The 57448-nt window shown below is 41.4% G+C and overlaps 1 protein-coding gene across 4 annotated transcripts; it reads left to right on the top strand.

Moving 5' to 3' along the window:
- Positions 1 to 26028: 26028 nt before the first annotated feature.
- Positions 26029 to 55517, top strand: LOC119524465 (NACHT, LRR and PYD domains-containing protein 1-like). Of its 4 annotated transcripts, XM_037823156.1 has the most exons (9): positions 26029 to 26169; positions 26522 to 26606; positions 35191 to 35446; positions 46738 to 47329; positions 47933 to 48192; positions 48756 to 48881; positions 52195 to 52336; positions 54235 to 54279; positions 54714 to 55517. In XM_037823156.1, exons 5-9 carry the CDS (start codon positions 47986 to 47988, stop codon positions 55052 to 55054), a joined length of 861 nt encoding a protein of 286 aa, XP_037679084.1. In that variant the 5' UTR covers positions 26029 to 26169; positions 26522 to 26606; positions 35191 to 35446; positions 46738 to 47329; positions 47933 to 47985; the 3' UTR covers positions 55055 to 55517. The 4 variants fall into 4 exon arrangements, with proteins under 4 accessions (XP_037679084.1, XP_037679083.1, XP_037679086.1 ...); XM_037823155.1 differs by lacking the exon at positions 46738 to 47329; XM_037823158.1 differs by lacking the exon at positions 46738 to 47329 and having other exon boundaries at positions 54732 to 55517.
- The last annotated feature ends 1931 nt before the right edge of the window (positions 55518 to 57448 follow it).

A 57448-nucleotide genomic window follows, 5' to 3' on the forward strand; every position in this document is an offset into this window, starting at 1 on the left:
ATTAGGTTGTTTGCATGGAAATGTATCCCACCCAACTGTAGGTGATAACTCTGATGAGATAATTTCCATGGTGTTGTGGCCCCACCCATTCAGGGTGGGCCTTGATCAGTGGAGTCATATAAATGAGCTGACAAACAGAGGGAACTCAGTGCAACTGAGAGTGACATTTTGAATAGGAGCTGTGTCCTAGAGAGTAAAGTCCTGGGAGAAAGCCATTTTGAAACCAGAACTTTGGAGGAGATGCCAGCCACATGCTTCCCCAGCTAATAAAGGTTTTCCAGACCCCACTGGCCAACCTCCAGTGAAGGTACCTGATTGCTGATGTGTTACCTTGGACACTTTATGGCCTTAAGACTGTAACCATGTAACCAAATAAGCACCACTTTATAAAAGCCAATCCATGTGTGGTGTTTTGTATTCTGGCAGCATTAGCAAACTAGAACAGATTTTGGAACCAGAGAAGTGGGGTGCTTTTGCTGCCATGTTTGCAAATACCAAACATGTTGGAGTGGCTTTTTAAATGGATAAGGGGAAGATTGTGGAAGAATTATGAGCAGCTTGATAGAAAAGGCCTAAACTGCTTTGAAGAGACTGTTTGTGGAAACATGAACTCTAAAGACACTTCTGATGAGGCCTTGAACAGAAATGATGAATGTGTTGTGAACTGGAAGAGAGCTGATTCTTTTTTTAAAGAGGTAGAGAATTTGGCAAAATTGAGTCCTGGTGTCAGATGGAAGGAAGAATTTGAAAGTGACAACCTGGAACACTTAGCTTAGGAGATCTCAGTCTATGTGTGGAGGATGTAGCCTGGCTTCTCCTTACAGCTTATACTACAATGTGAGCAGAGGGAGATACTTAGAACTGAACTATTGGATTCAAAGAAACCAGGACCTGATGGCTTGGAAAATTATGGGCTTCCAGGGGGTGGAATCCCAGAAGCTACAGCCCAACATGTGGATGTAACCAAACATGGAATCTGACTGCCATTTCAGTACAAGCCATGATTGGAGAAGGAGTTAAGCAGAAAGGATTTGTGGAAAGTTCTTTTGTCTGATGGCTTTGACCTCTGTGTGCTTCATGTGAAGCCAGAAGAATTTTTGAGATCCTTATAGACAGAGATGCTGCCAGTCTGGACTGGAGCAGACAAACAAGGAACAAATTTAAGGAAAAATTTCTTCAAAGAGAGCCATGGAGGTTGAGGTCATGAGTCAAGCAGCCTTGGGCTGGGAGAGCAGAGTAGCCCACACCCTTGGAAAGGGTGACTTTTCCCTGGAGGTTGAGGGTGGGCATTTTGCCTCAGTGCCCTGGAAGAGTTTTGCCACCCCAGGTCCCAAAGAGGATGGAGCACATTCTCAAGGAATTGGGGAGAGCCTGACCACCACCCCACTGTTCTGCAGGGGTTGAGCTTATACCCCAGAGATGGAAGGGTATCCAGGTGCTGCCCTGATGTTTGAGGATGGTGGGGCCAAGAAGGTGGTCTCCCCAATGTGTGGATATGTTGCAGAACTCACTCTAGCATTTGGAGAGGAAAGGGCTGCCAAAAAGGCCCTTGGGAAGGATTAGGCTCCCGCTCTCTCCAGCCCCAAGGATGCAACGTTGTTCTGTAAATGACTCTCAGACTTTGAAATCTAATGAAGTTTGTCCTGCAGATTTTAGAAACTGTTTTTGTCCTGATAACCCTGTTTTCCTTACTATTTCTCCATATGGCAGTGGGAATGTTTATCCTATGAATGTCCCTCCTTTGTATATTAGAAGCACATAACTTGTTCTAAGTTCCCAGATCCATGGCTAAAGAAGAATTATGACTTAGGACCAACTATGCTTATAATTGATTTCAATGGGATCTTGTACTTAACTATTGTTACTGAAATGATTTAAGTTTTTGTGAAATTGTGAAGGCATGAATGTATTTTGTATTTGGAAAGAATATGTTTTTCTGGGATCCATGGGGTGGAATGTGCCTGTTTGAATGTATTATGTCCCCCAGAAAAAGTCATATTCTTTGATGCAATCTTGTGGGGCAGACATATTAGTGGGAATTAAGTTGGAATGTTTGGATTAGGTTGTTTGCATGGAAATGTGCCCCACCCAATTGTAGGTGATAACTCTGATGAGATAATTTCCATGGAGGCATGGCCCCACCCATTCAGCTTGGGCCTTGATCAGTGGAGTCATATAAATGAGCTGACAGAGGAAACTCAGTGCAGGTGAGAGTGACATTTTGAAGAGGAGCTGTGTCCTAGAGAGGAATGTCCTGGGAGAAAGCCATTTTGAAACCAGAACTTTGGAGTAGACACCAGCCACATGCCTTCCCAGCTAACAGAAGTTTTCCAGACACCATTGGCCATCCTCCAGTGAAGGTACCTGATTGCTGATGTGTTACCTTGGGTACCTTATGGCCTTAAGACTGTAACTGTGTAACCAAATAAACCCCATTGTATAAAACCAATCCATGTGTGGTGTTTTGTATTCTGGCAGCATTAGCAAACTGGAACAGAAGATTTAGACAACTTTCCCCAACAATTTATTTAATACTCTTCTTAGACCTTTACCCTTCTCTTCCCCTTCTGGAACACCAATAAGTCTCATATTTGGATGTTTTATATTATCTATCATATCCCTGAGGTCCATTATGATATTTTCAATTTTTCCCCATTCTTTCTTTTGTTCTTTCATTTTCCATTCTGTCATCCTCAAGGTCACTGATTCATCTTTCATCTTCCACTAGTCTTGTACTCTGAGTATCCAGAACCTTTTTAATTTGGTTGACAGTTTCTTTTATTTCCATAAGGTTGTCTGTTTTTTATTTACTCTTGCAATTTCTTTATGCTCTTATAGTATCTTCTTCTTGTCCTTTATATGCTGTGCCATGCTCTTGTTTTCTTTAGTTATTTGATTAATTACTCCAAGTATTGTGTCTCCTCTGATCTTTTGATTTGGGTGTTTGCATTTGGGTTATCCATATCATCTGTTTTTTTCATATGCTTTAAAATTTTCTGTTGTTTTTGGACTCCTGGCATTTGCTTAACTTGCTAGGGTTCTTTTAGGTTATGTAGCCTGATTCAAACACTTATCCCTATTTTGCCAGATCTATAGCCTCATGGAGTACCCTTTCTCTAATAGCCAGCAGTTGGCATCCACAAGCCACCTATTCCCCTCAAGCCAGTTCTTCCCAAATTTGTCTTTGTATTGAGTGGGTGTATGAGTCTTGTGGGGTCCAATTGCTGCACCAAGTTTGTGTGTGTATTTGGAGCTGCCTGCTCTGAATATGGGTTGTGTGTCTGAGTGGTTAGGAAAGTAGGGCAGTTTTAATAATCAAATCTCCCATGTGTTCCTGGGGATTTAAAGCTGTTGCAACAGTCTAATCCTTCACTTCAGTCTCACTACATTTTGTCTCTGCTGCCGACCCTCAAGTCCTTGGTATTGGCATATGGTCCTCTGGACTTGTGAGTGGGTCCCTCTTCCAAGCTGTGCCCTCCTATGTCATTTGCTGAGGGAAGGCTTTGCTACATCACAGATGAGTGCTTCCCCCCAAGGGAAGTTCTGGGTCACAGGGCTGTGTAGGGGCATTCCCAGTCTTCTGGAGGAGTGTGGGTCCCCTGGCCACAAAAACTTACAGATTTTGCTGATCTCAGCTGTTCCACATGTTCATGAGTGTTGTATGAAGTATGCCTAAAGTCAAATTGCTCTGTGGTGTGTGGTCCATGCAGTTTCTGGCTTTCTACCTACTGCCCTGGAGGAGTAACTAAAACATACATTTCACCACTCTTCCATCTTGCCCTTCCCCCTCTGTCCTTCAATTTTTAAGGAGAACTTTGCTGGATAAAGAATCATTGGCTGACAGTTATTCTCTTTCAGAATTTTAAATATATCATACCACTGTCTTCTCACCTCCATGGTGCCTGCTGAGTAATCAGTCCTCAATCTTATAGTGTTTCACTTGTAAGTGATGAATTGCTTCTCTCTTGCTAGTTTCAGAACTTTCTCCTTCTCTTCATCATTCAACAACCCGATTAGGATATTTCTCAGTGTAGGTTTATTTGGCTTTATTCTTGTTCAGTTTCCTAATGTTGTCATTCTACAGAATACCAGAAATGATTCACTTTCATAAAGGGGGTTTATTAGGTTGCAAAGTTACAGTGTTAAGGCCATAAAGTGTCCAAGATAAGGCATCAACAATAGAGTACTTTCACTGAAGGATGGCTGATAATGTTCAGAAAACCACTGTTGGCTGGGAAAGCATGTGGCTGCCATATTCTTCCTTTGATCCCAGGTTATATTTTAAAATGGCATTCTCCAAAATGCCTGCTTTAGCTGCAGCTCCAAGCATGTCTAAGCATCAGCACCAGCCATCAAGCATTTGGTCCTCTGTGGCTCTTTGTAAAGGACTCCAGTACAACTAATCAAGACCAACACTGAAAGATTGGAACCACACCTCCATGGGAGTAATCTGATCAAATGTTTCACCCACAGTTGATTGTGTCACATCTTCATGGAAACACTCAATTAAAGGATTCCAACCTAATCAACACAACTACCTCTGCCCCCACAAGACTGAATTAAAGAACATGGCATTTTGGGGGACACAATACATCCAAACAAGCACATTCCACCACCAGGACCACAAAATGACATGATCTTTCCATATACAAAATACATTCAGCCCATCACAGTATCACAAAAGCTTAAATCCTTTCAGTTATTATAGATAAGTACAAGATCCCATCAAAATCAGTCACAGGTGTGGTCTTGTCTTAATGCAAAATTCACCTGAGTCTGTAGACCATGAAACTCAGAATAAGTTAACAGTTTCCAATATAAAAAGTATGGACAGGGGATAAGCATTCTCATTGACATAATGAGAAACTGAAAGGAAAACAGTGTTCATGGGACCAAAACAATTCTTACAACCCACCGGGCAAACTCCATTAGACACAGAGAGTCATTTATAGAATGTTGTTTTATCCTTTGGGCTTAAGAGAGTGGCAGTCCCACACTTTCCAAAGGCTTATGCAGCAGCCCTTTTCTCTCCAAATGCTGGGGTGTGTTCAACATACCCACACATTGGGAAGACCACCTTTTTGCCCCACTCTCCTCAAATTTCAGGATGGCACCTGGACTCTCTTCCATCTCTGGAACACATGCTCAACACCTTCAGAACAGTGGGGTGGTGGTCAGGCTCTCCCAAATGCCCATAGAATATGGCCCATACTCTCTGGTGCCTGGGGTGGAAGCGCTCTTCCTGAGCATTGAAGCAAAAGGCCCATGCTCTGCCTCTGGGGCAAACTCACCCTTTCAACATGCATGGGCCACTCTGGTCTCCCTCACCGAACCTCTAGACTCCAGACCTCAATCTCCATGGCTCTGTCTTGGAAGAAATTTTTCCCTTAATTAGTTCCTTCTCTGTCTCCTCCAGTCCAGACTGCCAGTGGCTCCATCTATACAGACCTCACAAAAATATCATAGGCTTTGCAAGAAGCACACAGTGTTCAAAACTGTCAGACAACAGGAGTTTCCACAATTCTTTTCTGTATAACTCCATCTCCAATCCTGGCTTGTAATGAAATGGTGGTTGTGTTCCATGTTAGGTTAAATTCTTATGTGGGCAACTGAGGTCTCATTTTCTGGAAGCCCACAATATTCCAAATCATCAATTTCCAGTTTCTTTTTACCCAACAGTTCAATTCTCAGCTTATCTCTGTCCTGATACATTTTACTATAAGCTGCTAGGAAAAGCCAGGCTACATCCTCCACATATAGTCTGGAGAACCCCTCAGCTAAGGGTCCCAGCTCATCAATTTCAAATTCTGCTTTCCTTATGATACCAGGACACCATTTTACCAAATTCTCTGCCACTTTAAAACAAGGATTGCCTTTCTTCTAGTTGGCAAAGACACATTCATCATTTCTCTCAAGACCTCATCAGAAGTATCTTTTGAGTCTGTATTTCTACTAACAGTCTCTTCAAAGCAGTCTAGGCCTTTTCCATCAAGCTCCTCACAATTCTTCCAGAATCTTCCCTTATCCATTAAAAAGCCACTCAATACCTCTTTGTTGCTCAGATATGGCCCTCTCTCTCTCTAACTGAGCCATCTCAACAGGTGAACTCACTGCCCTCCCCCCTACATGGGACCCAACTCCCAGGGGTGTAACTCTCTCTGGCAATGCAGACTATGACTCCCTGGGATGAATGTGGACCTGGCATCATGGGACTGAGAGTATCTTCTTGACCAAAAGGGGAATGCAAAATGAGACAAAATAGTTTCAGTGGCTGAGGGATTTCAAATGGAGTCAAGAGGTTGCTCTGGTGGACATTCTTATGCACTGTATAGATAACACCTCTTAGGTTTTAATGCATTGGAATAGCTAGAAGTAAATACCTGACACTACCAAACTCCAATCCAGCAGTCTGGACTCCTGAAGACAATTATATAATAATGTAGATTACAAGGGGTGACAGTGTGATTGTGAAGACCTTGTGGATCACACCCCCTTTATCTAGTGTATGGATGAGTAGAAAAATGGGGATAAAAACTAAAAGACAAATGGGGTGGGATGGGGGGATGATTTGGTTGTTCTTTTTTCACTTTTATTTTTTATTCTTGTTCTGGTTCTTTCTGATGTAAGGAAAATGTTCAGAGATAGATTGTGGTGATGAACACATAACTATGTTATCATATTCTGGACAGTGGATTGTATACCATGGATGACTGTATGGTGTGTAAATGTATTTCAATAAAACTGAATTTAATAATAAAAAAAAAAGCCACTCAAACATTCTTGGTATTTGCAAGCTCAGCAGCACCCCACTTCTCTGGTTCCAAAATGTGTTCTGGTTTGCTAATGCTGCCATTATTCAAAATAGCAGAAAGGATTGGCTTCTATATAGGGGGGTTATTTAGTTGCAAAATTAGGGTCTTAAGGCCATAAAGTGTCCAAGGTAAGGCATCAACAACAAGATACCTTTGCTGATTAATTGCTGATAGTATCCAGAAAACCTCTGTTAGCTGTGAAGGCATATTACTGGCATCATCTTCCTTTGATCCCAGGTTCTGTTTCAAAATGGCATTCTACAAAATATCTCTTTTAGCTGCAGCTCCAAGCACATCTAAGCATTGGTGTCAGCCATCAAACATCTGGTCCTGTGTGGCTTTTTTTTTTTACAGGATTCCAGTACAACTAATCAAGACCCATGCTGAATGGGTGGGGCCAAGCCTCCACACCTATGTAGCTCTTTACTCTTCTCTTCCTCTTCAGAGACACCAATAATTCTTGTATTTGTATGCTTCATATTGTCCATCATTTTCCTGAGGTCTATTTCAAATGGATCATTGACTTTCATTTCCCAACTGACTATTGGGGAAAAATCCTCCTGTGACCTGGCTGTGCTTCTAACTTATGTCCAGATATCCACCAGTTTAATGCAATATACTCTCAATGACACTGATCTCTCAATTTTCTCCTTTCTGATACATCACCATATGATATCTTTGTATGCAATTCCCAAGATGGCAGATTAGAGGAGACAGAGCAGGCTTCTCCTCCATGAGAAACACTAAATAAAGGACAGTATGTGCCCCAGAACAGCACTTCCAAGGTTCTACCACCTTAACAATGATTTATATACCCGTAGTGGGTGCCTACTTGGAGAAACTGAGAGGCTGTGTTCAAGACAGTTGAGTGTCTGGCTTTGAATGAATGATACTGAGATGGCTAATAGTGTGGAGGGAAGTAGACTTGCACATCCTGGGCACTCTCCAAAGAAAAATGACTGTTCACATACCTGCAGCCAAGAGCTTGCATACAATACTAGTGGTTTGATTGGGCAGATGATCATGGAAGGGGTGGTGTTCCATGCCCAGTGCAGCCATCTTTGAAGTTGCTTGTCAGATGGTCTTTCATGGCACCGGGACCTTTAATAGCATCAGGGCCTTTTGTGGCACCAGGGCTAGGACTTTGCATTTGTCTGGAACACAGCCTTTTGTGGCCCCAGCAACAAGAATTTTAGTTGGCTGGGAGATAACTTTTTACAGCCCAGCATCTGGGAGTTTCCTTGATGGAACTCAGAATTTGGCATGCTTGCGTAGGCACACTCTTCTTCCATGGAGGCCCACAGTGCACACAGCATAGAGACAGGGGTAACACACAAAAGAGCCAGAAGCCCTCCAACAGTCCCAGGAAATCATGAGCATATGGCACAGAGGGACAGTGGGCCATTTGAGCTGGAAGATGAAACACAAGCTTTGTAACCCCAGAGTAATCCAGATGCAGACCCAGGAATGGCCAGGACCACTAGGCCCTGGTGTGAACCCTCTGCCAAACTGCAGAGGACATGTCCCCCACCCATAGGACTGAAAGCCCGAAGTGCAAACAGAAAATTGTTACACTGATTGGACCCCCATATGATTTGGACTCTCAGTTCATAAACAAAGTTGAGGAGAACTGACTTAAGGTTAAAAGGTGCTTAAGAGTGCAAACTGATGGTAAGTCAGGAAAGCACGCTCCACCAAGTTGTAAACTCTGTCAAATTATAGGTAAATGCTTAAATAATAGTGCATACTCTAAAAGAACAATATCAAGATAAGCAAATATCAACAGGCAAAACAAAAGAAAATTACAAAGTATATGAAGAAATTAGATGATATGGATAACCCAAATGTCCAATTGAACAATGCAGAAGAGACACAGAACCTGGAGCAATCACAGGTATCCATACTATGGCTCAGGACATAAAGGATGTTAAGAAGATCCTAGAAGAGCATAAAGAAGAATTTGCAAGAGTAAATAAAAGAATAGCATATCTGATGGAAATAAAAGATAGTATTGATCTTTAAAAATATTCTAGATTTGATGAGGTGAGGTAGAGGACTGAATTAGAAAAGTCAATGATAGAGTAATGGAAAATGAAAGTACAAAAGAATGAGCAGTGAAAAAATAGAAATATTTGAAATAGATCTCAGAGAAATGAAGGAAAATATTTTTATTTTTAAATATTTTTCCAGTTCATAAGTTCTAATAAATCCACATCTACTTCACTGCCTGGTGTGTATTTTTGGTCTTGTTGCAAAACCAGCCCAAGCACTTCATGAACTCTGTCCAGGCCTGTGCAATTTGTGAGCCAGCGAGAAGTCCAAGACACTGCTGGCAGCAGGAGGTATGGGTCCAGGAAATGGAGACTTGGTAGGGGAAAACTCAGGTTGGCCTTCATCATCTGTGTTGGGAGGGATGGCTGACTTTCTGTGTGGATGGGTACTGTGATGAGAATATGGAAACACCCTACATATTCTGGTGGGGTTGTTTTGCAACAGATAGCAGAACAAATAATTCTTAGAAAAACAAAGGCAAATGGCCAGTAGTGGTGGCCATAACCTGGCCCATTTATAGAGTTATGTATGGGCACAGTGACAGAACAGACAGCAAAACCACAGCACCACATCAAGAGGAGGAATTAAAATTCAAAGGAGTCATACAACTTACTCAAGAAGATATGAAAGATGCCTGAACCAAGCTTTTTCATTGTGTGGATGATCAGTTAGAAACTAGCTTGTAGACATTCTCAAGCATGTGGTCACATCTTACCCCAGGTATGAATCTGGAGAATACCAAATAATCCAGAATGGGACTGAAAAGCTTGGGATCTCATAGATTCCTCATCTGATGGAGAAAAGGAGGAAATGAAAGAAGTATGGGAAGTGGAGGAAGAACCTGTACACCCAGTGATACTGCAAAAATGAAAAACTGTGCAGGAGTGACCTAGTGGTGTAGACACTCAGAATTTACAATCTCCTGAGCAGAAACTCCACAGTTCCATGAGAGAATATACTGCTGCTGAATTAGGAGATCTCAGGCAATGATAAAGACAGAAAGCCAGGAAGTCATTTCCTGACTAGCTTTTACAATTATTGGACACAGGAGCCAAGGGCAAAATGTTAACTGGAATGGAGATAAGTAAGCTACCTTCTTTTATGACATACCTATCCCTAGGCCAAAATCTGTGTGACACCATAAATCATAATGAAATTGTATCTCTGTCAGCCTGGCTAGTAACTGAATGCAAGGTTCTCTGGCCCAATAAGGGAGATATGTCACACACTAGTCTCCATTGGCAATCTGTGGCAGAACTACAAGATGTTTTGTGGGGACTGGGATGAAACATACAATATATTCTGAGAATTCCATGGGCCCCAATGATGTACCTGTTACAGCAGGAATTAAACACACCATACTGCACACCAATCCCAATCATTTTTATGGACATCTCATTTCCATTTTGTGTCCTTTAGGGGAACAGCCCATTTTGAGGGCTGCTCAAGTTATAGCAGATCTCAAGGTATCAGAGTGGTTCTCAAAAAGGGGAGTTAGAGCAGCAGGAAAGACTTCCCAAGTATATGAGGGCCCTAATCAGTTCTCATATAAGCAAATGTGGGCTGATCTAATTACCACAGAGAAATAATGAGAAACCATAGATAAACAACCAAATGCTGTTTAAATCAATTATGGCACACATTATCCAAAGATAAGAGATTTACTAAAATGAATCCTCAAACAGCTGAAGACAGGGATAAACTGACTAAGAAGCCCCTTCCAAAACATGAGAACACTCTGCACCCCTGAATGTGACTTGGCAAGTTCTTTTTCCCTCACATTGTAGGAGGTCAGGACTCCCAGGTGTGAGCAACAACCAGGGACCCTGGGGATCAGAGGCCACATGTAGGATTAACTATTTAATGGTTCTTTACTAAGAAACTGAAAATGTTAACACTAGTAGACAATAGAGCTGAATACACTTTAACTTATGGAAATGTAACTTGACAATGAAACTGTGCTGGCCATAGAAATCTATGGGGGAAAGACAAACAGAGCCAAATGATGTAATCTGATCTTACAAATTGGGAATACACTGTATATATTTCTCCGATGTCTGAATGTGTTCTAGTTCGCTAATGCTGTGGAATGCAAAACACCAGAGATGGATCAGCTTTTCTAAAAAGGGGGTTTATTTGGCTACACTTTTACAGTCTTAAGGCCATGAAGTGTCCAAGGTAACGCATCAGTAGTTGGGTACCTTCACTGGAGGATGGCCAGTGGCATCCAGAAAACCTCTGTTAGCTGGGAAGGCACATGGCTGGCATCTGCTCCAAAGTTCTGGTTTCAAAATGGCTTTCTCCCAGGACGTTCCTCTCTAGCAAGCTTGCTCCTCTTCAAAATGTCACTCACAGCTGCACTTGGGGTATTTGTCCTCTCTTAGCTTCTCTGGAACAAGAGTCTGCTTTCAATGGCCATCTTCAAACTGTTTCTCATCTGCAGCTCCTGTGCTTTCTGAAACACCTCCATGGAAATTATCCAAGCAGAGTTATCACCCACAGTTGGGTGGGGCACATCTCCATGGAAACACTCAAAGAATTACAATCTAATTATCACTGATAGGTCAGCCCACACAAGATTACATCAAAGATAATGGCATTTGGGGGACATAAATACATTCAAACTGGCACAGAATGTATATTAGGAATTGATCTTGTCTTAAATTCCACATTACAAACTACTATAGGAGAATTCTGTCTCTGGTGTAGAGTAGTAAAAGCAGTTTTCAGTGGGCAGGTAAAATGGTCCCTTTTAAAAGTGCTGCAACTTCAGTGGATTGTAGTCATCAAACAATATAAGCTCCCCATGGGACATCAAGAGATTACAACCATTGAGGAACTGGAAAGAGCATGGATATTAGGATCAATGGGTAGCCCCTATAATAACCCTGTGGCATAAGTATGGAAACCTGACAGAAACTGACAGTAAATTATCATGAATTAAATAAAGTAACACCACCTTTGTATACAGGAGTTCCAAACGTTGTCTCTTTGTTATAAGAAATTAGCATTCATTTTTGCGAATATCATGTCATTTTTTTAGCTAATGCTTTCTTCAGTATTCCCTTTGAAAAAAAATCTCCCCACTTTCACCTTCACCTGTGAAGGACAACAGGGGAATTTCAGCATGCTACCACAAAGCTATCAACCTATCCCTATCGTTTACCATGATGTAGGGGTAAATGACTTGGCCAATTGGGAGAAACTCAAAGTTATGAATTCATTTATTTATTATATTGACGATATTGTTAACTGGCTATTCTCTTTCAGAAGCAAAAGTGGTGTCAGAGATTTTAATATCCCATCTCAAGAGTTGGAGATGAGCAACTAGCCACCACAGTCTACAAGGTTCTGGTGTCTCTGTCAAAATCTTGGTTTTCTATATTTGGGTGAGGAAAAAACTAATTATTCCTTCTTCAGTAATTGATGAAGTAAAATGTTTCCCTATGCCACATATCCCAAAGCAATTAATAGAATTTCTAGGACTATTGGAATATTTGAGCCCTTTCATTACCCATTTTGCTCAAATATTAAAAGCATTATGTATGCTACTTAGAAGAAGTCACACATGGGAATGGGATGACCCCCAGCAAGATTGGAAAAATAAAAAGAGCAATAGAACTGGCACAAGCACTAAGGGGGATAGATGATGATTTAACCTCTGAATTGTTTGTGGTCAGTACCAATATTGTCTTTTTGTGGGATTTGTGGAAAAGACAACATTCTAATTGAGTGTCCCTAGGGTTATGGTCATAATTATAGAAAGGGGCTGAATTAAGATACAGCCCCTTAGAAAAGCAACTATGTGCTACATAGAATGCTCTATTACAAGAGATGCAAGACAGAAATATCCCATCACCTTGAGGAATACCTTCCCTATACATGAGTAGATTACAGACAAGGCCAAAAAGCCACATTCTTGCAATGTGTAATTAAGTGCCTTAATAAAGTGGAAAGCTTACATGTTGCAATGAATTGTTTTTAATACCAGCCCTCTTTGATCCAAGTTGCACAAGATTTTAGGATCAGTGTCATATGTAGAAGATTCAACAGCTACACTTGTCACAACTGAACTAGCTGTTGAACTACCTACTAAATAGGGTAGAAGAACAATTACTGAATCCACTTTGTATACTGATGGAACTGCTACTAGGCAGCCTCCTGCCTTGACATCCATGTTGGTACAATCAAGTAGACACTATATGGTGAGAGATTGGTGCTATGCAAAGCAGTCAATGGACTGAATTAAGAGTCTTATGGATGGTTGTAGTGCATGAATCAAAAGATGTGTTAACTATCTGTAACAACAGGTGTACAAAGTTCTCATGACCTGGATGACAACCTCAAAACAAGAAAAATGGACATAGTTCACCCCTTACAGGTATGAGAATTGTGCCAAGAAATCTGGATGCCTGCCAGCAGTGAAAGGTAACTGTCTATCATGTCCCTACTCACACTCCTAACATGTTACCCAGAAATGTTTAGGCAGAAGCTCTTCCTCAAGTTCAAAGCCACACTGCTGAAAGTTGAGGTGGCTAAGTGGCTTCATTAAAAGAGTGGATACCAAGGGTATCAAACCTTATGATGTTTATCTGAGTAGTTCCAGCTACCCATCACATGCCAACAACTGATAGACATCACATGGGGGATGCTTCCTTTGATGACCATGCTGATTGCCCCACCAAATGGAAAACATAGGCCAATTCAATTGCAGGCTGCAGTGACCTGGTGGCAAGTGAACTACATTGGCCTTCTTTCACTCTTGCAAGGGGTAAGGTATGCATTCACCATGGTAGAAACTGCTGTGGGATTCCTGTTAGCTTTTCTGGTGGGAAAGTGAGATTATCATGGGTCAGACTGACTTAATCAGTTGAGCTTGAGTTAACCTTAAAGGAGATTGTCTTAGGTGGGTCTGATCTTATGAGTTGACTTTGAGCTATCCCTAAAGGATTTTAAACTTGGTGGGCCTGATCTAATCAGTTGAATTTGAGTTATCCCTAAGAGGAATACTCCTGACTGACGTGATCTTCTCAGTTGACTGGGTTATCCCTAAAGTATTTTATTCTGGGTGTTCCTGATCTTTGAATTATCTCTAAAAGATATCTCCTGGGTGGGTTCTCCTTATCAATGGACTTTGAGTTTTCACTAAAGGCAATTATCCTGGGTGGGCCTGACCTTATGAGGTGAGTTTCAGATTTCCCTAAAAACTTACTATCATGGGTGGGCTGACGCAATCAGTTGACTTTGAGATAATGTTAATGGAGGTTATACAGAGTGATCCTGAAATTATCTGTTGGTTTTAACTTAGGCTGACCTTGGGAGTCCTGACCTTATCTGTTGACTTTGAACTATTCCTAAAGGAGATTATCCTGGGTGGACCAGATCTTATCAGATGACTTTGAGTTTTCCCAAAGGAAATTTTCATGGGTGGGCCTGACCCTATCAGTGGACTTTGAGTTATTCCTAGGAGATTACCCTGGTAGGGACTTATCTTATCATTTGACTTTGAGTTATCCCTAAAAGAGATTATCCTGGTGGCTCTGACTTTGTCAGTTGATTTTGAGTAATCCCTAAAGGAGTTTATCCTGGGTGGGCCTCACCTTATCAGATAGCCTTGAGTTACCCGAAAAGAAATTATCTTGACTGGGTCTGAATTTATTATTTTACTTTTACTTATCCCTAAAGCAGAATATCCTGGGTGGGCCTGAACAAATCAGTTTGCTTTGAGTTAAGTTCAATGCAGATTATCTTCTGTGGGCCAGACCTTGTCAGCTGACTTTGAGATATCCTGAAGGAAGATCATCCTGAGTGGACCTGCCCTTATCAGTTGACTTGGAGTTATCTCTAAAGAATATCCTGGTTTGCCTGAACTTATCAGTTGACTCTGAGTTAACCCTGCAGGAGATTATCCTGGGTAGGACTGAATTTATCAGGTGACTTTGAGTTATCACAAATAAGATCATCCTGGGTGGGACAGAGTCATCAGTTTACAATGAGTTATCACTAAAGGAGATTATGCTGGGATGGCCTGAACTTGTCAGTTGAGTATTATCCCAAATGAAGATTATCATGGGGGCCTGACCCTATCATTATACTTTAACTTTTCCCTAAAGGACCTTACCCTAGTTGGCCTTTGAGTTTTCCCTAAAGGAGACTGTATGGGTAGCCTGATGTAATCGGTTGGCTTGAGTTAAACTTAATGGAGATTATCCTGGGTGAGCCTGACCTTATCAGTTGGTATTCCATTATTTCTAAGATTATCATGAGTCAGCCTGACTTAACCAGTTGACTTTGAGTTTACCTTAAAGGAGATTCTCCTAGGTGGGTCTGATCTTATGAGTTGACTTTGAGCTGTCCCTAAAGGATTTTATCCTGGATGGGCCTGACCTAATCAGTTGACTTTGAGTTATCCCTAAAGATTATCCTTGGTGGGTCTGACCTAATCATATGAATTTAAGGTATCTCTAAAGGACATTATGCTGGGTGGGCTAGATGTAATCAGTTGACTCTGTGTTGTCTATAAGGGGTATTATTCTGGGTAGATCTGACCTAATAAGCCAGCTTTGAGATGATCCATAAAGAGATATTCCTGTGTGTGCTTAACATAATAAATAGACTTTGGGTTATCTCTAAAGGAGACTATCCTGGGTCGGCCTGATCTAATCAACTGACTTTGAGACTATCCAAAAGTGTTATCCAGGGTGGGCCTGACCTTATGGGTTGATTTGTATTATCCTGAAATAGATTATTGTGGAGGGGCCTGACCTTCTCAGGTGGGTAAAGTGAGATTATTCTAGGTGGGTCTCACCATATCAGCTGACTTCCAGCTATCCCGAAAGGAAATCATCGTGGGTGGCTCAGACCTAATTAGTTGACTTTGAGTTACTCCTAAGGAAATTATCCTGGGTCAGCTTAACTTAATCAGTTGACTTTCCATTAACCTTAAAGGAGATTATCCTGAGTGAGTTTGAAGATATGAATTGACATTGAGCTATCCCTAAAGGATTTTAACCTGGGTGGAACAGACCTAATCAGTTGAATTTGAGTTAACCTTAATGGAGATGGTCCTGGCATGGCCTGATGTAATCTGCTGATTTTGAGTTATACCTGAATGAGATTATCCTAGGAGAGACCTTCCTTATAATTTAACTTTGAGTCAACCATAAGGTGATTATACTGGGTGGGCCTGACCTAATCCATTGACCTTGGATTATCCTCAAGGAAATTATCCTGGATGGGCCTTACCTTATCAGCTGACTTAGAGTTATCACTAATGGAGATTATCTGAGTATATCTGACCTCAGTTGATTTGTGATGCTTCAAAAGCAGATTATACCCAGTGGGTCTGACCTAATCTATTGGCTTTAGGTTAACCGTAAAGGAGATTATCCTGGGTGGGCCTGATGTTATCAGTTGATTTGTGTTATCCCAGAAGGATAGTATCCTGGATGGGCCTGATCTTGTCAGTTGGGCTTGAGATGATCCTAAAGTAGATTATTTTGGGTGGGCCTGAACTTATCAGTTGACTTTGAGTTATCCCTAAAGGATATTCACCAGGGTAGGCCTGACCTAATCATTGGCTTTGAGATGATCAAAAAAATGGGTATCCTGGGTGGTCTTGACCTTATCTGTTGACTTTTAGTTATTCCTAAAGGAAATTATCCTGGGTGGACCTAACCTAATCAGTTGGCTTTGAGATGATCCAAAAAGATATTATCCTGACTGGGCCCAACATATCAGTTGACTTTGAGTTGTAACTAAAGATTATCCTGGGTGGACCTGACCTTAGCAGTTGACTTTGAGTTATCCCTAAAAGAAATTATCCTGTGTGGGCCTGAGGTTAATGGCTGACTTTGTGTTATCCCTAAAGGAGATTATCATGGATGGGCCTTACCTTTCCAGCTGCCTTTGTGTTATCCAAAAAGAAGTCATCCTGGTGGACCTAAGTTTATCATTTGATTTTGAGTAAACCCTAAAGGAGATTATCCTGGGTGGGTCTGAACTAATCAGTTGACTTTGAGTTATCCCTAAAGGAGATAATCCAGTGTGGGCCTGACCTGATCAGATGACTTTGAGTTATCCCTAAAGATCATCCTGGGTGGATCTGACCTAATCAGTTGACTTTGAGTTATCCCTAAGAAGATTATCCTTGGTAAGGCACATCTAAGTTGACTTCTGGTTTACCCTAATGGAGATTATCATGGGTGAGCCTGACATTATCAGTTAGGTTTGAGATGATCCAAAAAGAGATTGTTCTGGGTTGGCCTGATCTAATCAATAGAACTTGAGATGATCCAAAAAGAGACTACCCTGTGTGGGCCTGACCTAATAAGCCAACTTCAGTTATCACTAAAAGAGAATATCATGGGTGGACCTGACCATATCTGTTTGTTTTTTGAGTTAGCTCTGAAGGATATTTTCCTTGGTGGACCTGACTTAATCAGTTCACATTGTGTTAATCTTAAAGGAGATTACCCTAGGTGGGTCTGACCTTATGACTTGACTTTGAGCTATTCCTAAATGGTTTTATCTTGGGTGGGACTGTCCTAATCAGTTCACTTTGAGTTATCCCTAAAGAGGACTATCCTTGGTGGCCCGACATTATCAGTTTACAATGAGTTATCAAAAAGGAGATTATGAGGGCGTGGCCTGATCTTATCAGTTTATTTGAGTTATCCCTAAAGATGATTATCATAGGGGAGCCTGACCTTACCAGTAGACTTTAACTTTTCCCTAAAGAACCTTGTCCTAGTCAGCCTGAACAGATCAGTAGACTTTCAGTTCTACCTAAAGGAGACTCTAATGGGTGGTTGTGGTGTAAACAGTTGACTTTGAGTTAACCTTAATGGAGATTATTTTGGGTGGGTCTGATCTTATCACTGACTGTGTGTGTGTTAAATGTAAAGGAGATTATCCTGGGTGGGCCTGACCTCATCAGTTGGGTTTGAGATGATCCAAACAGAGATTATTCTGGGTTGGCCTGACCTAATCAATAGACTTTGAAATGCTCCACAAAAAGATTATCCTGTGTGGGCCTGACCTTCACAATTAACTTTTGTGTTAACCCTTAGGAGATTATCCTGGGTGCCTGAATTAATCGGTTGATTTTACGTTAACCTTAAAGGAGATTACCATAGGTGTGTCTGACCTTATGAGTTGACTTTGAACTATCCCTAAGGATTCTATCTTGGGTGGGTGTGACCTAATCAATTGACTTTGAGTTAACCCTAAAGAAGATTATCCTGATGGGCCTGACTTAATCCATTAACTGTGAGCTGTTCCTAAAGGTATTACCCTGGATGGACCTGATCTAATGAGTTTGCTTTTAGATGAATCAAAAAGAGATATCCTGGGTGGGACTGACATAATCAATTGACTTTAAATTATTCCCTAAAGGAGATTATCCTGGATGGGCTAGAACTTATCAGATGACTCTGGGTTACCCTTAAAGGTAGTTATCCTGGGTAGACCTGACCCAATGAGCTGGCTTTGAGGTGATCCAGAAAGAGATTGTCCTGTGTGGGCCTAACCTAATCAGCTGACTTTGAGTTATCGCTAAAGGAGATTATCTTAGGTGGGCCTAACCAAATCAGTTGACTTTGAATTATCTCTAAAGGAGGCTATCCTGGTGGGCCTGATGTAATCAGTTGGCTTTGAGATTATGCAAAAACCGGTTATTCTGGGTGGGCCTGTGCTTATCAGTTGTCATTGAGTTATCACTAAGGGAGATTATCCTGAGCGGGCCAGTCCTAACAAGCTGACTTTAAGGAATCTCTAAAGTAGATTATCCTTGGTGGGCCTGACCTTATCAGTTGATTTGTGTTATCCCTAAAGAAGATTATCCTGAGTGGGCCAGACATTTTTAGTTGACTTTAAATTTTCTCTAAAGGAGATTGCCCTAGTTGGCCTGAACTTATCAGCAGAATTTGAGTTTGCCCTAAAGAAGACTATCATGGGTAGGTCTAATGTAACCAGTTGACTTGAGTTCAACTTAATGGAGATAATCCTGGGTGGGCTCTGACCTTATCAGTTGACTTTGAGTCTCCCTAAGGAGATGATCCTATGTCAGCTTGATTTAATAAATTGACTTCCAGTTAACCTTAAAGGAGATTACCCTAGCAGTTGACAATGAGCTATCCCTAAAGGATTTTTACCTTGGTGGGCCTGATTTTATCAGTTGATTTATGACTAAAGGAGATTATCCCGGCTGGGCCTGATCTTATCAGTTGGCTTTGGGTTAACCCTTAACGAGATTATACTGAGTGGTCCTGACCTTATCAGTTGGGTTTGAGATAATCCAAAAAGGGATTATCCTGGGTGGGTCTGACCTAATCAGCTGAATTTGAGTTGACCATAATGGAGATGACACTAGCATGGCCTGATGTAATCTGTGGACTTTGAGTTATCCCTGAATGTGATTCTCCTCTGTGAGTCTGTCCTTATAATTTAATTTTCAGTTATTCCTAATAGAGATTATCTTCGGTGGGCCTGATCTAATGAGTTGATTTTGAGTTATCCTAGAGGTGATTACCTCAGCTATTCATTAGACTTACAGTTATCCCTAAAGGAGATTATCCTGAGTATACCGGACCTTCTCAGTTGACTTTGACATGGTGAAAAAACAGATTATACTGAGTGGGTCTGGCCTAACCAATTAGCTTTGGGTTTACCATTAGGCGATTTCCTGGGTGGGCCTGACATTATCAGTTGATTTGTGTTATCCCTAAAGAAAATTATCCTGTTTGGGTCTGACCTTGTCAGTTGGAGTTGAGATGATCCTAAAATGGAATATTTTGGGTAGGCCTGAACTTATCAGTTGACTTTGCATTTTCCCTAAAGGAGATTATCCTGCATGGGCCTGACCTTATGAGGTGAGTTTCAGATTTCCCTAAAAACTTATTATCATGGGTGGGCTGATGTAATCAGTTGACTTTGAGATAATGCTAATGGAGGTTATACGGAGTGATCCTGAAATTATCTGTTGGTTTTAACTTAGGCTTACCTTGGGAGTCCTGACCTTATCTGTTGACTTTGAGTCATTCCTAAAGATTATCCTGGGTTGGCCTGATGTAATCAACTGGCTTTGAGACTATCCAAAAGTGTTATCCAGGGTGGGCCTGACCTTGTGAGTTGATTTGTATTATCCTGAGATAGATTATTGTGGAGGGGCCTGACCTTCTCAGGTGGGTAAGGTGATCCAAAGTGAGATTATTCTAGGTGGGCCTCACCATATCAGCTGACTTCCAGTTATCCTCAAAGGAGATTATCCTGGGTGGATCAGAACTAATTAGTTGACTTTGAGTTACTCCTAAGGAAATTATCCTGGGTCAGCTTAACTTAATCAGTTGACTTTCCATTAACCTTAAAGAAGATTATCCTTAGTGGGTTTGAAGTTATGAGTTGACATTGAGCCATCTCTAAAGGATGGGCTTGATCAGTGGAGCCATATAAATGAGATGACAGGCAGAGGGAACTCAGTGCAGCTGTGAGTGATGTTTTGAAGAGGTGCTACAGCCAAGAGGAACTCTTTGAAGAGCTGCAGATGAGAGACAGTTTGAAGATGGCCGTTGAAAGAAGACTCTTGCTCTGTTGAAGCTCAGAGAGGACAAATACCCCAAGTGCAATGAAGTGTGACCTTTTTGAGGAACTGCAGCCTAGAGAAGAATGTTCTGGGAGAAAGCCATCTTGAAACTAGAATTTTGGTGCAGATGCCAGCCACGTGCCTTCCCAGCTAACAGAGGTTTCCCAGACACCATTGGCCACCTCCAGTGAAGGTACCCAATTGCTGATGTGTTACCTTGGACACTTTATGGCCTTGAGACTGTAACTGTGTAACCAAATAAACCCCCTTTTATAAAAGCCAATCCATCTCTGGTGTTTTGCATTCTGGCAGCATTAGCAAACTAGAACATTTGGTTATTAAATGAATCCAACAACAAGGCAAATATATTTGCTAATTAGTAACTATCCATTAAGGTCTAGTTGAAGAATATAGAAACTATTGCACAGGTTTTTTTTTAAGTAGAAAGGTATTTGATACAAGGAAATAGATGCTCACAAATTAGAAGGGATAGAGGAGCAGTTTTGAGGTTGAACCTCCATGAGACTGACCCTGGAACTCTTGGTTTAGAAACACACTCCCATAGCTGCAATCCCAGGATCTGGAAGCCACTGCCACTGCCCCAATAACTGCCTTCTCCAGTAACTATAGTGTGGGTCCTGCTGTACATAACTCACATCCCATGACCATGCTCAATATCAGTAACAGCCAAAGGAACAGAAAGATAGCCTCCTACTCACTTCCAACTTCAAATCTCACCAAGTGCAGCTAATTGATGGAGTTTAATTTGTTTCCATAATCCTCCTTGCAAGAGAGGCTCGGAAATGTAGATTTTTAGATTGCCACATAGTATAGAACACAAATGCATACCTGAAGGTGAGAATTGACTGGGCAAGCCAATTCACAGCACGTGCCACAAAAACTAACCACTTGTGAATGGTGAGTTCTGAAAGGCTGGTATAATAGTACCCATGCCTGGCAGCCTTGAGTCCTTGTCCTTTTTGGGCTGAGTGTCATCAGTTTACTGATGTGTTGGCAAACAGACAGGTACCTCTTCTTTCATTTTGCCTCATGTAATGACCAAATACAATAATTTTCTTTAAAAATAATTTGCTTTAAATTGTATATTGCAGCCCTCCATTCCCAATTGGCAGAGAGAATTGGGGAGAAGATGTGCTAGTTGGGAAATTCTGCCTCAAAGTTTGCCATGTGACAATCATTCTCACATCTGGGGCAAAATTATTTTTAGGGAGCAGAGAACCACAAGATACTGGGCATTCCATTCCTTGGAGATAATTTGTATCAGTGATAACCAATAAAGAAAACATGAGGTATTCTTCAAAATCTCTTTATTTCCTTCTGTCCTGAGAACTATTGGTATACCAACTGCTTTATACATTTCTATTACAGACTGGAGGAAATCTACTCTCAAAGCTCAAATGAGGGGAAAAAAGTTGCAATTGGCTGTCATCACTGTCAATCATCTCAGATATAAAAGAGGGAGGCAGGTAACTTTGTCCCCAAGAAAAGCAGAGGGTGTGTCCACAGATTTTAACTATGAATAGGTGTGTCTTGGTGTGATCTTCCTAAGACAGGAAGATTTCTCTCTAGTGTTTCAAAACAATTCAAGTAACAAAGTTCTCAATCTTTTACCCAAGTCCTTTAAGTTAGGAATTGTCAAGGAGAAGGGAGACTTCAGTGGTTTGAGTTATTTTCTAATTTATTATAAAATAATAATAGTTTTTATTTAATAACCACGAACTTGACAATTTTAATCATGAGAAAATAATGACTTGCCTGGAAATGTACAGGAAGCAGAATGGCATTGGAAAATATGAGCCTTGGAGTTGGACAGATCTGAGCTCTGCCACTTATAATGTGACTGAACTGATGAACTATTGCTGCATTAAAAAAAACACCTCAAAACTTAGCAACTTAAAACATCAGTCATTTATTTAGTTCATGATTCTGCAGGTCAGCAATTTAGGCCTTTCTCCTGTTCTCTCTGGACGTCATCACATGTTTACAGCTACCGACAACATCAGCTACGTGGCTCTGTTTCCGGGAGTTGTCTGGCTGTCAGCTGTGTATCTTCATTCTCCTCCACGTGCCCTCTCTTTCTGGAGCAGCCTGTCCCAACTCATTCCTTTTCCTTTGCAACAAGATTTGTAATACATTTTGAAAGTGGCCATAACTAATTTGCTTGAAAAGCTTTTCTTTAAGCATTTAAAAATGCTTACCTGAGTTACTAGTCTAAGGGATGAGGGGATAATGGATGATATAGGTTCATAGAACTATAGCAACTGAATGTATTTCATTTATTCTTTGTGTATGTGTGTTTACATATTTACAACATAAAATTTTCCATTTTAACCACTTTCAAGCATACAATTCAGCATCATTAATTACATTCACAATATTGTGCTACCCACACCAATGTCTATTACTAAAACTTTTCCATGACCCCTAACAGAAATTCCCCACTCATTAAGCATTGACTTCCCATTCCCCCTCCTTCCTGTCCCTGGTAACCTGTAATCTACTTTCCTTCTTTATGAATCTGAATAGTCTAGTTATTTCATATAAGTAAGATCATACGGTAACTGTTCTTTTGTGTCTGGCTTATTTCGCTCAACACGATGTCTTCAAAGTTCATCCACACTGTAGCATGTATCAGAACATCATTCCTTTTTATGGCTGAATAATATTCCATTGTATGTATATATCACATTTTGTTTAACCGTTCATTGGTTGATGATCACTTGGGTTGCTTCCTCCTTTTGGCAATTGTGAATAATGCTGCTATGAACATTGGTGTACAAATATAGTTGTTTGAGTCCCTGCTTTCAATTCTTTTGTTTATATACCCAGTACTGGGGTTGCCAGGTCATATGATAATAATATGTTTAACTTTTTGAGATACAGCAAAACTGATATCCACAGCAGCTGTACCATTTTACATTCCCACCAAAAATATACAAGGGTTCCTATTTCTCCACATCCCTTGCCAGCACTTGTTCTTTTACATTTTGTGAATAACAGCCATTCTAGTGGGTGTAAGGGGGTACCTCATTGTGGTTTTGATTTGCCTTTCCCTAATGGCTAATGATGTTGAGCATCTTTTCACGTTCTTATTGACTATTTTTATATCTTCCTTGGAGAAATATCTATTCACATCCTTTTCCCATTTTGGTTTGAATTTTAAAAACTTTTTATTTTGAAATAATTTTAAACTTACAGGACATTTGCAAAAATAATACAAAACCCATACAGAGAACTCCAACTCCCCAGTTTTAACATTTTGCCACATTTGCTGTATCGTTTTATCTATCCATCCATGAGTTCATCTATTTATCTTTTATCTATCAGTTTCCTAAACATTTGAGAGTACATTGTGTAGATCATGCTCCTTAAATATATAATATTTCTATGTACATTTCCTAAGAATAGGGACATATACTTAAGTAACCACCTTAAGTACAGTTATTAAGTTCAAGAACTTTAACATTGACATAAAGCTTTCAGTCTCTATTCTAATTTTTCATATGTGCCAATAGCATCCTTTTGGGGCTTATCTCTTCCATTATTAGATCCAGCCTAAGATCATGTATTGCATTTAATTGTCACTGACTCTTCAGGTGCCCCTTTTTAAAAAATTGTGGAAACTTAGAAACAATATAAACTTTCCTGTCTCAATCACTCCCAGCATACCATTCAGTGGGATTAATTACATTCACAATGTTATATTACCCTCACCATCATCTATCACCAGAACCTTCCCATATCCCCAAACAGAAACTCTATATCCATTATCCTTTGCCCGTTTTTCAACTGGATTGTTTGTTTTTTGTTGTTGTTGTTGATGATGAGTTGTAGCTATTTTTTTGTATATTCTGGATATTATACCCTTCTCAGATATATAGTTTCCAAATACGTTCTCTAATTCTGTAGGCTATCATTTGACGTTCTTGATAATGTCCTTTGAGGTACAATAGTTTTATAAATTTTGATGAAGTCCAATTTATCTGTTCTCTTTTGTTGTTTGTACTTTTGGTATAAAGTCTAAAAACTCACTGCTTAATACAAAGTTCTGAAGATATTTCCCTATGTTTTATTCCAAGACATTTATAGTTTTAGCTCTTTTTTCAGGTCATTGATCTGTTTTGGGTTGATTTCATATTTGGTGTGGGGTAGAGGTCCACTGTCATTCTTTTGCAAGTGGATGTCCAGTTTTCCTAGTATCATTTGTTGAAGAGACTATTTTTTCCCATTGAGTGGACTTGGCACCTTTGTAAAAAATTAATTGACCATAGATGTCTGGGTTTATTTCTGAACTCTCAATTCTATTCTATTGGTCTATATGTCTGTCCTGTGCCAGTCCTGTTTAGATTACAACTTTGTGGTGAGTTTTGAAATTAGGAAATGTGCAACCTCCAACTTTCTTGTTCTTTTTCAAGATTCTTTTGGTTCTCAGGGCCCTTTGCACTTCCATATGAATTTGATGACTAGCCTTTCCATTTCTACAAAGAAGGCTCCTGGAATTTTGATTGGGACTGTGTCAAACCTGTAAATCACTTTGGGTACCACTGACATCTTAACCATGTTACATCTGCCAATCCATGAATATGGGATATGTTTTCATTTCTGAGGACTTTAATTTCTTTCAGCAATGATTTGTAGTTTTCCTTGCAAAAGTTCTTTACAACCTTGGTTACATTTATTCCTAGATATTTCATTCTTTTAGTTGCTATTGTAAATGGAATTGTTTTCTTGATTTCCTTTCTGATTGTTCATTGCTAGTGTAGCAATACCACTGATTTTTGTTGATCTTGTACCACACCACCTTACTGAATTCACTTATTAGCTCTAGTAACTTTCTTATAGATGCTTCCAGATTGTTATTCATTCTTTTGACAATTATTTGCGTACCTATCACGTGCCAGACTTTGACAAGTACATGAATATCTACCAAGTGCCAGAGGCAGTTCTAAGCCCTCAGGATACAAAAATAAATGGGGTGGGGGGATAAAACTACAATTCCCAGAATGTCTTGTTCTGCGCCTCTTTCCTACTGGGTGCTTCTTTCCACTAGTCTCTTTCCCACTAGTTCCCTACTGTGCGTTTTTGTACCTGTTTGGTCAGCCGACAGCGTCCTTGAAAGTTTGGGAAGTAGTTGTGCAGAGAAGCCCTGCCCCCTCACTTGCCATTTCTCTCTCTCTCCTTACGAGATGTACTACAACTCCCACAATGCCCTCGTAGGGCACCGCATAAGGGGGCCGCCCCCTCCCGGCCTTGCCTGGGACGACTACAGTTCCCAGAATGCCCCTCTTCTCTTCTTGGGTGTTATTGCCCCTTTTCCCGTTCGGGACGCGGTAGAAGCCAGCGAGAGTGCCAGGCTTGGGGTCGTCTGTGTCCTTCCCCGGGGCAGAGACGAGGCGGTGACTTGCCACTTGGTCGCTGGGCCCGGGAAGGAGCGTAAAGGCCGCCGTCCCTCCTGTCCGGTTCACCTCACCCTTCCTTCCTATCTTACTCTTCCTGCGGCCGCCTGGACGGCTCCGGGACTGTCTGTCAGGGGCAGGGGTGACGGTCGCGGCCGCCCGGGCTGTGGCGAGGCCACGGCCCTCGGGGCGGCGGTAGCGGCGTCAGCGCTGGGGAAGAGGAGGGAAAATGGCGTCGGAGCTGGAGCCGGAGGTGCAAGCCATCGACCGGAGTTTGCTGGAATGTTCGGCTGAGGAGACCGCGGGGGTGAGTACCGGGACCTGGGCGTGTAGGTCGGGCCCTCGCTGGTGGTGCCGGGAGGGAGGAATCGGCTCCTGGATATCCCGGAGCAGCCCGGCCCTGACTTGGTGTAACGACCGCTCCGGCCTCTTCGGCCTCCTTAGTCTTGTCTTGTGGAGTAAAGGCCCGAGGAGGCCACCGATCCTTACCCTCTCCTTCCTTTCCTTTCAATCCTTAAATGGTCCCAGAGATGCATAGTGCTCCGGCCACTTTTACTTTCCCCTTCTGTCCAGGCCAACAAAGAGCTCTTGCAGTATTCTTCCTTTCCCCCACCTTCCCATTATGTCGCCAACACACAGGCCTTTGCCCTTTATTCCAGCTCTTGGAAGATGGGAGGGAAAGAGACGATTCCTAGCGATTTGGTGTCAACGCCCTAGTTTGACGTCCTGATTCCTTTTCCTGAGGTAAGCGGAGCCGTGCCTCCTCCGCTGAAACATGCCACATTAAGCGAGCCCCTACTCTTTTTCTCTGGGGCTGTCCTTGGTAGGCACCAAGGATGCAAGCGACACTGTTCTCCCTCATTGTTCCCTACTGTGCGTTTTTGTACCTGTTTGGTCAGCCGACAGCGTACTTGAAGGTTTGGGAAGTAGTATCTGGACACATTAACTAATTGTGTGAAACTAGTAGTGGAGGCTAGGAGATTTGAAAAATAATTTCTCTAGAAGTTGGGGGTAGTTGGATGGAGAAAAAATGTTAAATAACTTTGAGCAAGTAGCCTTCAACAAATAGAAGCTAACAGTGAGAGGGTTGGCCACAGCGTAGTGGGAGTAGTTATGCCCCAAACTTAAACCATTCAAATCAAGAATTGTACTGAAATTTGAAATATGCTAAATATAACTAGCAGAATTGTAAAATGATTACTTTAATAAAACTCAATGACTTCTTTCCCCAAAAAGGACAGGGAACACCTATTAGAAAAGATTGTCCAGAATGTTTATGAATGGACCAAAACAACTTAGGCCACACCCCTAAGGCCTGCAATTTAGAAAGCTGCTAGGAAGGGAGTGACTTCTGAACACAAGTCAATAATCTTAATGTTATGAACAAAATTTGAGGGGAGGTACAGTGGGGTTATTGGTCAGTGACAAGCTGTCTTAGGTGACTTAATGACACTAAAGTCATGGGGGAAATAAACAACAGTAGGAGTAGAGGTGAAAAGTGTGAAGAAATAGACTGCCTGTTCAATGATGATGTTTTTTTTTTAACCATGTCCTGACATACATGTTTAGTCCAGCTCTGTTTTCATTTACTTTCTGTGTAATATAGTAACAGCTCAAGGATTTTTAGCCCCCATCTGCCTTTCATTTACTAGAGAAATTTGAAAAAGCAAATGAAAACTGTTACAAGTAAGCAGTAAAGTAATAATAATAACAGCCATTCCTTATCCATGATCTCTTCTATTGATATCTAATCATTTACCTCAGAGTTTTTTGGTGTGTTTTCACTCTCACTGAATTTTGTGGCATCTATTGGCCCAGTGGTGTAGGATACTTACTCTATTATAACTAGTCTAAAAGTGCTAATTATTGAGTGAATAGAGCTCCAACTTGTTGAGGATCCTGAGGAAACCAGTTATAAAGCCGGGGCTGGAGGCCAACACTCCTGGTTCTTGTGCAGTGACATTCTCAAGTGGCTGCAGTGGAGAAAATAAAGGAAATGTAATAAGTTTATTAATTTGGACTTTAAAATTTGAGTTTGTGAAGATCAACAAACTGATATACATTTGGCATTTGTTTACTTTTTAAAATGGCTTTCTGAACAATAACATAAAGGAAGAAAAATGTTTAGTCTGAAGGCCAACAAATTCCTTCAAATAAAGAATGGGCAAACTAATATTAAAATATAAGGTCTCCTCGCCCAGGGGAGTGAATCTCCCTGGCAACATGGAATATGATTCCCAGGGAGGAATCTAGACCTAGCATCGTGGGATGAAGAACATCTTCTTGACCAAAGGGGGGATGTGAAAGGAAATGAAATAAGCTACAGTGGCAGAGATATTCCACAAGGAGCCTAGAGGTCACTCTGGTGGGTACTTTTACGCACAATATTGACAGCCCTTTTTAGATTCTAGTGAATTGGAATAGCTAGCAGTAAATACCTGAAACTATCAAACTACAACCCAGAACCCATGAATCCTGAAGATGATTGTCTAAAAATGTAGCTTATGAGGGGTGACAATGTGATTGGGAAAGCCATCTGGACCGCACTCCCCTTTGTCTAGTTTATGTATGGATGAGTAGAAAAATGGGGGAAGGAAAACCAACCAACCAACAAACAAAGGCACCCAGTGTTCTTTTTTACTTTAATTGCTCTTTTTCACTTTAATTTTTATTCTTGTTATTTGTGTGTGTGTGGTAATGAACATGTCAGGGATTGATTTTGGTGATGAATGCACAACTATGTAATGGTACTGTGAACAAGTGAATGTACGATTTGTTTTGTATGGCTGCATGGTATCTGAATATATCTCAGTAAAATGAATTAAAAAAAAAAGGTCTCTCCTCAGCTAATGTAACCTGTCTTTACTTTGTGAAGAGTTTACTGTCTGTATTGAGTTATTATAGCATAACACTTAGAACTAAACTCTCAGTTTAGGTTCCAGGACAGCCCTTTTCACAAATTAAGATGAATTAACAAAGTTTCCCTCTCAGGTTGAAAGTAAATTTTAGAGAAGGTAAACAAGTAAAGAAAGCAGTTATTGCAGCCTTTAAACCTCTGTTACTGATAATTTGTTGGGATCACATCCGTTTAAAATTGAGCACTAGTATTGTTTTTCCAAACTTTATTTACACAGTGTCTTATTTCTAGTATGAAGAGGAAGGACTTTTTGTGATCCTATCTGTCCTAACTAGTATGCTTCGGAGATAAAAAGCTTCTAAGCTGACTCTGAATATTTTAAGCTTTGGATATTGTGCCGGTTTGGATGCATTATGTCCCCCAGAATGCCATGCTCTTTAATGAAATCTTGTGGAGACAGATGGATTAGTGTTGATTAGGTTGGAATCTTTGGATTAGGTTGTTTTCATGGAGATGTGACCCACCCAACTGTGGGTAATATCTTTGATTAGATTATTTCTATGGAGGTGTGGCCTACTCATTGAGCATGGGTCTTAATTAAATCACTGGAGCCCTGTAAGTGCTCAGACAGGAGCTCGGTGCTGTAGCCAAGAGAGACATTTTGAAGATGGCCACTGAAGATAGATTTTTGCTAGTCCAGAGTTTGCCTTGGAGAAACCAAGAGAACACCCCCAGATGCCTAGAGAGAAACATCCTGGGAGAAAGCCATTTTGAAATGCAACCTGGGAGCAAGCAGATGCCAGCCACATGCCTTCTGAGGTAACAGAGGTTTTCCGGATGCCAACGACCATTCTTCTGTGAAGGTATCCTATTGTTGATACTTTAGCTTGGAACTTTTATGGCTTTAGGACTGTAACTTTGTAACCAAATAAACCCCCATTATAAAAGCCAATCCATCTCTGGTATTTTGCAAAACAGCAGCATTAGAAAACTGGAATGGATATTAATGTGGCCCTTTCTTCAGTCTTCTCTTTTTCTTGATAGAATTGATTCCATCACAAGTATGACTTTCCACACTTCTTGGCGCTTCCCTTTATTTATATTTCATGCTCCTTAGATTTGATTATAATATCATGTTCCAATGAGTAATTATTATTTAAGAATTACATACATTGTTTTTCCCTAAATATAAAAGAATTACATGGGCACTGTAGAAATTTTATATTAGGTTACAGATTTACAGTTCTGAAGCCATAAAAGTATCCAAACTAAGGCATCAGCAAGAGGATACCTTCACTGAAGAAAGGCCAATGGCATCCAGAACACCTCTGTCAACTGGGAAGGCATGTGGCTGGTTGAAGAAAACAATGGCATCCGAAACACCTCTGTCAGCTGGGAAGGCATATGGCTGGCATGTGCTGGTTGTGTTTCCTCCGGGGTTGCGTTGCTTTCAGCTTCTGATTCCTGTGGCTTTCTTCTCAAGCATCTGTGGATTCTCACTTAACTTCTCTGGGGCAAACTCTTAGCTTAACATCTCCAAATGTCTGGGTCTGTGTCAGCTCTCTTCAAAATGTCTCTGCCTTTTATCCTCCCATAGAGGATGCCAGTAACTTTAAGGCCCACCTTGAATGGGCAGGGTCACATCTCCATGGATATAATCTCAGTAAGTCTGCACCCACAAGAATGGATTAAAGATCATAGTCTTTTATGGGGTACATAACAGATTCAAACCAGCACAAATGGTTATGTATTTTTTTTGCTTAAAAGTTTTTTTTACAGTTTTATTGATAGAAAATTTTATTGAGGTAAAATTCGCATACAATTTAATTCATTGGTTTTTAATATATACACAGAGTTGTGCAACCATCACTGCAATCGATTTTAGAGCATTTTCATCATCCTCCAAAAAGAATCCCGGAACACATTAGCAACCATGCGCCCTTACCCCCCAGCCTCCCAAATCCTAGGCAACTGCTAACCTATTTTCTGACTCTTACAGATTTGGCTATTCTGGACATTTCATATCATTGGAATCATACAATATGTGGTCTTTTGTGACTAGTTTCTTTCCCTTAGAGTATTTTCAGGGTTCATCCATGTTGTAGCATGCCCAGTATTTCATTCCTTTTTATTGCCAAATGATATTCCATTATGTGGCTATACTACATTTTATTTATCCATTCATTAGTTGATGGGTACTTGGGTTGCTTCCACCTTTTGGCTGTTAGGAATAATGCTGCTGTGAGCATTAATGTACAGGTTTATGTGGAGACATTATTAATTCATTTCTCTTAGGTATATACCTAGGAGGGAACTTGCTGGATCAGTGGTAACTCTATGTTAAATGGTCCAAAGAACTGCAGGACTTTTTTCTATTCTAAGTCAGCTGCACCTCTGTTACATACCCACTATCAGTATATGAGGATTCCAATTTCCCCACATCCTTGTCAACACTTGTTATTGTCCACCTTTTTTATTATAGCCATCCTAGTGGATTTGAGGTGGTAGCTCAATGTGATTTTGATTTGTATTTCCCTAATGACTTGTGATATTGAACATCTTTTATAAGCTTATTGGCCGTTTGTATGTCTTTGGAGAAGTGTTGATTCAGATCCTTTGTCCATTTCTTAATTGAATTGTCTTTTATTATTGACTTTCTGTATTTATTTGTAAATGCTCTCATTTAGTTTTTAGAGCTCTTAATATAATTTGTGTAAATTTTTGCTTAAATTTAGCATGCAGTAAAAGGAAAGCTTCTGCAGATAGCAGGTTACAGGGGTGGGATGGAGTTTACTGCATAATGGGTACAGGGTTTCTGTTTGAGGTGATGAAAAACGGGTAATGGATGTTGGTGATGGTAGCACAAAATTGTGACTGTAATTAATACTACTGAATTGTACACTTGAAAATGGTTAAAATGGGAAATTTTGAGTTGTATATATGCTACTACACTAAAAAGTTGTGTTTTTTTTTTTTGTTTTTAAAGGAAAGTTCTTGGAAACATTGTCATATGTTTACTTTAGTGGAATGAGTTGGCAGTTCCTTTACTTCTCTTATTGAGGATTTCTAATATGATAGTGAATGCTTATTACGTTCTTGTGTACATGGGTGTGACACCTCCAAGTGTCTGAAATAAGCTGAGGTTAAAATCAAGTAATTAGAAATCTTAATAATTTTTCATGTCAAAGAAATAGTTACAGTTAGCATATGTGGTTGAGAACCAACATGAGAAGCTATAGATTTTATTCTTGAGATATGTGTGAGCCATTATCCTGAAAGGCAGTCAAATTTTTTCTTCCTGCTTTCTTTCTCCTTACTACATTTATTATTTTTTTTAAATAAAAATATTGCAATCACAGATTCAGTATCTCTGGAGTAAAGTTCTTATGGAAATGTACTTTGCCTTATATATTAAGTGTGTAAATTTAATCAGGTTGAAATGCATGTAATAGATCCCCAATCTGTTAGGTGGTTTTCATTTTTTCACATTAATAGTATTAAATTTTTAAAGGTGGGGAATGTATGCCTGCTTTTACTCTTTATGAATGAAAAATTAAGCAATAAGATTGAAGGAATTCACCTATATGATCCCCAAAAGTTAAAGAAAATTAATTGCCTCTGAGAATTCTAATCTACAACACATTTAAAGACTTTATTTTAAAAGTAATTTTTGTTTTTCTGATATTTTCCATTCCCATTTCTCCTAAAACTTCACTTTTGCAGAATTTTAATCCAGGGAGAATAAAAAATTCTGCTTTCTAAAAAAAATTATGTAGTCTTATGGCTCCAGTAACATTGGCAACTATTATCAGAAACTGGTTAAGGAAAAAGAAATACAAAATATTTTATTAGTAAACAAATAAGTACTTCTTTCTAAATATCATTTTGTTATATATTACTATAAATTATTATAATTATATAAATTATTAATACTGAAAAATCTGGTTTAATAAAATAAATTGCTTAGGATAATTTGACTACATTCATATTTTGGAAAAGGGTTTGCTAATAATGGGTGAAATTTTGGACATTAATCTTTGGCTAACAAAAATGTTTTTTAGCTCAAAGAATAAGATTCTAATTTACTTATTACTCTTTTACTATTGATTTCTTTTGTTGATTTTATAATTTCTGAATTTAAAGTATATATATAGTATACGTATAGTATATGTATATTGTTGTTTTTTTTTTTTTTTTTTTTAATTCAGTGCCTCTTCTCTGAAGGGAGAGAATCTTTGAAACCTATACGATTGTCTCCCAAGAAGTGCTGTTGTTTGAAGAGCAATTTAGTCTCTTTCCTACTTTTATAAAGCAAGCACAACAAAGTTAGTGACTTTTGGAAAAAAGCAGTTTTGCCTTAAGGGTGAAAACCTTTTCACTGTTTTCTCTGTTAGAAGCTTCTGTCTAGTCACTTAACTTATAGACAAGATTTTTATATTTTTAGTATGAGTTGTCTGAAAATATGAAATTGAATAGAAAGTTAGTATATGGTATCTCATGAATATTTAAAATCTCTCTGTTATTTTAGAAGGAAAAAAGTAGACTGAAGATTGCACAAGTAATAGTTAAAATGAAGACTTTATATTGTCTTCTTACGTTAGGCATCCTTGGACATAACCTTATTTTTTAACAAGGATTTAATTGGAACTTAGGTTGTAATCCTTAGGTAAACACTGGATCCCTGAGTTGTCTTAGCAATTCAGTTAACTGTATTATAGTAAAAGTGAGTAATTTTATTTCATGTTTTTTTATTTTCTGTTTTTACTTGGCTTAGAGCCAAAATGACTTGTAATTACACAAAGGACTATATGAGAAATAAACATATAGGCAGAGTTGACAGGGGAGTTAGGGATAAATAACAACAGAATAAAGGGAAAGATTTAAGACTTAAGGAAATAGAGAAGAAAAAAAAAAGAAAGGAGATGCTTTGAAGGGTACTTTATGTAGGGCTTATTTGGTTTGGTTTGTAGAGACCTGAGATCTGATCCGTGCTGCAGGCCTGGATCTGCTTTATCTCTGCTTTCATTAAAACCACATAGAGCATCTTTCTGGAGTGTCAATGTTATGTGACAGTAAGTAGTATAAACATATTTATAGTCATTCAGTTAACAGATTTTATTAAATTCCCATTTAAGCCAGGTTCTGGTTTAGAGCCTGGAGAGTATGGCAAAGGGAGGTGGGGATGGAGAATAGGCTGAGAAGGCATCTCAGAGAAAGTCAAAACATAAACTGAGATCCGAAGAATGAGTGGAAAATAGCTTTGTGAAATGGAGAGAAGAGCATTACAGGTCGGGAGGAAGAGACTGGAGAATGTGATAAAGGCAAAGGACCTTGTAATACATGTTGAGGGCCTTGGACTCGATCCTAAATACAATGGGAAGCTGACGGGCATGATCAGATTGGCATTTTGCAGGATCACTCTAGCATCAAGGTTGGAGAATGGATTGCAGAGGGGCAAGACTAGTGGGAACCCAAGTTAGGACATTGTTGGCTCTAATCTTGTCCAAGTTGTGGGGGTTGGACTAAGATAGTAGAGGTAGTGGCTGTGGAGATGGAGATAAAGAAATGGATTCAAGAAACATTGAAGAAGCCTAAAGGACGAGGCATAATGATTGAATGTTGGGGACAGGAAGAGGGAAAGTTTTCAGGTTTTTCTAGTTTGGATACCTGGGTAGGTGCTGGTATAGGCCACTGAAATAGAAAAATGGGAAGAATAACAGGTTTTTATGGGAGATTCATTGGTTCAGTTTTGGACATGTTGAGTTGGTGCCCATCAGATGTCTAAGTTTAATTGTCACAGGCTCTTTGGACATAAAGATTTGAGAGACAGAAAGATTTGGGAGTGGGGTGGGGGGAGTGTTTTTAGGAAGAAGAATATAGAGGAAAGGGCTTGGAGAGAGGCTGATTAGGAAAAAAAGGTATGATTGATAGAAGAGTCTCCTAAGGATTGACATATTCATAAGAGATTGAGAGATAAACTGCTAGTCAATGAAAAATACAACTAGTGTATTGCTGTTCAGGTTCACTGCCTGTTATTCCTATAGGCAAACTGACATAAAAATCCAAATCACAATCAGAATATCATTAAAGTAAGGCATTAGAAAGGAAACCAGATGAGCTTAGTGGCTACTGTCTTTAATGATTTGTTGTGATCACTTTCTTGTACAGCCTACAGAAGGTTGCTTCAAGAATCATTTTGCCAAGTGGGGCTCATTTCACTTTAATTTTATTTTCACTGTAAATAAAGCAGAATTTTAAAATACTTGGCATTTTAATAGATGAAAGTTATAAATTAATTTTACCCTTTTGGAAAGAAAAGATTCAGTGTCAAGTGTTATAAACAAAACAATTTATAAGCCTCTTTTATAAATATGATTTTTTTTAAACTTAAAGTAGTATGGGAGGTTTGTTCAAATTACCAGTTTGGTGACATTGATAAAAAGTGTTCTTTCCTTTTTATTTTTCTTAAAGACATGGCTACAAGCAACTGACCTCACCAGAGAAGTGTACCAGCATTTAGCCCACTATGTACCCAAAATATACTGCAGGGGTCCCAACCCTTTTCCACAGAAAGAAGACATGCTGGCATAGCATGTTTTGTTGGGACCAAAGGAATGGTACCTTTGTGGTGAAGATCCTGCGTTTGGATTTTCAAAACTTGAACAAACAAGCCTTCTCATCTTTGTGGTCGTGTTTTTAAAGTAGGAGAGCCTACGTACTCTTGCAGGTAAAATGTAATTTTCTTTCTAAAAGGTTCGTGTTTTTGTTTGGCATCTTTTTTTTTTCCTGAGATTTTTGTGTTAACATTTTGAAAAATAATACATATATTTGAAAGTTCACACAACAGATATGTCCAGTTTGATAAAGAATTAAAAAATAAACATTCATATTATTATTTTCCAGGTCAAGAAATAGAATACCACAGCATTCTAGAAGCCCACCATGTGCTTCTGCCTCCTTAATTAACTGCTGTCTTGGCTGTTATAGTAATCACTCCCTTGTTTTTCTCCACAATTTTTTAATTTCAGTGATTCTTTTCAATGTTCATATTGTCCCAGATTTGGTCATTGGGAGCCCTTTCACACTAGCTTATTTGTCCTTTTCATATGCCTTCATTAGTTTTTGAGTGCTTCTTTGTTTTCTGGTACAAGATGTCCGCTGCTCACTTTATGCTTACCCTGACCAATATCTGCAGCAGCCATTTCACCAAGGAATTTCATTTTAGTTGAGAATGGTATCTAGAAACCAAGATCTGGATGCTCTATGTACTTATCGCTACTAGGATGACTTTTTTAAAATGTGTTGGTGAGAACTGAGTTCACAAGGGTAAAAAATGGAGAATAAAGTACCCTATCCCCTTTTTGACTCTCCATTCTCACCTATGTTATTGTTAACATTTTTGATTGTATCCTTCCAGAAATGCTCTATGCACATACAGGCCCATAACACACATATGTGCAAATATACATACATGTGTTTTATATACTGGGCTAAATTTTCTTTTCTTTAACAAAATCTTGATGTCTTTTCGTATCAGCTTGTATAGTAAGAAAATATTTCATTGTGTCAATGTCCTGTTGATGGAAGTATTGTTTAGCATTTTTTTTCTTAAGACTTTTCCCTGTGATACTTAAATTTGATAAATTTGATTTTGGTTAAACATGTAGATTGTTACTGGTAACCTCTGTTTATCAGTATGGTTAGAGTACTAGGACAGATCATTTCCTATATTTCAATATAGATTTTTTGTGTTTGTTTTCCCAAAATCCTCTTTGAGTCCTTTATTCATGTTTGAGTAGTGGAGTAGTAGATCTGGTTTAAACTCTTGATTTTACACATGAGGAAATTGAGATCCACTTGTCCTAGCTATGTCCTTTGCAGCAAAGGATCCAGTTCCAAATATCCATTTGAGGGCCATCTTTTAATCAGCAGTCTGGACCATGTTCTCAGTTTTTCTTTCACTTTCATGATCTTGACACTTGACAATTACAGGCCAGTTATTTTGTAAAATGTCATTCAATTTGGGTTTGTCTGATATTTCTTCATGATTGGATTCAAGTTGCATGTTTGGCAGAAATACCACAGAAGTGATGTGTTCTCATTGTGCCCTACCTGGTTGTCATTCGATTTTGATTTGTTCCATAATATTAGTTTAGTAATTGATGGCAGTGAATTAGATAGTTTTGTTGTTGATGTTGCTTTAATTTTGTTTCATGTTCTTGACTAAAAGAAAATTAGCCACCCTTTTTGTTGTTGTTTTTCCACTGGTCACCGAAACTCAAACATCTGGGAACTGTTACGCAGTACCACTCTGATTCCTAAACAGAAAATCAAATTGCATTACGATGTTGTTTTCTGTACCACAAAGTTCATTCATAGAAAAATAAACAAAAATCTGTGTTTGGACTATGGAAAGAACTGTTGACAACTCAGAATTGTAGACTTGACCTGAATCTTTTTTTCCTTCATTTTTCTCTGTTAGACTGGTCTATAAGCTACTATTTCTTTTTTCTTTTTTTTTTTTTTAATCTTCATTTTATTGAGATATATTCACATACCACGCAGTCATACAAAACAAATCGTACTTTCGATTGTTTACAGTACCATTACATAGTGGTACATTCATCACCCAAATCAATCCCTGACACCTTCATTAGCACACACACAAAAATAACAAGAATAATAATTAGAGTGAAGAAGAGCAATTGAAGTAAAAAAGAACACTGGGTACCTTTGTCTGTTTGTTTCCTTCCCCTATTTTTCTACTCATCCATCCCTAAACTAGACAAAGTGGAGTGTGGTCCTTATGGCTTTCCCAATCCCATTGTCACCCCTCATAAGCTACATTTTTATACAACTGTCTTCGAGATTCATGGGTTCTGGGTTGTAGTTTGATAGTTTCAGGTATCCACCACCAGCTACCCCAATTCTTTAGAACCTAAAAAGGGTTGTCTAAAGTGTGCATAAGAGTGCCCACCAGAGTGACCTCGTGGCTCCTTTTGGAATCTCTCTGCCACTGAAGCTTATTTCATTTCCTTTCACATCCCCCTTTTGGTCAAGAAGATGTTCTCCATCCCATGATGCCAGGTCTACATTCCTCCCCGGGAGTCGTATTCCACGTTGCCAGGGAGATTCACTCACCTGGGTGTCTGATCCCACATAGGGGGGAGGGCAGTGATTTCACCTTTCAAGTTGGCTTAGCCAGAGAGAGAGGGCCACATCTGAGCAACAAAGAGGCATTCGGGAGGAGGCTCTTAGGCACAACCATAGGGAGGCCTAGCCTCTCCTTTGCAGCAACCATCTTCCCAAGGGTAAAACCTGTGGTAGAGGGCTCAACCCATCAAACCACCAGTCCCCTATGTCTGTGGTCTTGTTAGCAACCATGGGGGTGGGGTAGGCGAATACCCCTGCATTCTCCACAGGCTCCTCAAGGGGACACTACATCTTTTTTTTTTTCCCTTGTTTTTCTTTTTTTTTTTTTTTTTAACTTTCCCTTCTTTTTTAAATCAACTGTATGAAAAAAAGTTAAAAAGAAAACAAACATACAATAAAAGAACATTTCAAAGAGACCATAACAAGGGAGTAAGAAAAAGACAACTAACCTAAGATAACTGCTTAACTTCCAACATGTTCCTACTTTACCCCAAGAAAGTTACCTAATATAGCAACATTTCTGTGAACTTGCTCCTACTATATCCATCAGAAATTAACACACTATAGTCATTCCTGGGCATCCCCAGAACGTTAAATAGCTTATCTGTTCTTCTTGGATTATTGTTCCCCCTTCCTTAATTGATCTCTATTGCTAGTTCCCCTACATTCTACATTATAAACCATTTGTTTTACATTGTTCAAAGTTCACATTAGTGGTAGCATATAATATTTCTCTTTTTGTGCCTGGTTTATTTCGCTCCGCATTATGTCTTCAAGGTTCATCCATGTTGTCATATGTTTCACGAGATCGTTGCTTCTTACTGCCGCGTAGTATTCCATAGTGTGTATATACCACATTTTATTTATCCACTCATCTGTTGAAGGACATTTGGGTTGTTTCCATCTCTTGGCAATTGTGAATAATGCTGCTATGAACATTGGCGTGCAGATATCTGTTCGTGTCACTGCTTTCCGATCTTCCGGGTATATACCGAGAAGTGCAATCGCTGGATCGAATGGTAACTCTATATCTAGTTTTCTAAGGAACTGCTAGACTGACTTCCAGAGTGGCTGAACCATTATACAGTCCCACCAACAATGAATAAGAGTTCCAATTTCTCCACATCCCCTCCAGCATTTGTAGTTTCCTGTTTGTTTAATGGCAGCCATTCTAACCGGTGTTAGATGGTATCTCATTGTGGTCTTAATTTGCATCTCTCTAATAGCTAGTGAAGCTGAACATTTTTTCATGTGTTTCTTGGCCATTTGTATTTCCTCTTCAGAGAACTGTCTTTTCATATCTTTTGCCCATTTTATAATTGGGCCGACTGTACTATTGTCATTGAGTTGTAGGATTTCTTTATATATGCAAGATATCAGTCTTTTGTCAGATACATGGCTTCCAAAAATTTTTTCCCATTGAGTTGGCTGCCTCTTTACCTTTTTGAGAAATTCCTTTGAGGTGCAGAAACTTCTAAGCTTGAGGAGTTCCCATTTATCTATTTTCTCTTTTGTTGCTTGTGCTATGGGTGTAAAGTCTAGGAAGTGGCCGCCTAATACAAGGTCTTGAAGATGTTTTGCTACATTATCTTCTAGGAGTTTTATGGTACTTTCTTTTATATTGAGATCTTTGGTCCATTTTGAGTTAATTTTTGTGTAGGGGGTGAGGTAGGGGTCCTCTTTCATTCTTTTGGATATGGATATCCAACTCTCCCAGCCCCATTTGTTGAAAAGACCATTATGACTCAGTTCAGTGACTTTGGGGGCCTTATCAAAGATCAGTCGGCCATAGATCTGAGGGTCTATCTCTGAATTCTCAATTCGATTCCATTGATCTATATGTCTATCTTTGTGCCAGTACCATGCTGTTTTGGCAACTGTGGCTTTATAATAAGCTTCAAAGTCAGGGAGTGTAAGTCCTCCCACTTCGTTTTTCTTTTTTAGAGTGTCTTTAGCAATTCGAGGCATCTTCCCTTTCCAAATAAATTTGATAAGTAGCTTTTCCAAGTCTGCAAAGTAGGTTGTTGGAATTTTGATTGGGATTGCATTGAATCTGTAGATGAGTTTGGGTAGAATTGACATCTTAATGACATTTAGTCTTCCTATCCATGAACATGGAATATTTTTCCATCTTTTAAGGTCCCCTTCTATTTCTTTTAGTAGAGTTATGTAGTTTTCTTTGTATAGGTCTTTTACATCTTTGGTTAAGTTTATTCCTAGGTACTTGATTTTTTTAGTTGCTATTGAAAATGGTATCTTTTTCTTGAGTGTCTCTTCAGTTTGTTCATTTCTAGCATATAGAAACATTACTGACTTATGTGCATTAACCTTGTATCCCGCTACTTTGCTAAATTTGTTTATTAGTTCTAGTAGCTGTATCGTCGATTTCTCAGGGTTTTCTAGATATAAGATCATATCATCTGCAAACAATGACAGTTTTACTTCTTCTTTTCCAATTTGGATGCCTTTTATTTTTTGTCTTGCCGGATTGCCCTGGCTAGCACTTCCAGCACAATGTTGAATAACAGTGGTGATAGCGGGCATCCTTGTCTTGTTCCTGATCTTAGAGGGAAGGCTTTCAGTCTCTCTCCATTGAGTACTATGCTGGCTGTGGGTTTTTCATATATGCTCTTTATCATGTTGAGGAAGTTTCCTTCAATTCCTACCTTTTGAAGTGTTTTTATCAAAAAGGGATGTTGGATTTTGTCAAATGCTTTTTCAGCATCTATTGAGATGATCAATTGATTTTTCCCTTTCGAGTTTTTAATGTGTTGTAATACATTGATTGATTTTCTTATGTTGAACCATCCTTGCATGCCTGGAATGAACCCCACTTGGTCATGGTGTATGATTTTTTTAATGTGTCTTTGGATTCGATTTGCAAGTATTTTGTTGAGGATTTTTGCATCTACATTCATTAGGGAGATTGGCCGGTAGTTTTCCTTTTTTGTAACATCTTTGCCTGGTTTTGGTATTAGATTGATGTTAGCTTCATAAAATGAGTTAGGTAGTGTTCCATTTTCTTCAATGTTTTGAAAGAGTTTGAGTAAGATTGGTGTCAGTTCTTTCTGGAAAGTTTGGTAGAATTCCCCTGTGAAGCCATCTGGCCCTGGGCATTTATTTGTGGGAAGATTTTTGATGACTGATTGGATCTCTTTGCTTGTGATGGGTTGGTTGAGGTCTTCTATTTCTTCTCTGGTCAGTCTAGGTTGTTCATATGATTCCAGGAAATTGTCCATTTCCTCTACATTCTCCAGTTTGTTGCCATACAGTTGTTCATAGTATCCTCTTATACTTTTTTTAATTTCTTCAGGATCTGCAGTTATGTCACCTTTTTCATTCATGATTTTGTTTATATGGGTCTTCTCTCTTTTTGATTTTGTCAGTCTAGCTAGGGGCTTGTCAATCTTGTTGATCTTCTCAAAGAACCAACTTTTGGTGATATTTATCCTCTCTATTTTTTTTTTGTTCTCTATGTCATTTATTTCTGCTTTAATCCTTGTTATTTCTTTTCTTCTACTTGGTTTAGCATTGGTTTGCTGTTCATTTTCTAGCTTCTTCAGTTGATCCATTAGTTCTTTGATTTTGGCTCTTTCTTCCTTTTTAATATATGCGTTTAGTGCTATAAATTTCCCCCTTAGCACTGCTTTTGCTGCATCCCATAGGTTTTGGTATGTTGTGTTCTCATTTTCATTCGTCTCTATATATTTAGCAATTTCTCTTGCTATTTCTTCTTTAACCCACTGATTATTTAGGAGTGTGTTGTTTAACCTCCAGGTATTTGTGAATTTTCTAAGTCTCTGATGGTTATTGACTTCTAATTGTATTCCATTGTGGTCAGAGAATGTGCTTTGAATAATTTCAATCTTTTTAAATTTATTGAGGCTTGTTTTATGTCCCAGCATATGATCTATTCTGGAGAAAGTTCCATGAGCACTAGAAAAGTATGTGTATCCTGGTGCTTTGGGATGTAATGTCCTGTAGATGTCTGTTAAATCTAATTCATTTATCAGATTGTTTAGGTTTTCAATTTCCTTATTGGTCTTCTGTCTGGTTGATCTATCTATAGGAGAGAGTGATGTGTTGAAGTCTCCCACAATTATTGTGGAAACATCAATTGCTTCCTTTAGTTTTGCCAGTGTTTCTCTCATGTATTTTGTGGCACCTTGGTTGGGTGCATAGACAGTTACGATTGTTATTTCTTCTTGCTGAATTGCCCCTTTTATTAGTACGTAGTGGCCTTCTTTGTCTCTCAAAACATCCCTGCATTTGAAGTCTATTTTATCTGAGATTAATATTGCTACACCTGCTTTCTTTTGGCTGTAGCTTGCATGAAATATTTTTTTCCATCCTTTCACTTTCAGTTTCTTTGTGTCCTTGTGTCTAAGATGAGTCTCTTGTATGCAACATATTGATGGTTCATTTTTTTTGATCCATCCTGTGAATCTATATCTTTTAATTGGGGAGTTTAATCCATTTACATTCAACGTTATAACCATGAAGGCATTTCTTGAATCAGCCATCTTATCCTTTGGTTTATGTTTGTCATATTTTTCCCCTCTGTCTATTAATATCCTTTATTGTACCCATACCGAGTCTGTTTAGTACTGAACCTTTCTCCAAGTCTCTCTGTCCTTTCTTTGTTTCTCTGTCTGTAGGGCTCCCTTTAGTATCTCCAGTAGGGCAGGTCTCTTGTTAGCAAATTCTCTCAGCATTTGTTTGTCTGTGAAAAATTTAAGCTCTCCCTCAAATTTGAAGGAGAGCTTTGCTGGATAAAGTATTCTTGGCTGGAAATTTTTCTCACTCAGAATTTTAAATATATCGTGCCACTGCCTTCTTGCCTCCATGGTGGCTGCTGAGTAGTCACTACTTAGTCTTATGCTGTTTCCTTTGTATGTGGTGAATTGCTTTTCTCTTGCTGCTTTCAGAACTTGCTCCTTCTCTTCTGTGTTTGACAGTGTGATCAGTATATGTCTCGGAGTGGGTTATTTGGATTTATTCTATTTGGGGTTCGCTGAGCATTTATGATTTGTGTATTTATGTTGTTTAGAAGATTTGGGAAGTTTTCCCCAACAATTTCTTTGAATACTCTTCCTAGACCTTTACCCTTTTCTTCCCCTTCTGGGACACCAATGAGTCTTATATTTGGACGTTTCATATTATCTATCATATCCCTGAGGTCCATTTCGATTTTTTCAATTTTTTTCCCCATTCTTTCTTTTATGCTTTCATTTTCCATTCTGTCATCTTTGAGGTCACTGATTCGTTGTTCAACTTCCTCTAGTCTTGTACTATGAGTGTCCAGAATCTTTTTAATTTGGTCAACAGTTTCTTTAATTTCCATAAGATCATCCATTTTTTTATTTAGTCTTGCAATGTCTTCTTTATGCTCTTCTAGGGTCTTCTTGATTTCCTTTGTCTCCCGTGCTATGGTCTCATTGTTCATCTTTAGTTCTTTGAGTAGCTGCTCTAGGTGCTGTGTCTCTTCTGCTCTTTTGATTTGGGTGCTTGGGCTTGGGTTATCCATATCGTCTGGTTTTTTCATATGCTTTATAATTTTCTGTTGTTTTTGGCCTCGTGGCATTTGCTGAAGTTGATAGGGTTCTTTTAGGATTTGTAGACCAATTGAAGTCCTTATCTCTAATTTATCAGATCTACAGCTTCGTGGAGTACACTTTCTCTAACTAACCGGCAGGTGGCGTCCACAAGCCACCTATTCTCCACAAGCCAGTTCTCCCCCTGCTTACCCTTTTTGGTGAGTGGGGGAGTGAGTCTTGTGGGGTCCAATTGGTGTACCAAGCTTGCGTGTGTAGTTGGTGTTGCCTGCCCTGTATATGGGGCGTGTTTCTGGGCAGTCAGGGAGGGTGGGTGTGGCTCTAACAATCAAATCTCCCTGGTGAGCCTAGAGTTTTAAAGCTGCTGCAATAGTCTAATCCTTCAGTTCAGTCCTGCCACAGTTTGTCTCTGCCACTGACCCACAAGTCCTTGGTATTGGCGTATGGCTCCTGAGACTTGCAAGTGGGCCCCTCTTCCAGGCCGTGCACCCCGGGTCCTCTGTTGAGGGATGACTGTGCTATGTCACAGGTGAGTGCCGTCCCCCCAGGGCAGTTCTGGGCTGCTGGGCTGTGTAGGGAGGCTCCCAGTCTGCTGAAATGATGGCTGAATGGGGCTTTGTTAATTCACACTGCTCTACCTTCCCAACTCTGGGACAATCAGCTGAGGTTGCAGGGAAGGCTAATGTCCATGCCCAGTTTTGTGGTGTGTGCCTGTTATTTGAAGCACTTCCGACACACTGGGTTGTCTGGGGCAGTTCTGTGCTATGGGGCTGGCGATGGGCAGGAGTGTTTCCTGTCCACCAGGATGATGGCTGTGAGCGGACACCCCCCTTTTCTTGGGAAGTTGTGGTGTTTAGTGAATTTTCTCAGCCACTGGATTATTGTGTTTTGTCTCAGAGCTCTCCTAGTTCTGCTCTTGACTTGACCTGCCCAAACTGCAAGTCTTTGAAGCTGTCTGTATTGGGCTTCTTAGAGTAATTGTTTTAGAAAAAAAAAAAGGGTCCTCCTAAGAGATCTAATGGGTTATTGAAATGCTAAGAGACAAAGCAACCAGGGCCATTAAGGAAAGGTCCACAGGGCAGAGAGATCAGCTTTTCTTCGGGATTTGCATATGCGCCTCAGGGCCTGGGCTCAGGCCTGAGCTCTGCCCTTCCCCTTTCTATGTTTACCAGAACTCCAAAAATCCTCCGCTTTTATTTTGGAGTTTTTCGTGTTGTTTTTTTTCTATGCCTGCCTCCTCTCTGCTGGGCTTGCTGTTCTCAGATTCTCTGGTGTCTGGTCTCTGTCTATCTATGGTTGGAGTTTGGATCAGCAGAATGAGTTTCCGATAAGGGCTGCCACTGCAGTTCTCCCTTCTCCTTCCCGGAGCTGACAGCCCCTCCTCCCACGGGACTGAGCCTGGCAGGGAGTGGCGTGGGTCCCCTGGCCGCAAAAACTTACAGATTTCGCTGATCTCAGCAGTTCCACATTTTCATGAGTGTTGTATGAAGTATGCCCAAAGTCACATTGCTCTGTGGTGTCCAGTCCACGCAGTTCCTGGCTTCCTAGCTACTTTCCTGGAGGAGTAACTAAAACATACAGATCACCAGTCTGCCATCTTGCCCCGCCTCCGAAATGGTTATGTTTTTGTTGTTGTTTGTTTTTGGTAGATTATGGACCAAAAGTATGATGGAGGCAGGGAAGCAGGGAGGAGGCTGAAGTAGAATGGGGAAGAGCCAGGCAAAAAATTTAAATATCCTTGATCATGAACCGTGGCCAATCCATTGACAAATTCTATGACTAATTTCCTCTGATGCAAAGCTCAGAATACACCCACCTTTCTCCCTGTTTTCTTCCTTGAACACCTGGCCAGCATATCTCACCGTGGTCCACACCCTCCTTGAACCTCTTCCTTCTCCTGACTTTCATGACACAACTGGTTTTCTTCCAAACCCACAAAGCTCCTCTTCTCACTCCTTCCAGTGTTGTCTTTTCTGAGAGTCCCAAGGCTTTGAACTTGGCTCCATCTTCTATCTACACGCTCATCCCATACCTTGAACCACTGCCTATTTCCCAGTGTTTCCCAATGAGTGTCGTGTTTATATCTCCTTTAGGGAATTCTTTCCAAACTCCAGACTCATGTCCCCACCTTCCAATCTGACATATACACATGGTTGATGTGTTAGGCATCTCAATGCTGACAACTTAGCCATAATTTTCCACTCCATACCTGAGTTCCCTCACATCATAAATCACACCATATCCACTTCCACTTAATTGCTGGAGCCCATGATCTTGGATTTTTTCCCAGATTCCTCTGTTCTTCCAAACTCCATATCATATTCATCAGTCAGTGTGGTTGATATTGCCTCACAAATCTCTCAAGTCTTGCCTTGGCTCTGTATCTCTGCTGCCCCCAAAAGTCCAAATGACCAGTAATTTTACTTGTACAGTACAAAACAAAAAAAAATTAGCACAATTATACTATTAAGCAACAGGTTTGGAGAAAGTGATTCTACTACAGTCTGTGCAAGAAGTAGAGTGACCAGCTCATCTCGGTTTGCCTGGGGCTGTCCTGGTTTTAGCCCTGAAAGCCCTGCATCCTGGGAACCCACTCTGTCCCAGGCTGACTGGCACAGTTGGTCACCCCAGCAGGAAGCCGCACAGCACCTTCCAGAATGCAGCTACAATTAGGTTGACACAGAGCCGGGAGCCGTGATGGAAGTGCAAGGATCTGGTGCCGGTGCTGGTGCTGGCTGGTGACCTTGGGAAAACTGCTTTCCCCTTCAGGATTTCAGTTCCCCTATCTGACAAATGAGGAAGTTCTGTTGCCCTAGAGGGTGAGATGAGATCAGTCCACTTAACAAGCTCAAGCAAACCAGCACTATCTTCTTTGAGAAGCAAATTGGCAAAACATGGCAAGCCACAACAATATTCTTGTCCTTTCTTGCACTTTTCACATCCCTTGGTGCTTACTAATTCCAATGCAATAACCCAAGGGAAATAGCAAAACTCTCTGCAGAAATATATGCATTGCAGTGCTGTTTATCATGGTGACCCATTGGAACAAGAGGCTGAAACAAGAGGCAAATGATTCATTATAGGATAATGTGTCCAGTAGCAGAAATCATATGCAGTCATTAGGAAGGTAACAGATGCTTGTGGCAATTTAAACTGACAAAGAAAAAGCGGGACACAAAATTACATGCACTGCAATGGAAACATGAAAATGTGTTCCCGCAAAGAAAGGCTATAACGGAAAAGGGGAAGAAGTAGTAGTTGCAGTGTCTGATTAGTGAGCTCATATGTGAATTCTTTCTCCTTCTTTCAGACCATGTGCACTGCTGTTACATTATTTTTCATACAGTAATAACAGTTAGTAAACAAGAAAACTTAAGTCTTGGACTCCATGGTCCCTTCTGGTATCAACATCACTCTGCAATATTCTGACCAGTGCCTACACAGACTAAAGGCTTTTTCTGACTTGCTGGACCCCTCTGCGATGCCCAGGAACCATCTGTGCTGCAGGATGGAGCCACGACCCCTACCTTGAGTCCATTATGTCTCCCACTACCATCCTTCGCTCCTCAAGCTGTCTCTTGTGGCTTCAAAGTCCCCACCTGGTGCATTGGCCAGAGTTCTTGGCTGCAAACAAAGAAACAAATTCTGGCTGATGTAGGCAGAAAGGAATATACTGGAAGACTGTTGAGTAGCTCATAGACTTAAGAAAAGGTTAGGTAACCAGACTGGAAAAAAAAAAATAAAAATCAAGGCAGTGACCAAAGGAGGCTGAAAAGCTAAGGACACAGCCAAGGAGAGGCCTCTGCTGCAGACACAGCCACTGGGTTCCATGCCCAGGTCCATGCCAGGACCCTCCTTGCCATGGTGGCTGCTGGACTTTTGACCCCACTGCTGCTGCCAAAGTAATCTCTGGTTTTTCATCCTTGCTTCACCATCTCTAGAGGTCCTGGTGAGGAGTGTCCATTTAGTCAGGGAGTAGCACTCTCCTGAGTGGGAGCCCCGACTTGTGCCCTGCCAAGACCCACACAAAGGGGGAGGAGGGGTTCTTCCCCAAAAGAAGGGTTTGAATCGCAGGTGCCAAATACTTGATAAATGGACAGTTCCCTTGGTCACTCCATTTTCCCACTGTCCCTACCTCCTTGTTCTCTATCTGCCTGAAATCAGACCTGCCAGTATCACTCAACAGCCCCTCGCTGTTACGGAGTCCAGGACAGCACAGGGAACCACAGATTCAGCATCTTTCCCAGCCCCAGAGCCAGGGTCTGGGCCTGTGTAGGAACCTAGATGTGTATGGCCAGGCCCAAGGGGGCTCTTGTGGTGCTTCCACCCTATAGACAGTATCTCTTGCAGCCTCCAAAGGCCCTGAGCCCAGGAGTGCCCCATCCCCAATAGTAAGTTCTCCCAGGAATGCTGCTGAGCCTAAATCCTGGGATCCCACTGCCCCAGCCAGAGCCTGACCCAGTGAGGGCACTCAATCCATGACTCTTGAATCCATTATTTGACAGGAGGCCATGTGGACATCTCTCTGTTCCAAGTGGCCCACTTTAAAGAAGAGGGGATGCTCCTGGAGAAGCCAGCTAGGGTGGAGCCCTCTTACATCATCCTGGAAAGCCCCAGCTTCTCCCCCATGGGAGTTCTCCTGAGAGTGATCCATGCTGCCCTGCGCATACCCATCACCTCCACCGTGTTGCTCTACCATCAACCCCGTCCTGAGGAAGTCTCCTTCCACCTCTACCTGATCCCCAGTGACTGCACCATTCAGAAGGTGATGCTGAGAGCCAGAAGGGCCAGGCCAAGGTGGGCTGATGGCAAACATGAGGTGCAGCCAGAGAGCCCCCTAGATGGTTCCTGAATTAGGAATAGGGATTGGCCTCGTATTAGTGGGTCCTTGGTGAGTGTAGAGTCTTCCTGCTGCTCAGCCATGGACTGGTCTCCTGGTTCCCAAAGGTCTCCCCAGATTGAGTTCACACCTCCATTGCTGATTTCTGGATGACCTTTGGCAGTCTCATTCCAAGAGTCAAAGGATGGGAGTCCTCCATGCTCTGAATTCTAGCCTTTTCCCCCGTTCTCTCTTCTTCTCTACCAAAGACCCTGTTCCCACCCTATTCTGTGCAGCCGGACCCTGCATAAAGCGAGGGCCCAGTGGGGGGCTCTCTGCATATCAGTGCACAGGGGGACAGGGATGCAGGGATGGTACAGCCCCCTCCACCCACACAAATACACCGAAACACATTTCATCTTATTCAGACCAGACTCCATAGGGCGGAATCGCTGCGCTGCCAGGCACCCCCTCCCTACCCTTTAATCATTGCTCTGCATGTTCCTCAGGCCCTAGATGATGAAGAAAAGAAGTTCCAGTTTGTGCGAATACTCAAGCCGCCCCCACTGACCCCACTCTTCATGGGCTCTCGATACACTGTTTGTGGTCCAGGGAAGCTGGAAATAATCCCCGAGGTGAGCAGCCCAGAGTGCACCCCACCCCCAGGGGACCAACAGTCATGCCAGGTGGAGCAGGTCTCACAGTTTCCCCAAGGATGGGATGATTTGGGGGTGGGCAGAAAGCAAGTGAGATTTGGGTATCAAAGACTGGGGGAAAAGAGGTTAGGAGGGACGATCACATTCAGGATGGGGAGGACAATGGGGTTTGACTTGGGGGCACTGAGAAGTGTTTGAGTTATAGGGTATCAACAACCAGCAGGAACACACTTGTAGTTGGGTTTATTAATCTTGCAGTGAGAGATAATTCATACATGAGGAGCCAGTGGGGTATCTCAGTAGGAGGGTGTTAGAAAGAACATATCATGTGATTTGGATCTTGGTTGTGTAATTTGGGGGCAGGTCTATGGAAGCACAGATTTGCTGCAGATTGGGTATTGTCAGAAAGCAGGGGCAACCCCTATGACTGGGAATCTCAACAAGTCTTATCTATAGGGAGGGCAGACTAAAGTGAGGATAAAGCTGGAATTGCTGAAGAAGTAGTACCAAATGGTAGATGTTTGCTATTGTGTGGGTTACACAGCGACCTTGTCTAAAGTGGATTTTCTGTGAGATTGTGTATGCCCAATGGAAAACAGCATAGATTAGCTATAAGTTATAAGTTGATAAGATGAGTTATCAGCTCAGTTTGTAATAAATTTGAGGTCTAGCTATGAGGATCAAGATCCAGTTCCCTCGGTGTCAGGAGCTGCTTCTTTTCTTCTTTCTTTCTTTCGGTAGTGAGGCTGAGGGCGATGTTAGGGAAGGAGGGAGGGGGGTATGCAAGAAGGCAGGAAGGAAGAAGGAAGGACGGGTAGGGAGTAGAGAGCGTGTCATGGCTCTGCCTGTCATTACTTCATGGGCTGAAGTCTTCCTTCTTTCTTTCTTCCTTTCTTCCTTTCTTCCTTTCTTCCTTTCTTTCTTTCTTTCTTTCTTTCTTTTCTTTCTTTCTTTTCTTTCTTTCTTTCTTTCTTTCTTTCTTCCTCCATCTCCCCGTTCAGCCAAAGGCAGTTGAAGTTGGGCCACTGGACATTATTCATGGTATCCAGATCTTCACCATTGCTGAGATTCTACTGATTAGGATCAGAGGTGTGTCCACTGGACATAGTCTTAGTTGAACCATGGTTAATCCTTCTTTCTCCTTCTGTTGCAAATAAGTTGTTGAGCCACCTGACATGACAATGGCTGTGCAGTAGCCTTTAGGACTCTAGACAGGATACAAAGGCCAACAGTAACAAGGCAGAATCAAAAACAAATGACTAAAAAATAATATCTACTAGTCTTTGTAACAAGTCTCAAAACCAGGGGCCTAGATTGTGAAATTCAGTCAATGAAAACATGTCTGGAATCCAGCTTGTCTGTTTTAGAAAGCCAGGTGGCTTGATTTTCCCCTAGTCACAAATTGTCCTACTGGTTCTGTGGTATTTATATAGTTGCAACTAAAAGTATTTGCTATATTATGAAGTCCCCTTTGGCTAGCTATTAAATTTTGTCTGCAGGGTCAGGTGGGGGTGATAGAACCATCAATTGGTTAAATTCAGAGCAGTAGCTATGGTCTGGGAAAAATATATCATAGAGTTTTGTTTTTCCTTAAGTGGTAGAAGAAGACCAGGGTGAATCAGAAATAATAGAATAAAGATAAGGGAGACAATATTAGTATGTTAGAGGGTGTCAAAGAGGAATGATAGGCAAGATTACTAGTAGGAATAAAAGGAGAGAAAAAGGCAACAAGAATCAGAAAATTAACCATGTTACATCATCTTGGGCAGAAGCTGTTCATCTCTGAAGTCAGTGGCTTCTGGAAGGTTCCTAAGACTCCTTTGTTTAATTCTCCAGATGCCTAGATGACCAGTAGGGAAGAAGAAGGGATGTATATCTTTTGAGTTGGGAAACATGAATCCAAGGATCAATACCTTGGAGTTGTACTGCTGTGTTAGTTGTTAACAAGAGATGAGAGACACAATTCAGCCATTCCACAAATATTTACCAGGTGCCAAGTCTGTGCTGTCTTCAGCACTGGGGATAGTTCAGTGAACAAGACACACGAAACACTGCCCTTGGGAAGATTACAACCTGGTGGGCTGTAATCTCAAGAAATAGTGGCCAAGTACCACAAAGTGCTGTGAAGAAGACAACAACAGGATCATGTAGGAGAGGGACATGGGTGACATTCAACTGGGTGATTGGGGAAAGTCTCTCTGAGGAGGTAGTGTTTGAGCTGAGACCTCGATGACAAGAAGGACAACGATGTAGAGATTTGTGGCAAAGCGTTTAGGGGCAGAAGGAATGTGTGCAGAGACACAGTGGTGGGTGCAGACTTGACACCTTCCAATGACAAAACAGAGGCCAGCATGGCAGAGCTTGGTGAGTGTACCCAAAGAGAGAAGGAAGATGGGGTCCAGCAAGAGGTAGAGGTCTCCTGGGGCTTGTTGGCCCCATCAGCCCTGATGTGGAGTTTGGATTTTGTCCTAAGTGCAATGGCAAGGCCTCATAGGGTCTTAAACATGGTAACAGCAAGATCTCATGTATTTTCATAAATATGCCTCTGATGCTGGGTGAGGATGAAAGATGAGGGTGCAAAAATGGAAGCAGACAGATGAGGAGAAAGGCTGTTGAGATACTCCAGGCAAGAGGTGATGGTGGTTTGCCTAGAGAGACAGCAGTAGGGATGGAGAAAAGTTGATGAATTGGGGATATATTTTGGAGGTAGAGCCAATAGATTTGGTGGACTGGCTGTATATGGGGAGAGATTGGAAGGAATAAGGGTGATGCCTAAATTTGCAATCCAAATTCTCAGTGGATGGTGGTGCCATTCACAAAGTTTGGGAAAACTGGGAGAGGAGCATGTTTGGAACACAGTTGGAATTAAGAGTTGTGAATTGTGATTTGGGGAAGAAGATGGATATAAATTTTCTGTTGACTGAAAATGGGTCAAGTTTATGATTCATTGAGAAGACAATTTTGGACTGGAGAAATGAGGGTTTGGGTTCAAGATGGAGGCGATGGAGGTAGAAGGATCTGATTTAGGATGTGTGAACATTACTTTTAAGGATGAGCCCTGACTCATCCATGTGGTACCCTGCTGTGTCTCCATCTTTCTGAATCAGGATCGTGGGGAATTATGGAAAGAGCAGCATCTGAAGGTACCAATTGATTTCAGTGCAGGAGATAATCAAAGTGTCCCTGTGGGGTTGGGGCATTACTAGGAGGGCCAAGAAGGTGTCATGTGGGAAAAGATATTACGTGCAGGATGAATGGTGACTTCTCACATGATGAGTCTTTCTTTCTTCAGGAACTGGAACTCTGCTATCGGAGCCCTGGAGAATCCCAGCTCTTCTCTGAGTTCTATGTTGGCCACTTGGGATCAGGGATCAGGCTTCAAGTGAAAGACAAGAAAAATGGAACTATGGTATGGGAGGCCTTGGTGAAAGCAGGTAAAAGCCAGGTCAAGTCCAGCGGTCTCAAAAAGTGGGAGAAAGTCAGTAGAAGTATGTGTGTGCTTGTCAGGGAGGCAGTTTGTATTATCACAATTTACAAATGAGAAGAAAAAATCCAGAGAGTTTAAGTGACTTTTACAAATTATGTAACAGCTGGTCTGATCAGAATTTGAATTTAAGTCAATCTGACTCCAACCCCCATGCTCTTTCCCATATAGCATGTTATCAACATGCTGAACTGGAATTAACAGATTTTGACTTCCCAAAATTTTGACAGAGTGGTTAAGGCCTTTGGCAAAGTCTCTCATGATAGCCTGGATATGGTATGAAAGAATAAGAACTTGATTACACAGTTGGGTGGATTAAGCCAACTTTGGCAACATCAGATACTCTCACCAGTATCATTCAGATATTCTCAAGAGGGAATCAAATAATAAACCTTCAGGCATGTAAGAAACCTACACTCTCATAGTCTAGCACCACTACCTCCAAGAGCCAAAATTCCCTAAATACTCTTTCCAACCATGACCAGCCCTTGTCAGCAGTTGAAATATGATGGAGTTGCCTCCTGAGCTGCTCCAAATAGGCTGCACAGTGTGATGGAAAGAGGAAGGGCTTTACTCCTTCTCGACTTCAGTCAACCACACATAGAGAACTAACCAAGTCGCAACATCAGACATGGGTTTGAATCCCACTCTGGCACTTACTTTTGCTTGCTATGTAACTGTGGGAAAGCACTAACCTTGTTTGAGCTTTGGTTCCTCATCTGTAAAATGGGGGTTTTTATGCCTAATTTGCAGGATTGTTGGAAAGATTAAGTAAAATGATGTAGGTACATGTCTCAATAACTAGTAGCAATATTATTCTTTTCCTTCACACTAAGCCAATTTCTTCTTCCTATCAGTCTTAATTGTGTCCTGTGGAACTCACAGAAGTCCAACTCCTTCTCCATGGGAAAACCCTTCAGGTTGAAGATGTAACCATGGCCTCCCTAAAGTCTCCTCTTCTTACAATTAAACATCTTCAGTTCCTCCTGTCATTCCTCTTACCTTTTGGATCTTTAAAATTCTTTGCATTCAGTAGCCTTCCTCAGTACATGCTCCTTTGTGAATGGAGTCAGAACTGAGTCCAGGACTTTCCAGTCAGCCTTAAGGAATGTAGAACACCCTCCTCTTTCCATCCACAAGACCCAGGGCTCCCAGTAATGCAACCTGAGCTCCCATCTCCTGTGCCACCTCCCCAGGCTGTGAGGTCACACTGTCCTTGGAATCTGCTCAAACCCTCAGGCCTTGTTCCCACAAGTTGCTGGGAATTTCCTTCCTCTCCTTTTGCAAGTAACTGTTTAAGCCCCTTCATGTTTTTTGTTGTTTATTTTTCTATGAAAATTCACCCATTACTCCCAAATGCCAAGATTTGTTTGACTCCAGATTCTGATGTGCAAATGTAGAACAAACAGTTTAGGTCCACTCAGAATAAGGAGATCTCAATAAGCTATCTAGCAAGGGACTGTCTTAGTTCTCCACCAGGGGTTCTGTTCAAGCCAAGACTGGATAAAATCATGCCTGGAGTGTTGTGGTGCTGTGGGAGAAATTGCTGTTGCTTTCTTTCTCTGTGTGTGTGTGTGTGTGTGTGTGTGTGTGTGTGTGTGCAGATGTGTGTGTTAGCCTATGACAAGGGCCTCTAGGCCTTGGTTTCCCCATAAACATAGGAAGGGATTCACCTAGAAAATCTCTAAGGGTGCTTCCAGCCCTTACTCCCAGATTCTGTCAGAACTTGTCTACAACTTGTTCACAGAATCCAAGTTATCTCAGATGTGGGTGGGGCGTTTGAGGTGTATCTTATGTGTTAACAACTGGCACTGCTGTGGATGCTTCTTCATCTCTGTTTCCCCCCAGGAGATCTCAGACCTGCAGTCACGCTGCTCCCTCCAACGCTGACAGGTTAGTAAAGGCTGTTAGAGACCACAGGAGCCAGTGGCAGTTCTGGAGTATTCTATCTGGTCCTGGGGGGATGGAAAGAGAGAAAGGAAAAGATTGTCAATGCAAACCTTACAAGGGATCAGGCCTTGGAAAGGGGGTGCATGCCCAGGGGCAGAGTCCCTCCCTTTGTCCCCATACTCCCAGCCTATGGAGGCCCTGGCACCTCCACTGGGTAGCCTCAAATAGCCCCAGCATGGCTGCCTCCCCTCTCTGTGTTCAGCAAAATGCCAGGCTGGAGACTGATGTGAGGGAGGGCAGAGTTGCCCTTCTGGTGGCCAAATGCCCTTACAGGGAGAAAAGAAAGTCAGGAATGCAGATGGGGTGAGTGAAGGGGGCTAAAGTTGGGGGATCAGAGGTAGGGGCTATAACGGGAACCCTTCTTTGTTCGTGAGCAGCCTCACCTCCATTCCCAGAAGCCCCAGCCCTGCACTTCGTGGACCGGTATCGGGAGCAGCTGGTGGCCCGGGTGACATCGGTGGACCCTGTCTTGGACAAGCTGTATGGGCAGGTGCTGAGCCAGGAGCAGTATGAGAGGGTGCAGGCTGAGGCCACCAAGCCGAGCCAGATGCAGAAGCTCTTCAGCTTTAGCCCATCCTGGGACTGGGCCTGCAAAGATCAACTCTACCGAGCCCTGAAGGAGACCCATCCTCACCTAATCGTGGAACTGTGGGAGAAGTGGGGCAGCAGCAGAGACGGAGGGGAGATGGGTCCTGATGAGCTCAGCACTGAAGTCTGAACACCCGTTTTTGAGTCCTGGCTGTCTCACCCTCTCTGGTCCCAGTTTCTTCATCTATAAACAAGTTGCCCTTGGTGGTACCTTCCAGCTCTAAAGTTACAGAGCTTTGATGGTGCCTCCGCTGGGCTTTATATGTCCATGTCCACCCAGGCACCCAGTCTACCTTCTGGGACTTCACAGGCCAACCGTCCAGGTGAGGCAACAGCATCTCAGGAAACATCCATCTGGAGCTGGCAAGGGTTCTGCAGGCCTGTGGAAACCTAACTCAAGGGTCTGGTTGGTGGCCCCAGCAGCCAAGCCTAGAGCCCTCCCTGTCCCCTCTGGATGCAAGGAGGAATCGGTGGGGTGTGGGAGATGGCACGGGACAGGCAACTTTGGCTGGAGACAGCAGCGGACGCAGATGCTTTGGGGGATTTGAATGGCTTGCAGATACATGCAAAAACAAACTTATTTTTCAACGCCCCATGTTGGGCTTGGCTTTTTTATTGGTATTGTTTGTGCCATGTTGTTCTGAGGTCTGGTGTTAAGAAAGCCAGGAGAGGGGTGAAGGAGAAGGCTTCAGGGGGAATGGGGTCTAGGCCTTAGCTTAGGTGTCTCTTCCTGTGGGAAGCCATGCCATGCCCTTGCACCTGGCTTAGGTTTCACTGCCCTGTGCTCTTGCAGCAGCCTGAGTATCCCTCTCAGGGCACTTACCACACTGCATTGGCCCCACTGCTTCCCCACCTGCCTATCCCCACTAGATGGTAACCTTCCTGAGGACAGGAACCACATCTGATCTGCTCATCAGTTTATTCCCAGTACCTAGTACAGTGCATGGCACATGGAGCATAATCAGTGAGGATTTATTATTAGCCAAATGACCAGGAACTGTGCCCAGATGTCTCCCTTCACTCCCTTCCTGGCTGCCATATCGCCCATGTCATACCAGGACCCACCCTAGTGACAATGCCTGTGAGCGGGCCACCTCCATGGCCCCAGGCAATCAGTAATCTTAGAACTGGACCCACTGGTGTTGCAGCACTTATATAAATGTTGTCCTCAACTCATGAAAGCAAAACCTCCTCACGCTACCCCTCCCTGAGATACAGAAGCACAAGCTGAATGCATCTCCCTCCCCACCTTCTCTATCACTTCTCACCACCCACTTGGGTCACTGCACAGCCCTGGGAGGTCTCTTCTTTGGCCTCTTTGAATCCAAGGGTTGTTCCAAGGGTTAAATGAGCCACATGTATATGCTCAGATCAGTGTCCAGCACATTGTAAGTACACAGTGACAGGTATAACCTCTTGGTTTTATTGCTCATTGGCTCAGTGAGAGAGGTCATCAAATCTCAACTTCTCACAGCTAACCCCAAAGAGAATTCAAGAGGGTGGGGACACAAACATCAAAAAAATGAGAAGGGAAAGGCCCACACCTGTGGCATCAGTTCCAGCAGCATCATTAGCATGCACCAGAGGAGCTCTCTTCGTGAGCCATTGATTTCCCACTGAGGCCACGTTGCTAAACACGCTCAGTACATCTGGTTGACTCCATCGGGATCTCCCCCTGGAGATGAGATGTGCTTGAACTCTCGTATCCCAGCTCTTGGAGCTGTCCTGTGATGGAAGTGGATTCGGACAGAACATCTGTATTAGTTAGGGTTCTCCTTGGAAACAGAATCAATGAGAGATGTCTCTGATTATCAGATTGTAAAAGTGACTCACGCAACTGCGGGAGCGCACGAGTCCAAATTCTGCAGAGCCATCAACAAGCTGTCAACTCCAAGGAAGACGTCCGATGAACTCCTCGGGAAACGAACCGACAACTTTGACGAGCTCTTCAGGAAACGAACCGGCAACTTCGATGAGCCCCCCCAGGAAATGCTTCACTGAGCAGCTGAAGAAGTGAAGGTTCTCTAACCATCCTGCTTATAAGCCTTCAACTGATCACCTGGACCAAATCCAGCCAATTGCATTCTCTCACTGTGGAAGCATGACCCTTGATGAGTCATCAGTCAGCTGCAGTCAATTGACTGATGATCCGACAAACCAGCCCGTTGGTTTATTAACCAGCCTCAAATATCCTCACAGCAATTGTCAGGCCAGTGCCTGCTTGACCAGACAGCTAGGCCACCTAGCCAAGTTGACACATGAACCCAACCATCACAACATCCATCCTTTGAGAAGGATCCAGGCAACCATGGCTGCTCTCTCAAAGGTCGATAGGCCTGGGTAGAAGGCATGAGATTGTCACGACTCTGCACCCAAGACGTTGACTCTGCACTTCCAAGGACAGGAAAGCTGTGCACAGCAAGCTTGCTTATTTGTACAGATTCCAGACCAGCTGCATCCGCAATTACCTGCTGAATGTGGCAGGTGCACTACTTGCATCGGAATATGATTACCTCAGCCATAT

This window comes from Choloepus didactylus (genome assembly GCF_015220235.1).
Source record: "Choloepus didactylus isolate mChoDid1 chromosome 11 unlocalized genomic scaffold, mChoDid1.pri SUPER_11_unloc1, whole genome shotgun sequence".
Taxonomy (NCBI): Eukaryota; Metazoa; Chordata; class Mammalia; order Pilosa; family Megalonychidae; genus Choloepus; species Choloepus didactylus.

Bases quoted from the DNA above. Each gene is read 5' to 3' on its own strand.
- LOC119524465 (XM_037823156.1), top strand. From the start codon at position 47,986: ATGCTCCTGGAGAAGCCAGCTAGGGTGGAGCCCTCTTACATCATCCTG. The intron at 48,193-48,755 runs GTGATGCTGAGA...CATGTTCCTCAG, and splicing joins GTGACTGCACCATTCAGAAG to GCCCTAGATGATGAAGAAAA. The intron at 48,882-52,194 runs GTGAGCAGCCCA...TTCTTTCTTCAG, and splicing joins AGCTGGAAATAATCCCCGAG to GAACTGGAACTCTGCTATCG.